At 37.8% G+C, this 72,089-nt stretch overlaps 1 protein-coding gene and 1 long non-coding RNA gene across 3 annotated transcripts; both read right to left on the bottom strand.

Annotated features, from left to right (window-relative positions):
• Window positions 1–7,137: 7,137 nt before the first annotated feature.
• On the bottom strand, window positions 7,138–7,859 carry LOC147374440 (histone H2B type 1-L-like). The gene has a single exon (XM_086397160.1). It carries the CDS (start codon window positions 7,836–7,838, stop codon window positions 7,461–7,463), a length of 378 nt encoding a protein of 125 aa, XP_086253286.1. The 5' UTR covers window positions 7,839–7,859; the 3' UTR covers window positions 7,138–7,460.
• A 28,952-nt stretch (window positions 7,860–36,811) lies between these two features.
• On the bottom strand, window positions 36,812–42,490 carry LOC147374441 (uncharacterized). 2 transcript variants are annotated; one of them, XR_015162770.1, is made up of 3 exons: window positions 42,452–42,490; window positions 42,219–42,248; window positions 36,812–37,012 (listed from the first exon to the last, which is right to left on the bottom strand). It is a non-coding gene; the product is annotated as an uncharacterized LOC147374441 (long non-coding RNA). The 2 variants fall into 2 exon arrangements; XR_015162769.1 differs by having other exon boundaries at window positions 42,219–42,484.
• Between the last annotated feature and the right edge of the window lie 29,599 nt (window positions 42,491–72,089).

Below are 72,089 nucleotides of genomic sequence, written 5' to 3' on the forward strand. Positions count from 1 at the left end.
TTCTTTCAGCCCCATGAAATGCCGCATGCCAGGCTTCCATGTCCATCACCAACTCCAGGAGCTTGTTCAGACTCATGTCCATCGAGTCGGTGATGCTTTTCAACCATCTCATCCTATGTCGTCCTGTTCGCCTTCTCCATTCAATCTTTCCCAGCATCAGAGTCTTTTCCAATGCATCTGCTCTTCACATCAGGTGGTCAAAATATTGGAGTTTCAGCATCAGCACCAGTCCTTCAAATGAATATTCAGGATTGATTTCCTTTAGTATTGATGAGTTTGATCTCCTTGCAGTCCAAGGGACTCTCAAGAGTCTTCTTCAACACCACAGTTCAAGAGCGTCAATTCTTCGGCACTCAGCTTTCTTTATGGTCCAGCTCTCACAACCATACATGACTACTGGAAAAACCATAGCTTTGAGTAGAGAGACCTTTGTCACCAAAGTAAGGTCTCTGCTTTTTAATAAGCTGTCTAGGTTTGTCATAGCTTTTTTCCCAAGAAGAAAGAGTCTTTTAATTTCATGGCTGAAGTCACCATCTGCAGTGGTTTTGCATCCCAAGAAAATAAACTCTGTCAGTTTCCATTGTTTCTCCATCTATTTGCCATGAAGTGATGGGTCCAGATGCCATGATCTTAGTTTTCTGAATGTTGAGTTTTAAGCCGGCTTTTTCACTCTCCTCTTTCTCTTTCATCATGAGCTCTTTAGTTCCTTTTTGCTTTCTGCCATAAGGCTGGTGTCATCTGCATATCTGAGGTGATTGATATTTCTCCCAGCAATCTTGATTCCAACTTGTACTTCATTCTGCCCAGCATTTTGCATGTTTTACTCTACATACAAGTTAAGTTAGCAGGGTGACAATATACAGCCTTGAATACTCCTTTCCAATTTGGAACCAGTCCATTGGTCCATGTTTGGTTCTACTGTTGCTTCTTGAGCTTCATACAGATTTCTCTGGATGCAGGTAAGGTGGTCTGGTATTCCCATCTCTTTAAGAATTATCCATAGTTTGTTGTGATTCACAAAATCAAAGGCTTTAGCATAGTCAATGAAGCAGAAGTAAATGTTTTTCTGGAATTTTCTTGCTTTTTCTATGATCCAGTAGATGTTGGCAATTTGATCTCTGTTTCCTGTGCATTTTCTAAATCCAGCTAGAACATCTGGAAGTTCTCTGTTCACATATCATTGAAGCCTAGCTTCAAGAATTTTAAACATTACTTCTCTAGTGTGTGAGATAAGTGCAGTTGTGAGGTAGTTTGAACATTCTTTGGCATTGCGTTTCCTTGGAATTGGGGCTTCCCTGCTGCCTCAGCTGGTAAAGAATCTGTCTGCAATGTAGGAGGCCTGGATTCAATCCTCTTGGTTGGGAAGATCCTTTGGAGTAGGGAATGGCTACCCACTCCAGTTTTCTGGCCTGGAGAATCCTTGGACTGTATAGTCCATGGGGTTACAAAGAATCGGACACAACTGAGTGACTTTCACTTCACTTCACTTCTTTGGGATTGGAATGAAAACTGATTTTTTCCAATCCTGGGGCCACTGCTGAGTTTTCCAAATTTGTTGGCATATTGCGTGCAGCACTTTCACAGCATCATCTTTTAGGATTTGAAATAGCTCAACTGGAATTCCATAACCTCTACTAGCTTCGTTCATAGTAATGCTTCCTAAGGCCCTCTTGACTTCATACCCCATGATGTCTAGCTCTAGGTGAGTGATCACATCATGTTTATATGGTTTATTAAGATCTTTTTTTGTGTAGTCCTGTGTATTCTTGCCACCTCTTCTTAATATCTTTGGCTTCAGTTAGGTCTATACCATTTCTATCCTTTATTGTGCCCATCTTTGCATGAAGTGTTCCCTTGGTATTTCTAACTGTTTTGAAGAGATCTCTAGTCTTTCCCATTCTCTTGTTTTCCTGTATTTCTTGCACTGATTGCTGAGGAAGGCTTTCTTATCTCTCCTTGATATTCTTTGGAACTCTGCATTCAAATGGACATATCTTTTCTTTTCTCCTTTGCCTTTAGTTTCTCTTCTTTTCTCCGCTATTTGTAAGGCCTCCTCAGACAACCATGTTGCCTTTTTGCATTTTTTTTCTGAGGGATGGTTTTGATCACCACCTCCTGTACAATGTCACGAACCTCCATCCATAGTTCTTCAGGCACTCTGTGTGTCAGATCTAATCCCTTGAATCTATTTGATACTTCAACTGTATAATTGCAAGGGATTTGATTTATGTCATACCTGAATGGTCTACTGGTTTTCCTACTTTCTTCAGTTTGTCTGAATTTGTCAATAAGGAGTTCATGATCTGAGCCACAGTCAGCTCTCGGTCTTGTTTTTGCTGACTATATAAGCCCTTCGTTAAAGACTCCCAAAGTGAAATTTCCAATGCTTCTTTCTACTTCTTCTTTAGAGAACAGTTTGAAGTCTTTTCATCTCTCTCTTTAGCCAGTGGTAGATCTCCTCAATCTTCTCTGGGTTGCTGAAATTACTGTAAGAGACTTCATATTTATTAGAAAACCTCAAATCAATGTGTATGCAAATATTCACACTCATTGTTTCTGTTTCCCTGAATGCAGGGTAGAATTAATCTTAAATATTTCTTCTAAATGTGTGTCTCTTTGTATGTGTGTGTATGTGTGCATGGGGGCAGATGTGTATGTGTGTTTGTGTGTGTTTACATTGTTCTAATGAAGAGAATAAAGGAAAAATAAAATAGTTGAATTATATTGAAAAATCCTATTGTCTGTAATTTGTTACCTAGAACATGACCAATTAAATGTTCTAGGTAACATTTTATTTAAGAATTAAATTAAAAGAGTATTTGTATTGGATCTTACAAGAGTATTTTTATTGGATCAAGTTGGGTGGGGAAAATTTACCAAGCTATTATGATGATATAAATATATGAAACTATGGAAGCATGTAAACATGATAGGAATAATTTAATAGGAGCACATGGTCACTAGTTTTTAACCAGTTAAAATTAAGAGACAAATGTGATTATTCACCTTGGACAGAGTCTATGTATTTTGCATCTGTGAAGATTTAGTCATTCATTTAACAAATATTTGTTGAATATCCCTAGCACTGAGAATAAATAGACAAAACACTAGTGGTCTTTATGCATAAAAAAGCTCAGAGTTTAGGAGGACCTTAAAGCTACTGGAGGGCTAGTTAATAATATCATTTTGAGCAAGTATCTGCTTACATTTAGGTGATTCATTTCCAAGGCCCTGTGGTAACCTCTGCTCATTAGTAAAGGGACATCTCTTAGAGGGGGGCAGGGGGGAATCTTACTTTTAAAATAGGAGAAGCTGTGGTAAAATCCTGAGTGGAAGTCTTGTTTCACCTTCCCTTGGGTTCACATACAAGGCAGAACTCTGATATTGTCAAAAGGGCAGGAAACCTGACTTTCTGAGCACCTTTCATAAGACACTTTCTTCAGTTATAAATGTAAAGAAGTAGAAGGAATCTGAGACACTGGAGAGTCTCTCACTCTGTAATTCACTAGTAATATGGTGGCCCATTTTTATTTAAATTAATTTAAATTATCCTATCAAATAAGTTACGGTGGAACTTTTTTTGTATTTTTTGTTCCAAATTATATTAAATTTCTATTCAAAAATTCACTCCCAAGTCACTGTCTGGTGAGTCAGCGTTTGCTCCAAATTACTGGCTGGGTGGAGGTGATTCTAGAAATGAGCAACTTGTCACCGATTTCCTGGAAATGTCTCTCATTCTTTCTTTTTTTTTTTTCAAAGCAAATGTTTTGTATTTCCTTTGCAACCATTTTGTCCCACACGGTTTTTTTCATATTTATCTATGTCTACTTGTACATTTTCTTCATTTTATTTTTTTGATTGTTGAAATTCATTTTTTTTTTAATCTGTCATTGGGGATATGCTGATTTTTTGTTTGTTTGTTTGTTTAATTTATTTTATTTTATTTTTTAACTTTACAATATTGTATTGGTTTTGCCATATATCAACATGAATCTGCCACAGGTATACACATGTTCCCCATCCTGAACCCTCCTCCCTCCTCCCTCCCCATACCATCATTCTATTATTTCATGATTTTCTTTTCGAATTGCCAGTGAGCTGAAATTCAGGACCAATGAATGGTCTCCCATCTAGCTTTCCATAAGTCTCTCCTGATTTGAGTGTTTTACTTTTCACTCACAATCTTTTCCGTAGACTGTATCTTTATAATATCAACTAAATAAGATTGGAAACAAGTAATAAAATTCAACAAGAACTCTAAATTGAATAGATAAGAGTCTACTTTCTCTTACCAATGATGTTTGCCCAAGTCTTAGTTGAAATAGATAAGCAGAGTAGATGTCCAGCAGCTTACTTTTCAATAGCTATTTGCATTTTAGACCTTTAATCTGATCCTTTTATAAGCAGCTTTCACATTAACATAGCTGACATTCTTATCTAAAATCCAGAAAGCCCCTTCACTGGGAGAGTGAAGGGTAAGGAAAATCATTTTGAGGATACCACTTCTTTCTCTTGAAAGTAATCAAACCTCTAAAAGATTTTATGCAAGTAACTTAGTGAAAAGCTCACTTATTTGAGGATTGTGTTTGTTTGTTTGTTTTAATCCAAAACCCAAAGGTAAGAGTAATTTATTTCGCTTTATTTGTTTTTATTTACTAGTTGATCTTTAGTATCCTAAGTGCCCCCAGGACATTCAGCTTTCAAGGCTTTCTGCTTTCTGGCCATATGGATGTACAGAAAAATAGAATATTAAATATATTTGTACCTAAAATTAATTGGTTCTTGATTAGAACTTTCCAATATATATATTTGGCAGCCCCCTTAAAGGGCTTCCCATATGGCACTAGTGGTAAAAAAAAAACCCTTCCTGCCAGTGCAGAAGGTGCTGGAGATGTGGGTTCAGTTCCTGGGTTGGGAAAATCCTCTGGAGGAGGGCACGGCAACCCACTCCAGTATTCTTGCCTGGAGAATCCCACAGACAGAGGAGTCTCGTGGGCTATATCCATAAGGTCACAGAGTCAGGCATGACTGAAGTGACTTAGCATGCACACATGTATGCAGCCCCCTCAAAAGGGTGAGGTACATGTAAACTGTGGCATTCTCTATATTTCAGTGTCTTCTAATTATATGTAATTAGTCAAAAGGCAAAAAAAAAAAAAAAATATTTCAGACATGTGTCTTAACTGAATTAATTTTTATTACATTTATTAATGAATGCATTGCAAGGAGATCCAACCAGTCCATCCTAACGGAGATCAATCCTGGGTGTTCACTGGAAGGACTGATGCTAAAGCTGAAACTCCAATACTTTGGCCACCTCATGCAAAGAGTTGACTCTTTGGAAAAGACCCTGATGCTGGGAGGGATTGGGGGCAGGAGGAAAGGGGGATGACAGAGGATGAGATGGCTGGATGGCATCACCGACTCGATGGACATGAGTTTGGGTAAACTCTGGGAGTTGGTGATGGACAGGGAGGCCTGGCATGCTGTGATTCATGGAGTCACAAAGAGTCAGACACGACTGAGCGACTGAACTAACTGAACTGAACTGAAAGTGAGCTTCCAAATGATAATATAGTCATTATCCAAATATTACTGAGTAGATTCTTTGACTCTTTGAGTTTTTAACAAAGATTATAGACAATAAGCTGCTGCTAAGTCGCTTCAATCCTGTCCGACTCTGTGCGACCCCAGAGACGGCAGCCCACCAGGCTCCCCCATCCCTGGGATTCTCCAGGCAAGAACACTGGAGTGGGTTGCCATTGCCTTCTCCAATGCATGAAAGTGAAAAGTGAAAGTGAAGTCGCTCAGTCGTGTCTGACCCTCAGCGACCCCATGGACTGCAGCCTTCCAGGCTCCTCTGTCCATGGGATTTTCCAGGCAAAAGTACTGGAGTGGGGTGCCATTGCCTTCTCCGATAGACAATATAAGCCAAAGGAAATAGGATGAAAGATTCTACATATTTACACTAAATAAGATACTTGTCCCAGAGAAAGAAGACAAGATCTGCTTGAAACTGTTTAAGCAGATGAGCAGGTCCCATATTTGAGGAAGGTTGTGTTTAGAGACAAAGGAGATCAAACCAGTCAATCTCAAGGGAAATCAACCCTGAATACTCATTGGAAGGACTGATGCTGAAACTGAAGCTCCAGTATTTTTTTTCACCTGATGCAAACAACCGACACATTGGAAAAGACCCTGATGATGGGAAAGATTGAGGGCAGAAGGAAAAGAGGGTGTCAGAGGAGGAGAAGGCTGGATGGCATCATCGATGCAATGGACATGAACTTGGGCAAACTTTGGGAGATGGTGGAGGAAAGGGAGGCCTGTCGTACTGCAGTCTGTGGGGTCAAAAAGAGTCAGACATGACTGGGTGACTGAACAACAACAGCAATGTTTATACTTGCCGTTCTTTACCTTTGTTGAGATACAGAGCTTCCTGTGATTTACAAGTACTATTGTTTCCCTTCCTTAAGAAAATAGGACATAGATATACACACATAAAATGCTCACCAATCTCATTTTATCTCAGATTATCTCATTTTGAAAAAAAAATGAAATCAAATCAGATACACAAAATGTTTTCTGATGCATGTGTATAAGTTTTGCATCTAAAGAGGATATGAATTCCAACGGCCCTCAAAACCATGTTATTTTCTCAATGGGTTATTTACAGTTTTAGTATTGATAAAGAAACCTAACACTTAAAAGTAACTTTAAAGATTATAAGTTGGACTATTTTGGAAAGCAATTTGGAAGTAAGGGTCACTGACTTTTGAATGAGCAAATGAATGAGTATTCATATACAAAAGTCATAGCAGTGCATATGTGCTAACTCACTTCAGTCATGTCTCACTCTGCGAGTCTATGGGCCATAGTCTGCCAGTCTCCTTTGTCCATGGGATTCTCCAGGAAAAAATCCTAGAATGGGTTGCCATGCTCTCCTCCAGGGGTCTTCCTGACCCAGGGGTCGAAACCAGGTCTCTTATGTCTCCTGCATTGACAGGGAATTCTTTACCTCTAGTGCCACCTGGGATTAAATTCTAATATAAGCTAGCATGTCTTTAATACTTTCTATATACTGAGCTCATGCTTTTCTATGGGTTTTAAGTCACTTAGTCCTAAAAGCAATTGCCATTAGATACTATTTATTATCCATCATTTTAAGAATGAAAAAGAAAAAATACCCTGAAGGTTAGAAGTATTAATGACTAACCCCACAGCTCAAGTAGTAAATGGCATAGTTGAGACATGATCCAGGTCTGCCTACACTTATGCTTTTACTAGTGCACTTTTCAGGGTATGTGAAAGTGAAAGTGAAGTCTCTCAGTCGTGTCCGACTCTTAGCAACCCCATGGACTACAGCCCACCAGGCCCTCCGTCCATGGGATTTTCCAGGCAAGTGTACTGGAGTGGGGTGCCATTGCCTTCTCCATTAACAGCGGCTAGGCATATTATATTTACTTAGAGCTGGTATACTTGGTGACAGCCTTAGTGCCCTCGGACACGGTGTGCTTGGCCAGCTCCCCAGGTAGCAGCAAGCGCATGGCAGTCTGGATCTCCCTGGATGTGATAGTCGAGCACTTGTAATGCGCCAGGCGTGATGCCTCGCCAGCGATGTACTTGAAAATGTCGTTGACGAAGGAGTTCATGATTCCCATGGCCTTGGACGAGATGCCGGTGTCCGGATGGACTTGCTTCAGCACCTTGTACACGTACACGGAGTAGCTCTCCTTGTGGCTGTGCTTGTGCTTCTTGCCGTCCTTCTTCTGGGCCTTGGTCACAGCTTTTTTAGAGCCCTTTTTAGGGGCAGGAGCAGACTTAGCCAGTTCAGGCATGTCTATAATGACAACACCCAACAACACAGAAAGGGTATGGATTATGTTAATGGAAAATCTGAGACGGCCTAAATATTCAATAATAAAGGAAAGTTTAAGCACTCCATAATTATAAATATAAGATGGAATATAAGAAAGACAAAAATTAAATTTAACCAAATATAGTAATGTGGTGGAAATGCTTATAATAGGAAATTAAGTGTATGAAAGTAGTGTAAAAAAATACTCATGTTGGAAATATATATGTGCAATATTAAAATAATTTTGTATGCCACTTGACAGAATTAACAGGAATTCCTTAAATTTATACTACTAAACAATTTATAATTGTTTATAGAAAACATGTATTCCTCTTATAATGATAAAAATAAATTTTGAGCTATTTTTGTAAATGTTACTAATTTCAAAGTTTGTCACCTGTTACTAGGACTGCTTAAAACTATAAAAACAGAATTTAGTGCGATCTCTCTGATAAGAAAATACAATATGCCCCCTAGTGGTCACCATGTTTTGTAAATTCTTTGTTGCCTTTTTCCTGTGAGGAATTCTGGTTTAACAAGGCAATGGCACCCCAACTCCAGTACACTTGCTTGGAAAATCCCATGGACGGAGGATCCTGGTGGGCTGCGGTCCATGGGGTCTTGAAGAGTCGGACACAACTGAGCAACTTCACTTTCACTTTTCACTTTCATGCACTGGAGAAGGACATGGCAACCCACTCCAGTGTTCTTGCCTGGAGAATCCCAGGGATGGGGGAGCCTGGTGGGCTGCCGTCTCTGGGGTCGCACAGAGTCGGACACGACTAAAGCGACTTAGCAGCAGCAGCAGCAGCAGCTATTTAATGATGGTGGGAAGGGAATTGGCATCAAAATACCAGGAGGAATGTCAGTGGTTTCTAATTAGGATCTGAGTTGTTTGGAACATGTTTACTTGTACCCCACTTTGGAGAAATATTTAAATTAAATCAATCAACTTGAATATTTTGCAATATTTTAAAAATGTGTTTATTTCTCTGTTTATTTTGCCTGCTAACATTTTGAACCTGTATTTATTTTTTAGGATTTTCCATTTTTTTTATTTAAATTTATTTATTTTAATTAGAGGCTAATTACTTTAAAATATTGTGTTGGTTTTGCCATATATCAACATGAATCTGCCACGGGTATATACGTGTTCCCAATCCTGAGCCGCCCTTCCACCTCCCTCCCCATATCATCCCTCTGGGTCATCCCAGTGCACCAGCCCCAAGCATCCTGTATCCTGCCTCGAACCTGGACTGGCGATTCATTTCTTATATGATATTATACATGTTTCAGTGCCATTCTCCCAAATCATCCCCCCCTCCCTCTCCCACAGAGTCCAAAAGACTGTTCTATACATCTGTGTCTCTTTTGCTGTCTCGCATACAGGGTTATCATTACCATCTTTCTAAATTTGATATATATGCGTTAGTATACTGTATTGGTGTTTTTCTTTCTGCCTTACTTCACTCTGTATAATCAGCTCCAGTTTCATCCACCTCATTAGAACTGATTCAAATGTATTCTTTTTAATGGCTGAGTAATACTCCATTGTGTATATGTACCACAGCTTTCTTATCCATTCGTCTGCTGATGGACATCTAGGTTGCTTCCATGTCCTGGCTGTTATAAACAGGGCTGCGATGAACATTGGGATACACGCGTCTCTTTCAATTCTGGTTTCCTCGGTGTGTATGCCCAGCAGTGGGATTGCTGTGTCGTGTGGCAGTTCTATTTCCAGTTTTCTAAGGAATCTCCAGAGTGAAACATAGCTTTACATTTACATAGGCTAACTTCCCTGCCATTTAATAAAGTACTTTATTTCTGAAACCAATTTATTCACTGTTTTAGATATGTTTTTACATGTCAATACACACACACACAATGGAATATTGTTAAGCCATGAAAAAGAATGAAATCTTGCTGTTTGCAACAACATGGAGGTACCTAAATGGTGTTATGCTAAATGAAATAAACCAAACAGAGAAAGGCAAATATTGTATGATTTCATTTGTATGTGAAATCCAAAAAAAAAAAACAAAACAAATAAGCAAGCTTAAAAAAACAGAAACAGAGTCATAGATACAGAGGTCAAACAGGTGGTTGCCAGAGAGAGGAGGGGATCAGGGAGAGAAAAGAAATGGGTGAAGCAGATTAAGAGCTATAAACTCCCAGTTTCAGCATAAATGAGTCTGGGATATGAAATGTAGTGTGGAGAATACAGTCAATAACTATGTAATATCTTTGTATGGTTACTATATCATAACTAGACTTAATTTGAAATGTTTAGAAATATTGAATCACTTGTTATATAATAGGAGCTAGCATAGTCAGATCAGATCATATCAAATCAGTCGCTCAGTCCTGTCCGACTCTTTGCGACCCATTGAATCACAGCACGCCAGGCCTCCCTGTCCATCACCAACTCCCAGAGTTCACTCAGACTCAAGTCCATCGAGTCAGTGATGCCATCCAGCCATCTCATCCTCTGTCGTCCCCTTCTCCTCTTGCCCCCAATCCCTCCCAGCATCAGGGTCTTTTCCAATGAGTCAACTCTTCACATGAGATGGCCAAAGTACTGGAGTTTCAGCTTTAGCATCATTCCTTCCAAAGAAATCCCAGGGCTGATCTCCTTCAGAATGGACTGGTTGGATCTCCTTGCAGTCCAAGGGACTCTCAAGAGTCTTCTCCAACACCACAGTTCAAAAGCATCAATTCTTCAGCGCTCAGCCTTCTTCACCGTCCAACTCTCACATCCATACATGACCACAGGAAAAACCATAGCCTTGACTAGACGAACCTTTGTTGGCACAGTAATGTCTCTGCTTTTGAGTATGCTATCTAGGTTGGTCATAACTTTCCTTCCAAGGAGTAAGCGTCTTTTAATTTCATGGCTGCAGTCACCATCTGCAGTGATTGTGGAGCCCAGAAAAATAAAGTCTGACACTGTTTCCACTGTTTCCCCATCTATTTCCCATGAAGTGATGGGACCGGATGCCATGATCTTTGTTTTCTGAATGTTGAGCTTTAAGCCAACTTTTTCACTCTCCACTTTCACTTTCATCAAGAGGCTTTTGAGTTCCTCTTCACTTTCTGCCATAAGGGTGGTGTCATCTGCATATCTGAGGTGATTGATATTTCTCCCGGCAATCTTGATTCCAGCTTGTGTTTATTCCAGTCCAGCGTTTCTCATGATGTACTCTGCATATAAGTTAAATAAGCAAGGTGACAATATACAGCCTTGACGAACTCCTTTTCCTATTTGGAACCAGTCTGTTGTTCCATGTCCAGTTCTAACTGTTGCTTCCTGACCTGCATACACATTTCTCAAGAGGCAGATCAGGTGGTCTGGTATTCCCATCTCTTTCAGAATGTTCCACAGTTTATTGTGATCCACACAGTCAAAGGCATTGGCATAGTCAATAAAGCAGAAATAGATGTTTTTCTGGAACTGTCTTGCTTTTTCCATGATCCAGCAGATGTTGGCAATTTGATCTCTGGTTCCTCTGCCTTTTCTAAAACCAGCTTGAACATCAGGCATTTCACGGTTCATATATTGCTGAAGCCTGGCTTGGAGAATTTTGAGCATTACTTTACTAGCGTGTGAGATGAGTGCAGTTGTGCAGTAGTTTGAGCATTCCTTGGCATTGCCTTTCTTTGGGATTGGAATGCAAACTGACCTTTTCCAGTCCTGTGGCCACTGCTGAGTTTTCCAAATTTGCTGGCATATTGAGTGCAGCACTTTCACAGCATCATCTTTCAGGATTTGCAAGAGCTCAACTGGAATTCTATCACCTCCGCTAGCTTTGTTCATAGTGATGCTTTCTAAGGCCCACTTGACTTCACATTCCAGGATGTCTGGCTCTAGGTCAGTGATCACACCATCGTGATTATTTGGGTCTTGAAGATCTTTTTTGTACAGTTCTTCTGTGTATTCTTGCCATCTCTTCTTAATATCTTCTGCTTCTGTTAGGTCCATACCATTTCTGTCCTTTATCGAGCCCATCTTTGCATGAAATGTTCCTTTGGTATCTCTGATTTTCTTGAAGAGATCCCTAGTCTTTCCCATTCTGTTGTTTTCCTCTATTTCTTTGCATTGATTGCTGAAGAAGGCTTTCTTATCTCTTCTTGCTATTCTTTGGAACTCTGCATTCAGATGTTTATATCTTTCCATTTCTCCTTTGCTTTTTGCTTCTCCTTTTCACAGCTATTTGTAAGGCCTCCCTAGACAGCCATTTTGCTTTTTTGCATTTCTTTTCCATGGGGATGGTCTTGATCCCTGTCTCCTATACAATGTCACGAACCTCATTCCATAGTTCATCAGGCACTCTATCTATCAGATCTAGGCCCTTAAATCTATTTCTCACTTCCACTGTATAATCATAAGGGATTTGATTCAGGTCATACCTGAATGGCCTAGTGATTTTCCCTACTTTCTTCAATTTCAGTCTGAATTTGGCAATAAGGAGTTCATGGTCTGAGCCACAGTCAGCTCCTGGTCTTGTTTTTGCTGACTATATAGACCTTCTCCATCTTTGGCTGCAAAGAATATAATCAGTCTGATTTCAGTGTTGACCATCTGGTGATGTCCATGTGTAGAGTCTTCTCTTGTGTTGTTGAAAGAGGGTGTTTGTTATGACCAGTGCATTTTCTTGGCAAAATTCTATTAGTCTTTGCCCTGCTTCATTCCGTATTCCAAGGCCAAATTTGCCTGTTACTTCAGGTGTTTCTTGACTTCCTACTTATGCATTCCAGTCCCCTATAATGAAAAGGACATCTTTTGGGGGTGTTAGTTCTAAAAGGTCTTGTAGGTCTTCATAGAACCATTCAACTTTAGCTTCTTCAGCATTACTGGTTGGGGCATGGACTTGGATTACTGTGATATTGAATGGTTTGCCTTGGAAACGAACAGAGATCATTCTGTCGTTTTGAGATTGCATCCAAGTACTGCATTTCAGACTCTTTTGTTGACCATGATGGCTACTCCATTTCTTCTGAGGGATTCCTGCCCGCAGTAGAAGATATAATGGTCATCTGAGTTAAATTCACCCATTCCAGTCCATTTCAGTTCGCTGATTCCTAGAATGTCGACATTCACTCTTGCCATCTCTTGTTTGACCACTTCCAATTTGCCTTGATTCATAGACCTGGCATTCCAGGTTCCTATGCAATATTGCTCTTTACAGCATCAGACCTTGCTTCTATCACCAGTCACATCCACAGCTGGGTATTCTTTTTGCTTTGGCTCCATCCCTTCATTCTTTCTGGAGTTATTTCTCCACTGATCTCCAGTAGCATGTTGGGCACCTACTGACCTGGGGAATTTCTCTTTCAGTATCCTATCATTTTGCCTTTTCATACTGTTCATGGGGTTCTCAAGGCAAGAATACTTAAGTGGTTTGCCATTCCCTTCTCCAGCGGACCACATTCTGTCAGATCTCTCCACCATGACCCGCCCATCTTGGGTTGCCCCATGGGCATGGCTTAGTTTCGTTGAGTTAGACAAGGCTGTGGTCCTAGTGTGATTAGATTGATTAGTTTTCTGTGAGTATGGTTTCAGTGTGTCTGCCCTCTGATGCCCTCTTGCAACACCTACCGTCTTACTTGGGTTTCTCTTACCTTGGGCATGGGGTATCTCTTCACGGCTGCTCCAGCAAAGCACAGCCAATGCTCCTTACCTTGGACGAGGGGTATCTCCTCACCACCGCCCTTCCTGACCTTCAACGTGGGATAGCTCCTCTAGGCCCTCCTGTGCCCGCGCAGCCACGGTGTGGGGTTGGTCCTCCCCGCCACCGCCCCTGGCCTCGGGTGTGGGGTTGCTCCTCCCACCCGCCGGCCCTGGCCTCGGGCTTAAGAGTGTGGGGTATCTCCTCCCGGCTGCCGCCCCTGACCTCGGACGCTGGGTACCTCCTCTCGGCTGCCCCACCTGACCTCGGACGTGGGATAGCTCCTCTCTGCCGTTCCTGCGCTGTCGCAGTCTGGCACTTTTGGCTGCTGCCCCTGGCCTCAGACGTGGGGTAACTCCTCTCAGCTGCGCTTTAGTGCGCCCGTCGCAGCCGCCTGCGCTTTAGCGCGCCCCTCGCAGCCGCCAGCATAGTATTGTATATCAATTATGTCTCAAAACTAGAAGAAAAAAAATTAAATGAAAAAAAGGATTAAGTGATCCATAAGTATAATATATAATTATATATTTAAGGAGTTATACATTTACAGAAGAGAATTTGAACAAATATAAATCAGGTTGTTAATTGTGTTTGTTTCTGTGGGATATAATCAGGTAGGAAAAGGGATTTTCTTATATATCTTTAGATGGTCAAGGAATGTGTTAATTTTATTATGAACTAGCATATGCATGAGAAATAAGTGGAATGAAGAAAGGAACTGACAATTTCAAAAAAAACTTGGCATTATTTTTTAACATATGACTTGAAACAATTTAGGAATTATGTAAATATGGAATAAGAAGATAGGAAAAATTGCCATGACTCAGGCAAACAATTGCATTGTTTTTATACATGTATAAAATATTTTACTATTTTTTGTTTTATTTTTAGTTTATTATTGTTTTTATATTTTATTGTTTATTTTTGCTTCTATAAATAGATATTTCTGTGTATGTGTATTATAGTTATTAATTCCTATCCAATCTGCTTCCTTGTTGTTCCTGGAATCCGCCGCTACCTTTCAGTCATCACTAATTGCCCTAGCCGAGTCAAGGAAAGACAAAATTGTCTTTGGGACAGATCATGTGCACAGGCAAAATTTGTTCAAACCAGATACTGTAGTTAAAATGATAAATTAGTTAATAAATCATAAAATTACAGACTTTTTTTTGCCTTTATCTATAGAAGGCACCCGGAGAAGGCAATGGCACCCCACTCCAGTACTCATGCCTGGAAAATCCCATGGAGGCAGGAGCCTGGTGGGCTGCAGTCCATGGGGTCAAGACGAGTCGGACACGACTGAGCGACTTCACTTTCACTCTTCACTTTCATGCATTAGAGAAGGAAATGGCAACCCACTCTAGTATTCTTGCCTGGAGAATCCCAAGGACGGGGGAGCCTGGTGGGCTGCTGTCTATGGGGTCGCATAGAGTCGGACACGACTGAAGCGACTTAGCAGCAGCATAGAAGGCACCAGCTTTGCTTCCTCCCTCCAAGGTGAGGACTTGGTAAATCAGGAGTATCAGGGAGCTCCCTGAGTACTGAGCTATAACTGCTCCAGACTTCCCTGTGGCATCAGCAAGCATTTATCTCCAGAGGAAGACAAGGTTGTTGACTCAGTTCATATCCTATATGTACATCTTCAACCCCAGTTGCCTGAGGAAGTGTCTCTGTCTGATGTACTTTCACTTCATTTAGGGCCAGATAGCATAGTGTCTAGGACTTGGACAGACCAAGCCTTCAATAAATGCTGACTGTGAGTACCTACTCACCCTTGTGGAAAGAATATCTCACAACGTCATCTCTACCTGTCTGTAACCCACAGCTGCAATTTGCTATTTTCAGAATATTCTACATCTGCTATTCAGGGCTTGGTATTCCTTGATAGTAAGAAATGAGAGAGCTGTCTTCACTGCATGTAGAATTCTATTCACCTACACAGTATTACATTTTCCACAGACCTCATTGGGAGATCAGGCATGAAAAAAAGTCTTGAAACTATTATATCATAATGTTTTGACTGTGGATGATTAATAATCTGAAAAGAAATGAGTTGTTTACAGGTTTGAAATTAGTGAACAGTGTAATGAAATGGCTAAAAGAGCTCATGAATATTAAGCTGACTTAATTGGAAGAACTGATGCTGAGACTGAAACTCCAGTACTTTGGCCACCTCATGCGAAGAGTTGACTCACTGGAAAAGACCCTGATGCTGGGAGGGATTGGGGGCAGGAGGAGAAGGGGATGGCAGAGGATGAGATGGCTGGATGGCATCACCGACTTGATGGACATGAGTTTGGGTAAACTCCGGGAGTTGATGATGGACAGGGAGGCCTGGTGTGCTGCGATTCATGGGGTCGCAAAGAGTCGGACACGACTGAGCAACTGAACTGAACTGAACCGATAGAAGGCAATGGCACCTTACTCCAGTACTCTTGCCTGGAAAATCCCATGGGCGGAGGAGACTGGTGGGCTGCAGTCCATGGGTTCGAAGAGTTGGACACAACTGAGTGACTTCGCTTTCACTTTTCACTTTCATGCATTGGAGAAGGAAATGGCAACCCACTCCAGTGTTTTTGCCTGGAGAATCCCAGGGACGGGGGAGCCTGGTGGGCTGCCGTCTATGGGGTCGCACGGAGTCGGACACGACTGAAGCAACTTAGCAGCAGCAGCAGCGGCAGTTGTTTCTGGAACTGAGTAGATATTTTCCTTAGATATAGTGTGTGGTCTCAGTTTTCCATAGTTCTAACCAGCCCTGTTTCACTCATTTAAGTTACTTACTTGAACTTTGATACTGACCGTCATTCTTGTGTCTCTTCAAAGTATTATTACAGCCTCAAAAACTGGTCTGGAGTTACTCCAAGCTGCCAATCCTGTTCTGTTTGCCAAAGATAATCATGTCACTCTTGACTTTAGATGAGACATTTGCAAATCTGCCACCATTTCTTCTCCATCACTAGTTTTCCTTGTATGTCCCTTGCTGTGTCTGGAGTTCCTGTTTTTGTTTTTAATCCCATTTCCTCTATGCTACAAATGCACACCTCCTATCCTAGACTTCCACCTGCTGCTTCATCTTATTATTGCATATCACTTTTTATAAATCATATAAATTTATTAAGAATTCAGTCTTTGAAGGATAAAAGTAGCTTATTAAATGCACCATTGTAAGTTTAATATCATTGTAGTATCATATGATTAATATTCTCAATAACATATGTAATCTTAAATTTAGATATTTTTAAAAGATTTTCTAATCTGAAAAATTAAGGGTAAATCAAGAAACTTAGCACTCTATTTATCAGAGCATCCTCAAGTATAAAATGCAGTTTTATAAATATATCACAATTATACATTTATTATATAATTTTATATAGATACGTGCACATTTTTCTTTCCTAAGTCAATATATGTGCATGTACTCAGTCAATGTATATTTTGCATGTTTTTCATTGCATTTTAAGTCATGCTTTCCAAGTAAGAGAACAACTCAAAGATAGAATGGAGAAGGATTCTAGCATTAAATGATCTAAACATTTTTAGAGGACCAATAAGAGCTTCAAGGCAAAAATAGAAGAAAATATGCCATGGGGAAAAAAAAAGGGATTGTTTAAGCAAGAAACGGACAGGTGTTTGTATGTAATATAATATCTGTAAGAAAATCAGAGAAGCTGAAGCATGGTGTTGGTGTCAGAAAGTAGGGAGAAAAAAAGTGATGATGTATATCTGAAGACTCTTAAGTATCTAAGCAAGGAGTTAGTTTAGTTTTATATGGAGAAAGTACTCATTTTCAAGTGTAAAAGTGGATTATGTGTATGTGTAATATTATTGGTAGTAGTATTTTTGGAGGCAGAAGGCTTAATAGACTTTGACTTTCAGTGTGCTTATGGAGAAAATGAAATAATGCATCTTATACACAGTTTATTACACATATGTGAAGTATTGCATTATCCATGATGGCAGGTTGACATGCTGTGGCTGAAAGAACAAGTTTATTGTAGCTAAGCAGACCTGAATGTGAATCCTAGATATAAGTTGAGTATGTTCTCTGACCTTTCCAAGTTTTTATATTTTTCCCTTGTGCATGAGTATTTGTTTTACAAATTTCATCACATGCCTAAATTCCCCATGAATCTTGTCCACAGACGATTTAACTTTCCACCATCTCCCTATGTCTCCTCTTCTAATTTAGGGTTTCTAGACCTCCTTGTTGTCACCAACTCCCATGTCAGGATGGGCTCTGCATTTCCAGTTGAAGGTTAACTTATTCCTCAGAAATGCCCTGCTATACATTCTCTACCTTCACCTGTGCCAGTCATTCCTTCTCTCTTCTGTACTCCCCTTTCTTATGCTCATATGTATTTTGTTGTTACCTAAATATTCCTAAGCACACCATGTTTCCCAAAACATGAATATCTTATTTTTATCTTAGCTGACCCAATCATTCATTTTTTTAAAAAATGATCTCATTACTAATGCTTTGTAAGAGAAATCTACGCAGCTCACTTCTATCAGAATCTTTCCATTGGCGTCCTTTCTTGTGTCAAAATGAGTATGTCCAAGTGTGTACTCTAGTGAAGTTGTAGTCATTTTTTGTTAGCTTCATAGGTTTGAACAAACTTCCTTACATGATCTAACCTTAAACTGTCATCTGCTCTAGAACAACAGCCTGTTAACACAGATGCTATGACTTTTTGACACGTTGCTGCCACATCTGGCCATCATGTGCGCTTTTCTCTTTCTACCCTTAGCTGTCAGGACCACATGGTTGTCTTGTTTCTATCTTTTTTATTCTCCTGGAAGAGATAATCTCTTTCTATGACTGCGGCTGTCCTATTAGAGCCATTCAGTAAAGCATTACATAAAGAAAAGGAAGAAAATTAAATTTTAAATCTGATAAAAATGCTCTGGCATTTTCAAGCTATCATTATATTACATTCTAATAAAATTATGCAGTAGTTTAATGAGCTTGAAGGACTCTTTGACTGAATATATTATTCTGTATTGAATTAATCTCAGAAAGGGTTGTACAGCTAGGCGTTTTCCTTGTTGTCCTCTCCTTTCTGATTCTCTTTCCTGTGAATTTTTACCAAGTTGAGCTTCCTGAATTTCAGCTCTGTCTCATCCATTTAACTCCAATCACCAGGCTTTGTTTAAGTTCTACTTCTTAGTGCTGTGAACTGAAATTGGAGACAATGAGCTGGCAATCTATTAAAGGGCTGATTTCTTGTTTCCCTTCCCCCAGGCATCACTGTTCTGAACTGCCTGTTCTCCAGTGTGTCAGAAAACAATTGCATCATATATTTTGTCTTGTTTCTTTTTTTTTTTTTTTTTAATTCAGGTGTGTAAAACCAGTCCTGGCTACTACATTTTGAACAGAAGTGAGTTGAGAATTTATGTATTTTAACTATAGTAATTAGCCTAACATAATTGAGGTTTCCAAAACAGAACAAACTGAAAATATTATAAGCCCTGATTATGTAGAAATGACATAAATAAGAAAAGAAGGAAGGGAAAGTGAAAGTGTTATATGGAAGTTGTTTCTCATGTTTTATTGTAAGGAGTAAATACCAATTATATATACATACATATGTATATATGTATATATATTTATCAAATAATAGAGATTATCTAGGTAACCAAAAAAAAAAAAGTCAACACAATTAACTAAAATGGGAAGGTACAGATGAGGAAAAAGAGAGGGGAAAGTAGAATGTATTAGTTTCATCATTGCTAATAGTATGGAGTCAATCACTAATGTATAAATAAATAGAAATTTAAGTGTATTATACTTTATAGTTATAATGTAACTACTAAAATGAACATACAAACCACTCAGTTATCAAAATTTACACACAAGGATAATGCAAAAAAAAGGGGGCAGAAGGAGGGCTACAGTCCATGGGATTGCAAATATCCAGACACAACTGAGTGACTGAGCATGCACACAAATATTGATTGGCTAAAATTATAAATTGAAAGAAAAAATACTCTCTCACTGTTATAAATTATAAAATAACATGCTATGCAGTTGAAGGAAAGTTCAACAAAATCTTGAAGTAGCCATGGGCCAAGTTTCTGGCCCAGTTCAGTTCAATTCAGTCACTCAGTCATGTCCGACTCTTTGCAACCCCATGGACTGCAGCACACCAGGCTTCCCTGGCCATCACCAACTCCTAGAGTTTGCTGAAATTCATGTCCATTGAGTTGGTGATGCCACCTAACAATCTCATCTTCTGTTGTCCCCTTCTCCTCCTGCCCTCAATCTTTCCCAGCACCAGGGTATTTTCCAGTGAGTCAGTTCTTCGCTGGTCCAGTGAGTCCCTTTTCTACCAGGAGTGAGGAGAAGTCCCTGGTCTCTCAGGGCCCCTGCTGCTTTCACTCTTGGCTGGGAGCAGTTCCTGGGAAGTGTGCCCTGAGCACACATACTCACTGACAGATTCCAGAGTACAGACACTGAGCCCTAGGTCAATTAAGCTCCCACAGTTGGAGGTTTGTGAGGCCATTCTCATGTACAGATGGCTGTAAAGAAGCATTGTTTTAGAGACTGAATACAAACAAGATACTGTTTAACCTCCTGAAACCATAGATCGTTTCGTGTGATGGTTCCTCCTCAAAATCTCCTAATACTTTGTTATTCCCCTGTGGCATGTTTCACACTTAATGTTTATGATGTATGTAAATTAATAAATTTTATATTTGTCCTTGGCTTATTCAATTATCACATAAATAGCCAAAGCAGTTGACATACAAAAACACAGGCTTTCATTTTATTGGGGGACAGTGGGAGGGATCAAAATTAATGTTTATTACAGCTTTTTTACTATATTCCTTGATTCTTTACCAGTGTTACATGAAAAAAAAATGAAAGTTAAAAAAATTGGAAAAGAAAATCATTAGAAATTATTAGAAATTAAATGCAGCAAAAATAATGCTATAAATATTTTTAGAAAATTATATGCATTGTCTTTCTAACCAGCAAAATATACTACCACATACAATGGAACACTCAGCCATTCTTTTTCCTTTAAGAGAGAGAAATGCAAATTTATATTCCAAATATTGTGGGTATATAAATGTTTCTGTAAAAATAATTCTTCTAAGATATTACAGAATGTGCTACCAATACACTTCAGATTCTGAGGATGAAATGCATTGTGATGTTTTTAATTTCTATTATAGGTGCTATAGCCACAATTACTTTTTAAAAATTCACAGAAATTCAAAACAAAGAACAAAGTCAAATGAGACTTTCATATATCATAGCAATGTTTGATATAAATCAAATTTCAATACCATCCACATGGCTTCTAAGCTTAACTTCCAAACTCTTCATTGTTTGACATGAATGAATAGAGTTCTTCATGGGGATGGTAAATCATCATTGTCTTTGAAAGAAGTAAATCTTTTCTTATAAATGCTCCCTGTATGTGTAATGGCATCTCTGTCTTCACATTCCGTCTTTCATAGCATTTGCTACTTTATCCCATGTAGTACTAACATTACCAATTTCCATAATCTTGAACTCTGTAGTGATGAAACGATGCTTCAAAGGATGGTTAGAGTATTTAGTCTAAGAAGATCAGATCACTTCTGTCTCTGCTATAAATTAAATGTTAGTTATCCTTTTCATTTTTTTCTTCTTTTCATACTGGCCAATATCATCCTTAAATAATCAATGTTTATTAATTAATTCATATTAATTAAGTCATCCATAAATAAATGGATATGTTTGTTCAAAGCCTTTAATTCTTCTGCATTACCAAATTTAGAGATCAGGTGCAGGATTGCTTGCCAAGTTTTGCTTTTAGTATTTTTAAAACATTACTGTTGCAACTGGATTTGCAATCTCCTGATTAATTTCTATTTCCTCATCTTACAGTTTAGTAGTAGGAGTGATTTATGGTGCCATATCTGCACCTTAGATGAACTTGATCACACCTAGGCTTTGATTTTTAATCAAACTGCTTGTCACTCTTCCTAATGCTCTTGGGTCTCTTGGGTGGGTACTAGGTTCTGCAAAAGTAATCATGGTTTTTGTATTGTTGAACTTTGCCATGTGATATTGGAATACATTCTTAAATAAATACACATTTCTTGCTTTTTTCTGCTATTTAGTTATTACTTGCAGTTTATTTTATATGTATTTTAAACTATGGAAATGATGTTAGACAAAAAGCTACATTTAGCAATTTGCTTGTTGGAGTTCAAAATGGGTTTTGAATAAAGCAGCAGAGACAACTTGCAACATCAACAACGCCTTTGGCCCAGGAACTGCTAAAGAACATACAGTGCAGAGGTGGTTCAAGAAGTTTTGCAAAGGAGATGGAAGCCTTGAAGATGAGGAGCATAGTTGCTGACCATCTGAAGTTGACAGCTACCAACCGAGAGCATCATCAATGCTGATACTCTTACAGCTACATGAGAAGTTGCCCAAGAACTCAACATCGACCATTCTACAGTTGTTTGGTATTTGAAGCAAACTAGAAAGTGAAAAAGCTCAGTAAGTGGATGCTTCATGAGCTGACTGCAAATCAAAAAAAAAAAAAAATCATTGTTTTGAAGTTTCGTCTTTTCTTAATCTTTCCGGCAACAATGAAACATTTCTCGATTGAATTGTGGTGTGCAACAAAAAGGGGAATTTATATGACAAAGAGCAGTGACCACCTATGTCACTGGACTGAGAAGAAACTCCAAAGCACTTCCCAAAACCAAACTTGCAACAAAAAGTAGGTCATGGTCACTGTTTGCTGGTCTGATCCACTACAGCTTTCTGAATCCTGGTGAAACCATTACTTCAGAGATGTATTCTCAGCAAATCAATGAGATGCACCAAAAACTCAATGCCTGCAGCCAGCACTGACCAACAGAATGGGCCTGATTCTTCTCTGCAACAACAGCCAACCACATAGCGCACAACCAATGTTCCAAAAGTTGAATGAATTGGGCTACGAAGTTTTGCCTCATCTACCATATTCACCTGACCTCTTGCCAACTGACTACCACTTCTTTAAGCATCCTGACTTTTTTGGCAGGGAAAATTCTTCCACAAACAGCAGGATGGATAAAATGCTTTTTAAGAGTTCACTGAATCCTGAAGTACAGAATTTTTTTCCTACAGGAATAAAACTTTCCAGTTGGCAAAAATGTGTTGATTGTAATGGTTCCTATTTTGATTAATAAAGATGTGTTTGAGCCTAGTTATAATTATTTAAACTTCAGGGTCCATATGGCTGATTCATGTTGATGTTTGATAGAAAACAACAACATTCTATAAAATGATTATCCTTCAATTAAAAAGTAAATTAATTAAAAAAAGACTTCCAGTAAAAAAATAAAATTCAGGATCCAAAATCACTATTACTTTTGCACCAACTTATACAGACAATGATTTATGTACACCTTTTTGGAAATGGTTAATGATTCTCCAGAAGCTTTTTGTAAGTCAGTGAGGTATACATAAATCAATAGAAAATTGGTCTTGCATTTACATAGGTGACAGAGTAATTTGTAAATAATATCATCTCATTTATAATATTGTAATTATATACCACATGCATACATCATTTTTTACAAAATTAATTAATCCTTTTCAAAATTTTATAAATGCAGAAACATACCTCAGAAACATTTTTTAAAAGAACTTTTATTTTATATGGTTTTATATTTACAAAGTTATAAAGATAGATCAGGAGTTCCAAATACCCTCAACTCAAGTTTTCTCTGTTTTTGACATCTTATATTGTATATTTGTCATAACTAATAAGCTGATATTGATATATTATTATTAATTAAAGGCCATATTTCATTCAAATTCTCTTTGTTTCTACTGAATGCTTCCAAGGACTAGAGTGAATTCTTCCTTTCAGCCACTGCCTGATATGGAGAAGCAACCCCTATCTCCTCTTGTGTATGATCTAGCAAAACAATATAGAATCAGGAGGAAATGGGAAATCATAGCTTTAATGATGACTCAGAGGGCAGTGATTGTACCAGAAGAAGTAAATTCCTAGCACAAGGGTACCACCTGCCTGCAGCAAATAAATTCCTTCTAAAACGGATTGGAGGACATGGGGTAAGGGAGTTTTCTCTAGCTCAAGCTGAGCACCTGAAACTTGCCAGTTTTTAGTCTCCCAGATTAACTGGTATCCCCCATTTTAGGGTATTTAATATCAAACTCCATGACTAATAAAAATAGGTCCTAGCAAGCCTTGCTTATCAAATGGAAATGGGATAACCAGCCTGACCCCAGTGGCATCTTGGTTTTATAAGAGAGGGTAGCTACTCTTTTAGACTGAAATGGTCTTGGATAAATCATATATGGCAATTAACACTGGTACTCAGTGATTCTTCCCCTGTGAGTTAATTTAATGAATTTAACTGATCCAAGTTAAGTTTAACAACAAATCCTGAGCCTCTGCAGATAGAATTTGTATGTAGGGAAGATTAGCAATGGAATGTTATTCCTTTTTGGCCCATGCATTACTGGTGCAATCATTGTCAATAATAGTAAACAATAATAAAACCCCTATGGTGAGTCTTTATATGGTGAGACTTCCCTTATACTATATTCTGTATCTCTTTTAAGACTTTACAGTATGAACTTAACTGTTTCTAGGCTTAACTCTTGACATATAAACCCAAGTCTTAACAGGTAAAACACTTTTATCTTTTAAAAAAATCATTTTATCTTATGTTTTCAGAAATCAGATTAAAAAATCATAGTTGAATAAGTACTTCTTTGTTCTACCATGGTATTCACCCTTCTGGGAAATTAAGCATACCTTTTGGGCAGTAAACTAAATCACACTGATGGAAAACTACAAAGTAATGTGATTCATGGGGACTTTTTTTTTTTTTTTAAGTCATTGGTTTCCTCTCTTGAGGGACAGTGGCTCAAAGAGCATGTCCTGTGAAGAATATATTTTCTGTGAAAGAGAGGGTTCCCTCAGAGTTTTTAAATCAACCATATGTTGATAAAGGGAGAAAAGAGTAGGGAGCTGGGGCCAACAGGAACAGCATGACACTAAAAGCTGAAGTCCCCGGGACTCTTAGGCGCTGAACTTTGAGCCAGCAGTGAAAATGTGAGTTTAGTATACAATCTGTGCAACATCAGCATAAGAAAGTTAAATTCAGTACAAAAAGTGACTTTGAGAAAACTAGTTTGCAATATGGTGAGAAATAAAATTGTTTCCTCTTACTTGTGAAAAGTAATTCCTAGATTGTTTAAAAACTAAGCAAGAAAATTACATATAAGGTAAAATGAATAAATAAGAAGTATTTCTTAGACATATCAGAAACTACAAACCATAAAATGAAAAAATTTAGTAGATTTGACTACATAAAAACAACAACAACAACAACAACACTTTCTTTTAAAGATAAATTTTACAAATGTTCAAAGGGCTGTCAAAAGATGTGTATACCTCACTGAAGAAGAAAGAAGACTTGTCAATAGGTATGGTCATCTTTAGAGATGTCCAACTTCTTTAGTAATAAAAGAAAATTCAAAAATGAGGTATTACTTAATATCCATTTTAGAGGCAATGGATACAGTTCTGGATAAGCCAATATTTATGATGGTGTGAAATGGAAGCAAAAACTTGGAAAGCTAGAGTGCAATCTTGAACTATGAAGTGAAATTAAAGTTGTTTACACCTCAAACTCCTTTAATATCTCTTCTGACATACATCTTACCTAGACACACTCTTGCACAGATGCATTAAGGGATATATATAAAGACATATTTTACCATAGTTTATGTAGTAATTCTAGGCAACATAGCTATCACTAAACAAATATGTAATTGCATTTGCTGACTGCATGAGAAAGAATATTATTTAGATAAAATATTAAAAACATCAATGTGGAGATATATATATATATATATATATATATATATATATATATGAAGCAGTATTCATGGTTCTTAGCAATAAGGAGTTCATGGTCTGAGCCACAGTCAGCTCCTGGTCTAGTTTTTGCTGACTGTATAGAGCTTCTCCATCTTTGGCTGCAAAGAATATAATCAATCTGATTTCAGTGTTGACCATCAGGTGATGTCCATGTATAGAGTCTTCTCTTGTGTTGTTGGAAGAGGGTGTTTGTTATGACCAGTGCATTTTCTTGGCAAAACTGTATTAGTCTTTGCCCTGCTTCATTCCATATTCCAAGGCCAAATTTGCCTGTTACTTCAGGTGTTTCTTGACTTCCTACTTTTGCATTCCAGTCCCCTATAATGAAAAGGACATCTTTTTTGGGTGTTAGTTCTAAAAGGTCTTGTAGGTCTTCATAGAACCGTTCCACTTCAGCTTCCTCAGAGTTACTGGTTGGGGCATAGACTTGGATTACTGTGATATTGAATGGTTTGCCTTGGAAACGAACAGAGATCATTCTGTCGTTTTGAGATTGCATCCAAGTACTGCATTTCAGACTCTTTTGTTGACCATGATTGCTACTCCATTTCTTCTGAGCGATTCCTGCCCGCAGTAGTAGATATAATGGTCATCTGAGTTAAATTCACCCATTCCAGTCCATTTCAGTTCGCTGATTCCTAGAATGTCGACATTCACTCTTGCCATCTCTTGTTTGACCACTTCCAATTTGCCTTGATTCATGGACCTGACATTCCAGGTTCCTATGCAATATTGCTATTTACAGTATCGGACCTTGCTTCTATCACCAGTCACATCCACAGCTGGGTATTCTTTTTGCTTTGGCTCCATCCCTTCATTCTTTCTGGAGTTATTTCTCCACTGATCTCCAGTAGCATGTTGGGCACCTACTGACCTGGGGAATTTCTCTTTCAGTATCCTATCATTTTGCCTTTTCATACTGTTCATGGGGTTCTCAAGGCAAGAATACTTAAGTGGTTCGCCATTCCCTTCTCAAGTGGATCACATTCTGTCAGATCTCTCCACCATGACCAAAAACTAGACCAGCAAAAACTACATCAGCAAAAACTAGACCAGGAGCTGACTGTGGGTCAGACCATGAACTCCTTATTGCCAAATTCAGACTTAAATTGAAGAAAGTAGGGAAAATCACTAGGCCATTCAGGTATGACCTAAATCAAATCCCTTATGATTATACAGTGGAAGTGAGAAATAGATTTAAGGGCCTAGATCTGATACATAGAGTGCCTGATGAACTATGGAATGAGGTTCGTGACATTGTACAGGAGACAGGGATCAAGACCATCCCCATGGAAAAGAAATGCAAAAAAGCAAAATGGCTGTCTGGGGAGGCCTTACAAATAGCTGTGAAAAGAAGAGAAGCAAAAAGCAAAGGAGAAAAGGAAAGATATAAACATCTGAATGCAGAGTTCCAAAGAATAGCGAGAAGAGATAAGAAAGCCTTCTTCAGCAATCAATGCAAAGAAATAGAGGAAAACAACCGAATGGGAAAGACTAGAGATCTCTTCAAGAAAATCAGAGATACCAAAGGAACATTTCATGCAAAGATGGGCTCGATAAAGGACAGAAATGGTATGGACCTAACAGAAGCAGAAGATATTAAGAAGAGATGGCAAGAATACACAGAAGAACTGTACAAAAAAAATCTTCACGACCCAGATAATCATGATGGTGTGATCACTGACCTAGAGCCAGACATCCTGGAATGTGAAGTCAAGTGGGCCTTAGAAAGCATCACTACGAACAAAGCTAGTGGAGGTGATGGAATTCCAGTTGAGCTATTCCAAATCCTGAAAGATGATGCTGTGAAAGTGTTGCACTCAATATGCCAGCAAATTTGGAAAACTCAGCAGTGGCCACAGGACTGGAAAAGGTCAGTTTTCATTCCAATCCCAAAGAAAGGCAATGCCAAAGAATGCTCAAACTACCGTACAGTTGCACTCATCTCACACGCTAGTAATGTAATGCTTAAAATTCTCCAAGCCAGGCTTCAGCAATATGTGAACCATGAACTTCCTGATGTTCAAGCTGGTTTTAGAAAAGGCAGAGGAACCAGAGATCAAATTGCCAACATCCGCTAGATCATGGAAAAAGCAAGAGAGTTCCAGAAAAACATCTATTTCTGCTTTATTGACTATGCCAAAGCCTTTGACTGTGTGGATCACAATAAACTGTGGAACATTCTGAAAGAGATGGGAATACCAGACCACCTGATCTGCCTCTTGAGAACTTTGTATGCAGGTCAGGAAGCAACAGTTAGAACTGGACATGGAACAACAGGCTGGTTCCAAATAGGAAAAGGAGTATGTCAAGGCTGTATATTGTCACCCTGTTTATTTAACTGATATGCAGAGTACATCATGAGAAACGCTGGGCTGGAAGAAGCACAAGCTGGAATCAAGATTGCCGGGAGAAATATCAATCACCTCAGATATGCAGATGACACCACCCTTATGGCAGAAAGTAAAGAGGAACTCAAAAGCCTCTTGATGAAGGTGAAAGTGGAGAGTGAAAAAGTTGGCTTAAAGCTCAACATTCAGAAAACGAAGATCATGGCATCTGGTCCCATCACTTCATGGGAAATACATGGGGAAACAGTGGAAACAGTGTCAGACTTTGTTTTTCTGGGCTCCAAAATCACTACAGATGGTGACTGCAGCCATGAAATTAAAAGATGCTTACTCCTTGGAAGGAAAGTTATGACCAACCTAGATAGCATATTGAAAAGCAGAGATATTACTTTGCCAACAAAGGTCCGTCTAGTCAAGGCTATGGTTTTTCCTGTGGTCATGTGTGGATGTGAGAGTTGGACTGTGAAGAAGGCTGAGCACCGAAGAATTGATGCTTTTGAACTGTAGTGTTGGAGAAGACTCTTGAGAGTCCCTTGGACTGCAAGGAGATCCAACCGTTCCATTCTGAAGGAGATCAGCCCTGGGATTTCTTTGGAAGGAATGATGCTAAAGCTGAAACTCCAGTCCTTTGGCCACCTCATGCGAAGAGTTGACTCATTGGAAAAGATTCTGATGCTGGGAGGGTTTGGGGGCAAGAGGAGAAGGGGACGACAGAGGATGAGATGGCTGGATGGCATCACTGACTTGATGGACGTGAGTCTGAGTGAACTCCGGGAGTTGGTGATGGACAGGGAGGCCTGGCGTGCTGTGATTCATGGGGTTGCAAAGAGTTGGACACGACTGAGCGACTGATCTGATCTGATTCATGGTTCTTAAGAAAATAATTGTAAGTTTAAAACAGCAACAGAATGAGATTTATAGTATAATTTCATTTATGGAAATTAAAATATACATATAAAATATCATTGTGTATTTTTCAATTTGAATACTTATATTAAACACATTACAGTTGCCCACTCTTTTAGGAAGAAGAATGAGAGAAGGCATGGGTAATATGGAGAAATTAAATGATATAAAGTAAGGAAAAGGCCTAATGCAGACCTTTAAATTATATGATTATTGTTTTCATGAAGCAAAATGTTTGGTAAACTCAGTTTTTCACTGTAGTGAGATTCAAATATGGATTGGGGTATTGCCAACCACAACCTCCCCCCAAACCCCTAAATTTCCAAGGAGCAAGATAATAGAGGCTTTCAATGTTTTAAATCAAATATTGATTAATTTGTAGAATTCAAAATAATAAAATATTTTTATTATTTTGAAGAGGGAAGTTTTAAATGTTTCCAAGTATATACCTCTCTTAAAGTTGACAAAACAGTTTTAAAAAGACAGTTCCTAATATATTTATCTTAATATTTATTCTGACGCAAGAATTCATCATAAAAAAATCGTACCAATTTTATATTATTTCATTTAAAACAACCTTGTAACACTTAAGTATAACATTCCTCCTTTGAATTATGTAAAAGTAGTTTTGTATATAAAAGCACCTTTATTAAACCTTCATAATTTATTTTGTCAGAAAAAATAGTATATATAAGCAGTTATTTTTTGAGTTGTGGTGAAATTGGGGTACAATTTAGTATAGCCCCCTCATATATTTTCAGTAGCTTTATTCATGATTGCAAAAATCTGGAAGCAACCCATATGTCAATTTTTAATAAAGATAAACTTAAAAAAATAATCTTGCATTTACTGAAATGTTAGGACATTTATGTTTTTAGCTATGATTTTTTTAAATATCTGAATCATAAAATAAAATATTCTCTTCCATTCTTATGTTCTATATTTTCAAATTAATATAATACTAATTCATATTCAAATCAAGATGTGTTTCTTTTGTTGTTGTTTTGTTTCTGTTATTGTTAACTCTTTTTGTACAAGCTCATTTGAGTTTAGGGTAAAAGTATGTTCTAGTTTCCCCTAAATGCTGTGCTCTCTGATACTGTCATTTACATATGATCATAGTTAGCAATCACTGAAAGTCTGTTACTTCCTAATCATTTCTGATTGTATAGTTCTGCGTGACATATGCAGGATAGGAAGAACAGAATTCCAATTCCAATTCCAATGTAAAGTAACTATTACAAAATAAGCATACCTCCCCTTTACCCATTAAAATGTAATTCAGTTTCTTCAGTACCAGTCTGTAGAAATGTCTGTGGGATTCTTAAAATTTATTTATAAATAACTTTCCCTCCAGCTTTATTTTGGAGGTATAACATCATCTTTGATCTTTATTATTTCTCTGCAGAGGTGATTTTCTTCTTATAGAGCTAGTCATTTTCTTAGTTCGCCTGGCCACAAGGCAAAAAGTAGAATCATCATGTGTTAGGTCCTTGTTTCAGAGCACAGGTCCAAGTTTGTCACAAAAATTTTCCATCTCAAATGTGAGGCATGAGGAGTGGGAATGATCAATGCTTTAATTCAAAGATGTGATATATGTTAGACAAGACAGCTGTGCACGTTGTAAAGAAAGATATGGCAAGAAATTCCATGAAGATGAAACTCAAAAGCTTTTTAATTTTGTATATTTTTAAGAAAAACTATAGTGTGAAAACTGAACTAGTTTCTAGATATTTTTCTAAAATTTTCACAGTTTATCTACTATATCACCTTAAAAGCATATTTGTATTAGTATGCCATAGGAGGAAAAGGTTTCTGGTTTGATAATCATGAAGTTGTGTTTCTTGAGTGAGAATTCAGGCTTCAGTAATTTACATTATGATTTAATGACATGATAATCGTAACTTTCTTATAACATTTCACCCATAGGACAGTGCTTTTTAAGAGCTTTAGGAGAAATTTTTTGTTTTGCTCTCCCCACAGAATGACATATAAGCAAAAACAACTGAATCCTGTTAAATACTGAGAAATGAAGACTGTAATCAAGAATTTATGTGCAATTTATTTTATTGCCACTAGATGGCGGATGTTAGCTGTGGATCTCACCAACTACACGAAGTTCAGATTTAACATGACTTGTTTCCCCGGAGTATCTACTACACTTTCCCAACTATCTTCTCTTTCATCCTGGATCATTTTGAGATGTTGTTTTAGATTAACAAACTTTTACATATTTTTAAAATACTAAAATCTGGTGCAATTATTTAATAATTAATATCACATGATTATTTCTATATCAAGTTAAAATAGAGGTTTTTATATAGATATTGTTTAATGTATGAATTATGCAGGGAAAAAACGGTGCTCCCTCTTGATACTTCCTTGGGGGGAAACCCTCAAACATTTTCAATATGAAGAGACTAATTTGGGTGAAGTCTTGAAAAATAAATCACATGTCTGATCAGATACTACAGGAGATAAAGGGAAGCTTTACTTTTTTTGAAATAATCACATTAAAAGATTATCATCTGGGTAATAATTACCAGGAAATCTTTTGATGATTATTTACTTTGAATGAAGTGACTGTCTCTATTTAGGAAATAGCCATGTGTGTGCCTCCGTGCTAAGTTGCTTCAGTCGTGTCTGACTCTTTGTGGCCCTGTGGACTGTAGCCCCCTTTGTCCATGGAATTCTCCAGGCAAGAATACTTGAGTGGGTTGCCATGTCCATAAAACCCAAAATCTGAGAGGAACTTCCCTTAATAATAAGTATTAGCATATACAAGAATCAAATAAGATAATTCTCACCCATCTTGAGAGAATAAAAAAGAAGAAATATTGTACCTGAGCTTGGTACTTTGTTGAAGTATAGATGGGACACCATTTGAAACTTCCCACCTGTCATATTTAGCAACCAGAAGTCGATAAAACCAGGCTCAGGCCCAGAGTATATTTATCAAGGTAGTGGAGCTCCAGTGAAATTTTAATTCTCAATCCATGCAGGTCTGATCCACCAAGGTCAGCACCTTGACTGGGAAAAAAAGTAAAACTTGAAATCAAGACATCTGGGATGATAACCTTGATGAACTTGAAACAAGGTCTCCTCCAGGCCTGTAGAAGTGGCCCATTCCTCCCTGTAAAAAATGAGCACTCCACATTGGCTTGAAGACAACATCTTGCGATTTAACTTGCAGGTCATTTAGCATCAGTCCCCACTGCCTCAGCTAACTACCAGACCAATAAATACTGTCAAATCAAATCATAACTGAACAAGTGCTAATTCTGCCAGGGAAGGAAAACCATTGTGTCCCAGAGAAGCTGCAGAACTTAGTATCTTAGTCCACTCTTAATGAGATAACAAAATACTATGTTAATTTTGAGAAGACACAAATAATCAGACTGAAGGAAACGGCAACCCACTCCAGTGTTCTTGCCTGGAGAATCCCAGGGATGGGGGAGCCTGGTGGGCTCCCTTCTATGGGGTTGCACAGAGTCGGACACGACTGAAGTGACTTAGCAGCAGCAGCAGCAGCACCTAGCTAGTACGTGCCATCAGAAGCTGCAAAGTGTATAGGACACTACATCCTGAGGGTGCTGATATTGATGAATCTAGAGCCCTGGAACATAAAATTATTAAGGGATAATTCACTGATATGACAGTGGTGATTAATAGCCTGGCAAGGACCACAGGAAATAGGGTTAGTATGTTGTTGGAAGCTTAGAAAAATAAAGAGCCATACTAAATGAAGTAAAAATTGTATAACTTTCTTGGTTCAGGAAGGGACCAAGTGGCATTCTAGAGGAGATATATTATACAAGGGCAGAAAACTCCCAGATATTATCCACAGGAGATCCCAGAGAGCACTGTATTTATCAATCAATAATGTATCTGTTGGTGAGATGACATCCCTTTAAGAACCTCAGTGGTGCCTGTTTTTTATAGGCTGATCTGACAGTAAGAGTTTTGTTACAGAATTAAGCACTTTTACTGTGATGCAGGGATTTCCCAGGTGGCACTAGTGGTAAAGAAGCCGACTGACAATGCAGGAGACATAAGAGATGCGAATTCGATCCCTGGTCCAGGAAGATCCACTGGAGGAGGAAATGGCAACCCGCTCCAGTATTCTTGCCTGGAGAATCCCGTGGACAGAGGAGCTTGGTGGGCTACAGTCCATGGGGTCTCAAAGAGTCAGACAGGACTTCGCACGCACACATTGTAATGGAGGTACTAGGATATCAATGTGAGGAAACGTGTGCACCTAAGAGCCAGAAACAAGAAACACTGTAATGAGCAACATGGTCAGAGCACCAGCTGCTAACGCCTGCTTTACAGAGAGTTATAGAGGTGGTTATTAGGACACATTATTCCATGTATAAGATATATGGACAGCTAATTTGGGTATTTCACAATTTGTACAATTGGAAGGATTAAAACATTCATGATCTGGAAATTTTGGGCCAAAATTTCAATAAGTTATGAGCCCATGCCCAGTACTCAGAGTGAGGTATTCTGAAGATCCAGAGCCCATTATCTGAAGGAGTGGCTGCATCCTCATGGGGAAGCGGAAAAAAATAATACTACAGAATGTATACATGGCAATAATTCCCCAATAGGTCTTTCTCCAAAGAAAACTTAGATCATTTTCTTTTGCAGGTTATCAGTGTAAAAAAGGGAAATCAGGTATTTTGATAACAGCCAAATACAGAGTTCAAGTTAAAATTAATTACTAGGGTCTGAAACTTCACCACGTCTCAGCTTTAGGGCTTACAGAGGCCAGGTGAAATAAATGAAGTCCTAGCTCAGGTCAGATAGTGACTGCAGCCATGAAATTAAAAGACGCTTACTCCTTGGAAGGAAAGTTATGACCAACCTAGATAGCATGTTCACAAGCAGAGACATTACTTTGCCAACAAAGGTCCGTCTAGTCAAGGCTATGGTTTTTCCTGTGGTCATGTATGGATGTGAGAGTTGGACTGTGAAGAAGGCTGAGCACCGAAGAATTGATGCTTTTGAACTGTGGTGTTGGAGAAGACTCTTGAGAGTCCCTTGGACTGCAAAGAGATCCAACCAGTCCATTCCGAAGGAGATCAGCCCTGGGATTTCTTTGGAAGGAATGATGCTAAAGCTGAAACTCCAGTACTTTGGCCACCTCATGCGAAGAGTTGACTCATTGGATAAGACTCTGATGCTGGGAGGGATTGGGGGCAGGAGGAGAAGGGGACGACAGAGGATGAGATGGCTGGATGGCATCACTGACTCGACGGACGTGAGTCTGAGTGAACTCCGGGAGTTGGTGATGGACAGGGAGGCCTGGCGTGCTGCGATTCATGGGGTCGCAAAGAGTCGGACATGACTGAGCAACTGAACTGAACTGAACTGAACTAGCTCAAGTCTCCCTCACTTTTGGTCTAGTCAGTTCACTCCCACTTTGTAAGAATTTCCATGATGATCTGTTTCCACACTGGATATATTTGGTTGTTGGAAAAACTACTTTAGTTCCTTGGACTATTGCAGAGGCCAAATGTTAGTCTCTGAAATTGCCCTTTCCCTGGCAAAGATGGTAACTAAAAAACAATATCATAATCTAGGAGTAGGTAGAACATAACAGGGGTTAGTGCTACCCTTAAATCTATGAATGATGGTGGTGGTTCCCATACAAGCCTCATTTAGTTCATAAGTCCTTCCTTAATAAAAATTATATGGCTTCTTGTAGATTAGAGGATGCTCTCAAACTCAATCGAGAAGTATCTTCAGTTTTAGCTGTTGATTTGAATGTAGTAACTACTACAGCATATCAGCATAGTCTCAGTTAAATTATGTAAGGACATTTATTTAGTGAATAAATTTTTATCCATATGAGAAATGAGTTTACCTTCATGGAATAGACAATAATACACATTAATATTTATTGTCTTGTTTGGGCTTCCTTGATGGTTCAGTGGTAAAGAACCCACCTGCAATACAGGAGATCCCTGGGTTGGGAAGACCCCGTGGAGGAAGAGAATGGCAACCCACTCCAGTATTCTTGCCTGAAAAATCTCATGGGCAGAGAAGCCTGGCAGGATGCATGGGGTGGCAAAGACGTGGACAAGACTGAAGCGACTGACCACACATTGTCTTGTTCAGGTTAGGGTTATTCTCTCACTTTCTGTCGTAATATTCTCCAAAGGGTCCAAGATTGTCTGGACATAAGATCACAGTGTTCTATTATGTCTGTGTCATCATATCAATTACAGAGATGAAAACAAAATGTAAGAAAGTTGGAGGCCTTGGTAAGACACATGAACATCAGAGGATGGGGAATGCATCTTACAGACTCATGGGCAGGCTACCTTAGTAATTTTTGTTTCTAGACTTCTCATATTTTGGTGTAACTGAGACATTCCCCCTAAAGTACAGGAAAATTGTTTCACTTTGTACTTCTCACACTGATCTATCTGCTATGTAACAGTAAAAGCTAACAAATACGAGTGAGACTAAGAGTAAGAAAGGGCTCTGCAGCAGATATTGGCTGTAGGGTAAGCAGCCCTGCCTCTGCTCTAGGTGACCTAGCTTGACTCTATAATACAAAAAGAATCGGTGGTGAGAAAAGCAGCATGTAGAATTTGTGCAAAGCCTCAATAAAAGAATGAGAATGTAAACCCATAGTGTTTAATGGCAAAGCCATTTCATCTGTGGGAGAAAGCCCCCAGCCCCATTCAGAAAAACAGTTCTTGGTGAACTAGAGATAATTTCACCTGTCTGATCATGGAATACTAAGTGACTATGGGGCTACATGGAGAAGGCAATGGCAACCCACTCCAGTACTCTTGCCTGGAAAATCCCATGGACAGAGGGGCCTGGTGGGCTGAAGTCCATGGGGTCACTAGGAGTCAGACACGACTGAGCGACTTCACTTTCACTTTTCACTTTCATGCATTGGAGAAGGAAATGGCAACCCACTCCAGTGTTCTTGCCTGGAGAATCCCAGGGACGGAGGAGCCTGGTGGGCTGCCATCTCTGGGGTCGCACAGAGTCGGACAAGACTGAAGTGACTTAACAGCAGCAGCAGCATAGGGCTACAGCTGGCCATCATGAGCTAAGTTCTGTCAGACCAATCAAGTCAAAAGCTGAGTGGAACCAACAATTCAGGGTAAAACTTAAGAACATCTATGATCAGGCATGCACAGAGCCAGAGGACAAACGTTAGCTGCTTGATCTGGTGGCCCAGACCTTCTCGTCTTTTACTATTGTTGCACAGACACTGCTCCCTCAGCTCACATCTAAGGCAGGATGTGTTGGAGGAGCAGAAAGACTGAGTTTACTTCACTGATGAGCTAGCTGAGTATACGGATGCAATCAGGATAGGGATTTCTGTTGCAAGAGTTGATCTGAAAGTCACAACTGTTATTTCATCACCCACTTCCTTACTACCTATTCTAGATTCCTCTCTAGGCTGGAGCCTCTGAGGAGTCCTCTGTTGAAGCGTATCATAATTCTACTTCTTTCCTCATTGCTTTAGGTGTTATTCCCCAAAGCACTCCTGCAGTGTACCTCTTGCAAACAAATTTCTACTTGAGAATTGTTTTTCAGGGAACTGAAAAACAAGAACTCTCTGACATAGGAAAAACCTATCCAAGTGCAAACTTGCTTTTTTTTTTTTTCCTTTCAGTATTGCTACTCTCATAAAATACCACTAATTTTGTGGTAGAGCTCTAAAGCTTTTGAAGTATATTAGAATACTTAGCATATGTTTTGTCTCAAAATTTATCAGACAAGTTCATCATCTTTTAAAAAAGGATGAAATTGTTTACCATTTAGATTTTTGATCCTGTCCCTTGAAAAAGAACATCAAATCCAGTTTCTGAGTAGGCTAATAAAGAGTTCAGTCTGATTTCATGATATATTATTTACTTAATAAATAATTTCATGTGAATGCGTTCTATTTTTAAATGTCTTCATTTAATGTTCATTTTTGAAATACAATCACAATCTGAGTACAAGTGGAATCCTCAATTTATTTTCTCTTCCTTATTAGTCTATTATAAATTTTTTAGCTAAAAAATTAACATATCTATAGCACATAAACTTTAGCATAATTTCAACATTAAAAATCAGATCTATAAAAATATGACAGTTATGTTGATAAAAAATAAACATTGTTTTATTGTTAAAGCTGCATTTTTAGAAGACCTTTTCAAATATAGCAAATGACATGATGATATGATGACCTTTATGCTGGTGAAAGTCAAATGTTTTCCACTGGAATCACTTTCTTTTTTTAATTGTTCAGCATCTTGACATCTTCTGTCTGACTGTTGAATAGATACTGCATTTCTGTCACTGAAAAGAAGGGAAAAATACTTTGTTAAATATTTATAAAAGCTTTAGTGACTGTTAAAAGATAGAAATGTAGATTTGGCCAATAAAAGTAATAGATATGTAAATACTTTATAAAGCTAATGTTTTGGAGGAGATAACTTATGTAATTAACCATTGATCCAGGATCTGTATATGTGTGACACCTGGTACATCAATAATTAACAAGATCTCAGGTTCTTTACAACTTATGAACAAAGAGAGGAGGTAGGGGTTTGGATTAGTATATATATAATGCTTATCTCTCCACTACACTAATGAATTTCCCTGACTCTCTTCTAATAAACCTGACATAGCCACTCCATATTCTTTAATGCTTTCTTATCTTTTTGAGAAATTATGTTTTCAACTGCCACTAACATCCGTTGACTCCATCTCCCAAGACTCTGAAGAGATTTCTCATTGAAAGAAGTGAAATCTTTAAAGTGGTGCAAAGTAAACACATGGTCCAGCTGTCCATGGCTGTGCTCCGTCACGTCCAACTCTTTGCAGTCCTGTACATAGAAGCCCGCCAGGCTCCTCTGTTGATGGGATTTTCCAGGCAAGAATATTGGAGTGGGTTGCCATTTCCTCCTCCAGGGGATCTTCCCAACCCAGGGATCAAACCCATGTCTCCTGTGTCTCCTGAATTGCTGGCAGATTTCTTACCTGCTGAGCCATCTGGAAAGCCCTAAACAATAGTAGCTGTACTCATATGCACACCCAAACACTACCGTGAATCATTTAAATAGTCTAATTTCCATTCGCTCATTCACTGAATATCATCTTGGAGAGACTGGGATTGTAGGCTCTGGAACTGATCACTGGGATTTTAATCCTATCTCTGTCATTTACCATTCATATAACATTATGCAAGTTATTTGACCTTCTACTGCTTCATTTCTTTATATGAAGAATGGGACTAGAAAATAAAACACCTATCTCCCTGGCTAGAAGTGAACATTAAATGAGTTTAGGCATATTCTGGTACATAAAGACTAATCAATAATCTAGAATTTTTGTTCAGTTGCTAGGAGAAGTTTTCTTCTCTTGTGTACATATTGTCCTGTGCAGCTACTTACCTTCGAGACTTGAAAGGTTTAACTCTATATACCTTTAATGAAGAAATTAATTAAGCAACAGAATGGCAGAGAGTGAAATCGAGAAATAATAAGACGAAGATTGAGAAAGCAGTGAATTTACACTTAATATGGCAGATGCTATCCTAGAATCGGTGGCATTCACTGAATGAACACTTTATGGAGTTGGAGTGGCTCAATTTCTTTGTAGAATGTACCCTGGCATTTAGTATTGGGAATCATTCTTTTTCCTTCCTCTTGAAATGGTCATAAAATGATACATTTTAATAGCAAATATGGTATACTTAACACACCCCTTCACTTTCGTTAATTTTTTCCCACGTAAAGGTCACAGCTGTTCACAAAGGTATGGATTTATGTAAGAGAGGCCATGGTGAACAAATTCAAAGATGAATGATTTGTTGTCTAACTAAAGTAAGGATTGTATGGGTGAGTTGGCCCCCACTGGGTGAGGGCAATCACTTCACCAGTTATGAAAAATCAATTCAGAAGCTGCTTTGCTCAATACAAAAATGTGCACACACATGCACAATTATAAAGATAAATGAAATAACCATTGGTCTTTAATAAGACAGCATAATTCCAGTTCTAATTACAGTGAAGGAAAATATCATGATGGAAACAAGATTATTGTAATAATTGTTCCAGTTTACACAAGGAGATAGATGGATAATTCTGGAAAGGAAATCTTTGGGGGGAAAAAAGTTGTTTTGGGATTGGATTCTATATAACAGGCACAACTAGAAATAAAATTAATGTGGGAAATTAAAACATTATTTTTTGGTCAGTAAGGAAATAAAAGTTAATTAGAAACCCTGGCAAAAGCAAAAGCTTTTACTTTAAGTCATGGTTCAAATATAAAACACACTAAAACATGCCTTTATTATAGAAATGGATAGAAAGTAGGAAAAATAGTGATTTGACTTTGATGATATATAATGGCCTCCTATACAGCACAGGATCTGTAGAGTAATGGCTCCAAGGCTCGGGAAACCCATGACAGGGGATATGCAAGACAATCCAGTGTCTGCAGAAAGTTTGTTAGAAGATTTTTTTCTTATTTTAAAATATTTTCTTTTCTATATTTTTGATGCACATATAGTACAGTACCACACAGAAATCCATATAAAATATGTAAAAAACATTTATTGGAGTTGTTGCTCTACATTTATTTCCTTATAGGATCACATAATGAAAAGGTTTGGAGAATAATAATGCAACAAAATGACATCATTGTATATTATTTGGCTTTTCAGTAAAGGTATTGATATAATCACAATATAACATGGCTTATAGTTTATTAAGTTTTAGAATTGAGTTATTAGAATGAAATTATGGTTACCACTAGAGACTGGGACTGAGATGAGTGGTGGGTGCCACGGGACCAGGTAAAAGACTGCTTTTTTTCATTATAAGCTCTTACATACTAAATTAGTTCCATCATGGTTGTATATTATGTAGAAATTTCAAAGAAAACTGTTGTTTACTTCCTTAATTGAGTTTAAAGTTGGCTTTTGTGCTGTAATGGTGACTCATGTGGTATATTAGCTATATATAATTAATGTGATATGTGCATCAAGAAATTAGGCAATTATTCTGATTTAGTGACTGAGTAACAAATTTCCCAACTATTCCATTCATTACAATGATTCAAAATATTTGTTAGAAATATACAATTCCAAGTCCCCTCTTGTAAAGATATTTATTTAGGCAATGCGGGGCCTAAATAAGTTTAGGTAGATAATCTTCTGATTAGAAAAACTTTGGAAACATTTCTCCTGAATACACAATGAATTCTTAATGGAAACCTGAAATTGTTATTTTGACAAATTTTCTGTGGGACACATGATGCCTAATCTAGATTTGTCAGTTAAATTTAAAATTAACATGATACTTTTAATTATACATGTCATATTCAAAGTATGTAATGAATAAGATAAGTAGTAGATATGCTTTATTGTTTCATTTTTGGTTTTATTTACATTTTATTCCAAACTCAGCCAATGTAATGCTTCTCTCCACCTACATACCAATTTTTTGATGCTTCTCTTCAAATATAGTTAGCATCCAAGGAAAAAACAACTTATTCTTACTTTTGCTTCTCTCATTATTAGATCCTGTTTCACTTCTTTCACCTTCACCCTTCAGAGTTCTGCTCACTTGTACCTTCTGATGGGATACACTGACTATTCATAAGCTAGTAATCAGTACTTGAACAAGAAAGATATTAAGTCTCGATCCCTTTTAATAGGGCAATGCTTCTTAACCCTGGTTGCAAATTATAATCATCTAAGGGATATATAGGGTTTTAACACACTTCAGTCCTGGTGAAGGAGATCTTCTTTGAGTAGGATATGGACATCAGCATGTTTAACATAAGACTGATAACTCTTATTTACAGATGAAGAAACTCAGGTTCAGATGGACCGAATGCTTTCCCCAAGATTATATTGAAATTAAATGATGCTATGACTAATTTACCTCTTTAGCTCAGATGGTAAAGTGTCTGCCTACAATGCGGGAGACCCGCATTCAATCCCTGGGTCAGGAAGATCTCCTGGAGAAGGAAATGGCAACCCACTCCAGTATTCTTGCCTGGAAAATCCCATGGATGGAGGAACCTTGTAGGCTACAGTCCATGGGGTTGCAAAGAGTCGGACACGACTGAGCAACTACACTACTATCACTACCCTAACCTATATTCTTCCATGTCTTTAATACCTGAAAAAATATCATCTATTATTTATTCCATCTATGATTCTGGTAAAATTTTCCCTCTAACTCATCATTACACACACACACAACACACACATGTGAAAGAGATACCAATGTGCACAAGTCTCCTCTATTCTAGAATAAAAATATTTTGTAACTGTCACTTGAATATCTTTATGTTGTTCTACTATCCCATCTCTTTTTTTCACATATTTAGAAAAATCTCTGGAAGGAATATTTTATGCCTGATTACTCATTTCCCTTGTCATTGTATGGCATGGTATTTACCTTCTGAAAGGTTACCAGCACTAAACCTTCTGTTAAGCAAAGATAATTTGAGTGCCTGGTATTTTATTGGCACTGGAGATAAACACTGAATTAATATTTCTAGCTCCTCCAAGAAGTTTATCGTAAGAAAAAGAGAGAGAGATCAATGATATTATATATGATAATAGATGTTTTAGGAGTAAATGAAACTTCCATTCAAGGAAGTTTATTCAAGAAATGTGATGCCTGAGTTATCTTGCTTTGCAACTAGGAGTTCTTGAAGAAGGGTGAAGAGGATCAAAAAGGGCATAAAGCAGAGAGGTGTATGAACTGAATATATTCAGTCAAGTCCCATGCAAAAGAATAAGGGCATGACAGACTTAGTGAGCTACAAGTGTTGCTATAATCCCAGGATTAGTGATATATAGCTGAGATTCTACATCTTTAGGGATAGTGAAGATCATGATCACTTTTATTAGCTAAGAATTTGAAATTTTGGCAATGTGAAATTGGCCCCAGGTCTTTATCTCTTTATAGATTAAATGTACAGGTTTCTTTGTAGGTTACTATTATGCACCAGGCCTGGCACTTAGTACATGCTTGCACAGTGTTGTTCATAAATAGTTTACGTCATTGTATAGTAGCAAGGGAAGCAGCATGTGAAGATTTGAAAGAAATGTAGGAAAGAAACAGTGAGGCCAGTTAGTAGTCTATTGCCTTGGTAAACAAAAAGTGGTTAAAATTTTTCAAGTAATAATGGAGATTAATGGAGGTTAAAGAAGGCATTTGAACCTACTTTGGATGAGGTTATATAGTTAAGAAAAGTTAAATAATTTTTATCAATTCTTTATTATAATTATAATTAACAAAAATTAAAGTAATGAATATTTGAATAGTAGACCACTTATTATAATGTACTTGGATCTTTAAACAAAAACAAGCATTTATAATTCCCTTAATTTAATCATAGTTTGCATAATTAAAACTTGACAGTGTAATAATTAATCATTCCATAATGCTTCTCCTCAATATTGTGAAACCTTTTATACTTTTAGAACACTTTTGTGCTTTTAGACATAGGAACATTAATATCGTATTCTGCTTCTTACCTGGATCAATTGCATGTCCATCATGAAGTCCTGATGCATGGAAGAAAGTAAATTTACAATTATTATTCAATGCTAAATTTATATTCATATAAATATATATATATATATATATATATATACTACTTTGTCATTCACAAAATCACTATACTAGGGCCATTTATTCAACAAGAAACCTAACAACTGATTAAAATAATTGTCTTATTTACTCCTAATATTATGTATTAAGCAAATACTTATGCTGAACATTTCCTCATAGTGTCATAGCATTTTGCTTGTTGATATTAAAGTTTACTCAGGCGTATCCAAGACACTGGTCACTAGTACACTGTGTCCAGGACAGCTAGAAAGAATGAGTACTGTTGCCTTTCTACTGACTCCTTAACAAAAGCAATAGACTTAGAAAAATCACAATTAGGCCACATCTCCTCTAAACTGTAGGTCATTGAAGACATTGATAGGTGTTGTTTCGATGGAATGTTAGAGAAGAAACCTTTGGAATGAAGAAATAGATATTTGGCAGCAAGAAATTGTACATAGCCAAAATAAATAACTCTTTCAATGGTCTTATTATCAATAACAGAAATGAAGTGGTTACTCAAGGGAAAATGGAGTCGAGGGAAACATTTTGAAAGTAGAATATTATAAGTCATGTCAGGCAATGTGAATGATCTAAGAAGAAGAAATGGAGGGAGGTTTAAAGTAAGAAAGTAAAAGAGGGAGAATTTTTTCTCATGAGAATATTGGAGTCATAGGTACTGAAAACATAAGTGGAAGGATTGGCCTTAGAGAGGAGCAGGGAGATTTGTGGACTGGAAAGAAGTCAGGTCGCGTAGTACCGATGCAGGCAGGTTTGTGGGGTTGGTTCTGGAAGTCTGAGAGAGTTTGCAAATATAATAGTGTCTTTTTTGTTTATGAAATGTGATGAGATTTCACAGTTCATTGCGAAAAGAGATACAGGTATTAGAGATTTGAGAAAGCAGGAAAGCCTTGAAACTGTCATCACTGAAAATGGTAAAGTGAATTTATTAGGGATACATAGACAGTTATGACTGTATTGAACTACCATTTGAAATCATGATCATAAATCTGGAGTCCAGAATGCATAGTTTTATTGTTTTCAATAGGAGCATAGTGCTGTTTAGGTAGTTATAGAGCAGACAATAGTTGGTTTAATCAGAAGTGAAGTTTGTTTTTTTCTTCCCCCTAAGTGAGTTTGAAGGAGGCCAGCAAATGTTAAGTGTTTACAAAAAGAGCAATAATTCTGGACAATGAAGGATTGTCCAGACATGGAGGATTTTAGATAAATAGGGAAATACCTAAATATTTTTGATTAAGCTGTGTAAAGACCAGAGCGGGATAGTTGTCATCTAGATTTCCTAATGTGTTACAACTATTAACGATGACAAAGTCCTGAAGGTAACCATGAGAGTGGTTATCTGGAATAAGAAGGACGAAGAGTAGGGGTAGAGGAGTTAAAAGAACTGATCAGGCATGACACTGGTGGATCATTTTTGTGGAAGTTCAATATGCCATAAAATATACTTGGAACAGTGATGGAAATAAACCCAATAAAGTCACTGATGAATTTGAGGATAACAGTAACAACAATTAATTCCTGTTAAAATATGGTGAGAGTGAAGTCGCTTAATCGTGTCCAACTCTTTGTAACCCCATGGACTGCAGCCTACCAGGTTCCTCCATCCGTGGGATTTTCCAGGCAAGAATACTGGAGTGGGTTGCCATTTCCTTCTCCAGGAGATCTCCCCAACCCAGGGATTGAACCCAGGTCTCCTGCATTGCAGATAGATGCTTTACCATCTGAGCCACCAGGGAAGCCCTTAAAATATGGTGATATACACCTAAAAGGGCAGCAATTTGGGAAAGAAAAGAGACATAGGCCAAAAAAGAAAGAAATGGGGGTAAGCCATTTACTCCATTTCTAGGCTCTGAAATATTATTACAATGTGTTTGCCAAAATAATATCCACAATAGTGTTCTTAAAGGTAAATATACATATATATATATATATATATATATATATATATTCAATTCATTCAAGAAGGTGAAAGGAGTACCATGGTGAAAGAGACTGACACATGCATTTTAATACAGTGTCAAAAATGCTATGATGATGATGTATGTATACATAGGTTTCTATGTAGTTATTCAGTTGCTGTCATGTCTGATTCTTAAGTTTCTATAGATGCATCTAACTTATACTATGTAATGTGATGAAGAGGGTTGCAGTGAGGGTATCTGAGTATAGTTCCAAAGTATCAGAAAGGCAAAAAAGGGAAAGCTGGTTCAGTTGGAGAGAAAGCTTGCGAAAAGACTTTTAGTTTGTAACATCATACTTAATGTCAAGTGCAACCTCCTCTCCACTGTTCTTCATCTATAAAATGATGCATATTCTTCATGTGAATCCCAGTGGTAATTCTTCTACAGCTTTTCCTCTGACTGGTCTAGCTCACAAAGACCTCACTATTCTCTGAATAACTATGAAGCTTATTATTGCGTGTTGTACGTGTGCTCAGTAGCTCAGTCGTGTCTGACTCTTTGCATACCCATGGAGCCCACCAGGGTTCTCTGTCCATGAAATTTTCCAGATGAGAATACTGGATGGGTTGCCATTTCCCACTCTAGAGGACCTTCCCAACCCAATGATTGAACCTGAGTCTCTTGTTTCTCCTGCACTGGCAGGCTGATTCTTTACCACTGCATCAATTGTATGCATGTTGGCAGCAATTAATAAACTGCCATACATTATCCCCTAAAATATTTTACTCATATTTTTTTCCCATATGAAACAGGTTCTTGGTGAATGAAGACCATGTTTTATACTTCTTTAAATTCTTCCAAGTAATCTGCAGTTAAGCCTTCCATAAATGACCGTTGAATAAATCTCATTTATTACACTAATTTAAGTGGAAATTGCTTTGGTATTAACTGGAAAGTATCTTAATTTATCCAAGTCATTGAGCCAAATATAATTTTACATAAAAATTAGTTCTGCAATTCAGTAAAACCTTATTCTTTAGTTTTAATGTTTTACCTCCAATTTGAAGTAAATATATGCTAAATGAATATTGCAATGGAAGAACCACTATAAAACAGTTTGTCCTGTGGCATATATTTGTTTGAATATCTGAGTAGTATAAGATATCATTAGCTATACCTGCCCAAATTATCTGTGTAACCTAACTTTTTTTGAAGGGAAGAAACAAAGAAAGAGAAATAGAAATTTGAAAGCCACCTCACCAATATACACAGTCAATTTATTCTACCATAGATATATCAGCATTAGAATATTATTTTCCTTATCACTATATCAAGAATGTCAGTAACTTGAAATTGAGTGTTAGCTTGTTTCTCCTTCAATGTCTATTTCCATAAACTCTTTCATTACTCTTTATGAGTTACCATTCACTGTAATTTATTTTCAAGTACTTTTTATTTTCTGGATGGTATTAAAAATGAAAATGTAGCTATTATAATATCTATGATATGGTGTTTCTCTTTGCCCTTACCTGATGATTTCCAAGCACCAGATCTGCCTTTGTGTTTGGTTTGGGATCATTGTTCAATAACTTTCCATGCCTATAAAAGACATTGACGAAATAATGGGAATATTTGTTTTCATCTTTAATACAAATATATATAATTTTTAGTGCTTATATGCATAAGTAATAAATAATTCATCAATTCAGTTCAGTCTCTCAGTTTGATTCTTTCAACCACGTGGTGCAGCACACCAGGCTTCCCTGTCCATCACCAACTCCCGGAGCTTACTCAAACTCATGTTCATGGAGTCGGTGATTCTATCTGACCATCTCATGCTCTGTTGTCCCCTTCCGCTCCAACCTTCAAACTTTCCCAGCATCAGGGTCTTTTCCACTGAGTCAGTTCTTCACATCAGGTGGCCAAAATATTAGAACTTCAGCTTCAGTCCTTCCAATGAATGTTCAGGATTGATCTTCTTTAGGATGGACTGATTGGATCTCCTTGCAGTCCAAGGGACTCTCAAGAGTCTTCTCCAACACCACAGTTCAAAAGCATCTTTTTTTCAGTGCTCAGATTTCCTTATAGTCCAACTCTCACGTCCATACCTAACCACTGGAAAAACCATAGCTTTGATTATACAGACCTTTGTTGACAAAGTAATGTCTCTACTTTTTAGTATATTGTCTAGGTTTGTCATTGCTTTTCTTCCAAGGAACAAGTATCTTTTAATTCCATAGCTGCAGTCACCATCTGCAATGATTTTGGAGCCCACGAAAATAAAATCTCTCACTGTTACCATTGTTTCCCCATTTGTTTGCCACGAAGTGATGGGACCAAATGCCATGATCTTCGTTTTGTTTTGTTTTTTTAAATGTTGGATTTTAAGCTGGCTCTTTCACACTCCTCTTTCACTTTCATCAAGAGGCTCTTTAGTTCCTCTTCTCTTTCTGCCATAAGGGTGATGTCATCTGTGTATCTGAGGTTACTGATATTTCTTGATTCCAGTTTGTACTTCATCCAGTCCAGCATTTTGCATGATTTACTCTGCATATAAGTTAAATAAGCAAGCTGACAATATACAACCCTGACAATATACAACCAATATATTCCTTTCCCAATTTGGAACCAGTCCACTGTTCCATGTCCAGTTCTAACTGTTGCTTCTTGACGTGCATACAGGTTTTTCAGGAGGCAGGTAAGGTGGTCTGGTATTCTCATCTCTTTCAGAATTTTTCAGTTTGTTGTGATACACACAGTCAAAGGCTTTAGGGTAGTCAATGAAGCCGAAGTAGATGTTTTTCTGGAGTTCTCTTGGTTTTTCTATGATCCAAAAGATGTTGGCAGTTTAATCTCTGGTTCCTCTGCCTTTTTTAAATCCAACTTTAACATCTGGAAGTTCTCGGTTCACGTACTGCTGAAGTCTTCAGCAGTGAGACTGCTGTATGTTTTGTATGTTATTTTGCCAGTGTGTGAGATGAGTGCAATTGTGTGGTAGTTTGAACATTCTCTGGCATTACCTTTATTTGGGATTGGAATGAAAACTGATCTTTTCCAGTCCTGTGGCCACTGCTGTTTTCCAAATTTGCCGGTATATTGAGTGCAGCACTTTAGCAACATCATTAGTTTACATTTATAAATTAGTAGTCAAGAACTATGGAGAAGGCAATGGCACCCCATTCCAGTACTCTTGCCTGGATAATCCCATGGATGGAGGAGCATGGTAGGCTGCAGTCCATGGGGTAGCTAAGAGTCGGACACGACTGAGCAACTTCACTTTCACTTTTCATTTTCATGCATTGGAGAAGGAAATGGCAACCCACTCCAGTGTTCTTGCCTGGAGAATCCCAGGGATGGGGGAGTTGGTGGGCTGCCATCTATGGGGTCCCACAGAGTCGGACACGACTGAAGTGACTTATCAACAGTTAGCAGTAGCAGTCAAGCACTATATAATGTTATATTTAAATAAGACTTTAATTGGCCCTTGATAACATCCCATGTGTAATAAATAATAATCATTTATTTTTATATTTATAATCATTTGTAAATATTATAAACACATTTATATTCATTTATGTAAAGATTAATGGAAATTTAATTATTAATAATAGTTTCAGATCTCTTATTCCAGAGAGAGATGGACGGATCTTGATACTTTTCTAAGACAAAAATTTATATATAACATTTTACATTCTTGAAAAAAGTATATGTATTTTTATTCCTGTGGCATTTATGGCTCCTCAGCATTAAACAAACAAGTTCAATAGAAAATAGTTATAATATTATGCAACTGGCAATTTAGAATGCCTGTAGTACAGCTTAGTGCTCATCTGTAAATCTGATTTTTTTTCCTGCTTGTCCTTATGCCCACAATATTTTTAGGTAGTCAGTAAATACCATTAACTGAATATAGAGCTACTTTAAAAATATTTTGATAAAATATTTATAGTTGAAATTAAACCATTAAAATGCAAATCACCATTTTATGCTGTAGACCTGAAATTTAATGAAGCATAAAGAATGCATATTTTAAGGCCTAAAATTTCTTTTTTAAGGCATCAAGTTGACTTTTACCTTGGTACTTGCCCATATTCCTTGGTAGTGAAATCTGGTTGGGTCTGTTGATGTTTGTGACAGAGGGGAAAGAGTTTTAAACAGGCAGAAATACTATAGATAAGGGAACAAGAAAAAAGAAAAATTAAAAAAAAAAACTGAGTGCCTATTTTGTAATCAAAGTTGTCAGATTATCAAAATCAATTATCTGCTTTGATATTAATCAAACAGCATTGAGCTTCTCAATTAACACTGTGCATGCATGCATGCCCATGCTGACACACACACAGTGTAATGTAAACACAATGACAATAAGTATTCCTTTCGTATATGAAAGTGCAAATAATATCCTTAAACCATTCTAATAAAATTTCCATTAGAAAGTATAAGTTCCTTACATGCTGAAGATATTTCAGATTGCTTTGCCATTTCTGCAAATGAGGGGGAAAAAAAAAACTGTGAATATGGTAGATGGTATTGTAATACTTGGAGAGATGTTTCTAGTTTAAAAGATGCTATGTTGTAGCAATATACTTGGTCATTCTCCTCTTGTTGATAGCACATCTTCACTTCCTTTCATATGATGGAGGATTTCAGATCAGAAATCTATTATATGGAGGGAAATGGATGGAGAACACTTTTAAGTCCACTTATTACACTTTCTTAGTTTACGTTTTTTCAGACAAATGGCTTTTAGTTTGAATAGTTTGATTGATGCCTTAAGGAAAAGAGTATTATTTTTGGAACCAGAAGATCTTTGTTAGCATCTTATCAGTCCAGTTCAGTCGCTCAGTCGTGTCTGACTCTGCAGCCCCATGAACTGCAGCACACCAGGCCTCTCTGTCCATCACCAACTCCTGGAGCCTACCCAAACTCATGTCCATTGAGTCGGTGATGCCATCCAACCATCTCATCCTCTGTCGTCCCCTTCTCCTCTCACCTTCAATCTTTCCCAGCATCAGGATCTTTTCAAATGAGTCAGCTCTTCTCATCAGGTGGCCAAAGTAATAGAGTTTCAGCTTCAACATCAGTCCTTCCAGTGAAGACCCAGGACTGGTCTCCTTTAGGATGAATTGGTTGGATCTCCTTGCAGTCCAAGGGACTCTCAAGAGTCTTCTCCAACACCACAATTCAAAAGCATCAATTCTTCAGTGCTCAGCTTTCTTTATAGTCCAACTCTCACATCCATACATAACCACTGGAAAGACCATAGCTTTAACTAGATGGACCTTTGCTGACAAAGTAATGTCTCTGCTTTTTAATATGCTGTCTAGGTTGGTCATAATTTTCCTTCCGAGGAGTAAGCATCTTTTAATTTCATTGCGGCAATCACCATCTGCAGTGATTTTGGAACCCCCAAAAGTAAAGTCAGCCACTGTTTCCACTGTTTCCCCATCTATTTGCCATGAAGTGATGGGGCTGGATGCCATGATCTTAAGTTTTCTGAATGTTGAGCTTTAAGCCAATTTTTTCATTCTCCTCTTTCACTTTCATCAAGAGGCTCTTTAGTTCTTCTTCACTTTCTGCATAAGGCTGGTGTCATTTGCATATCTGAGGTTATTGTTATTTCTCCTTGCAATCTTGATTTCAGCTCGTGCTTCCTCCAGCCCAGCGTTTCTCATGATGTACTCTGCATATAGGTTGAATAAGCAGTGTGACAATATACAGCCTTGACGTACTCCTTTTCCTGTTTGGAACCAGTCTGTTGTTCCATGTCCAGTTCTAAATGTTGTTTCCTGACCTGTTTCTCAAGAGGCAGGTCAGATGGTCTGGTATTCCCATCTTCTTCAGAATTTTCCACAGTTTATTGTGATCCACACAGTCAAAGGCTTTGGCATAGTCAATAAAGCAGAAATAGATATTTTTCTGGAACTTTCTTGCTTTTTCAATGGTCCAGCGGATTTGGCAATTTGATCTCTGGTTCCTCTGCCTTTTCTAAAACCAGCTTGAACATCTGGAAGTTCACAGTTCACATATTGCTGAAGCCTGGCTTGGAGAATATTGAGCATTACTTTACTAGTGTGTGAGATGAGTGCAGTTGTGTTTGAGCATTCCTTGGCATTCTAAATCTAAAACAGTGATGCTGTTGTATATCTCTCACCTTTTGTGTGATTATCAGCAGGGATAATGTATGAAATGCATAAAAGTAATAGATGCTCACTACATTTCCCCCCCACTCTTCCCTCCACTTCCACCATGACCTTTTTAAGACATCCTTGATAGTCTTTTTGAGCAATGAGCAAATTTAAATAGAAGGAGCAATCCACATCTTACTCTTTGATGACGCACCATGCTATAGCATAGAGACACAAAAAGAAATCCTTTTAGTTAACACTGCAGGATTGCAGTTATCTGGGCTCCAATAACATAAATCTTTATTAAGACAGAAGTAGTAATCTGAGAAATATAATAAATATTAATAGCAGTGTTGTACACAAAAATGAAGAACAATATACACTGAGTAATGTCCTTTGCACATTTCAGTTTCTTTTTATAATATGAAAATAATATGCTGATACTTGAAAATGAAAAACACAAACACAGCAAGGCATAATAAATGAACACCCCTTTCCACCAACCAGTAAACAAATGTCTTTCTTTAAAACAGGTATCTTTGTTTACAGTAGTACCACTGACTGAAATCCTCTTCCTTGTCATGGTACGCTCCTGGTGAATCCCTGTTCATTTAATGGGGTTATCCTCCATTACTGCCTTTGCAAGCCTGATTTCTGGGTAAACATTTCCACACCTCTTTGTTCAAATATCCACTGTAATAAATAGAATAAATTACTACATTTATATCCTTTAATCATGACTCTTCTAGTGGGAAATAAATTCCCATTACATAAGGACTATTACTTGCTATATATTGATATGGATTGTACAGAATTCCTGGCCCAGAAAAGATATTGATTAATTTTAGCTAAATGACTCAGTGGATCAGCAAGTTATTTACAGAGTAAAGTGTTTTTACTTTACTTAAAAATATATTGTTGCCTTTTCTTGTTCCCTATCATAAAAGCACAAAAAGATTTTTTTATCAGATAAACTCTCATCAAATATTGCCATTAAAGAAGCGAGTAATAAAAAGTTTGATGTCAAACAAAGCTCATAATATTCCCAGCAGATGGCAGCATAGGATAGGATTAGTTTTGTGATCATAGGCAGTAAGTGTGTCATTTCTTAGGCGACAAAGTCAGGGGACTGATTTAACAGAAATGAAAAACAAACAGAACTTTGAAAACAAGTATCCATCAACAGAGATCGTAACAGAGATAGCACTACTTATGTAAGTCAGGAAGAGTAATCTTGTTTACTTTGTTGAATTTTGGTAATTGTTGAGATTACGTATTACATGATTAAACCTTCTATTTTATACTACAACAATCTGGGCATGTCTGGACAAAGAAAGTTCAAGCAATTACTCGGTTTTAGTAGTGGCCTAGTTTTCTTACACAACTGAAGCTACTTAGCATGCATGTATGCATTGTAGAAGGAAATGGCAATCCACTCCAGTATTCTTGCCTGGAGAATCCCAGAGCCTGGTGGGCTGCCGTCTATGGGGTCGCACAGAGTCCGACATGACTTAACAGCAGCAGCAGCAGCAGCAGTTTTCTTAAATAAGCAATATACCATATTTCCAAGGAGTAAACAGACCAAAAATATGCTGTTGGTTATGTCTTTAATTATCTAGCTCTACTTTTAGCTCATTAAGATATATATTCCTACCAACCACATTGAGTTTGAGGAAGCTCCAGGAGTTGGTGATGGACAGGGAAGCCTGGCGTGCTACCGTCCACAGGGTCACAAAGAATCGGACATGACTGAGCGACTGAACGGAACTGAACAAAACACGTTTGGAAAGAATGTTCCAAGCCTAAATCTGTTAAGTTAGCTAGCTTGCTTTCTTTTTCTTTTTTCATCCAACCCTCCCAGCTCTCTCTCTCTCTCAAATATTTATTGACTGCTAATTATATTGCACGTACCGTGCATCAGAACTGCCACACAAAGGAAATAGAAAACATTAAACCTGAAAAGGATAGAACTATCATTTATTTAGCATCCAATCCATTGTGTCCAATCCACTGTGTGACATGACTTTAGCTACATTATTTCAATTTCTTCTAAAGCCAGTACCAAAAGAAAAGTGTCTGCTGCTTCCAGCTTACACGAAGAAAAATTGAGTTCCACATAAGTAAGTGGCAGATAGTTCTGTCACTCAGTTGTGTCCGATACCCCATGGACTGCAGCACACCAGGCTTCCTGGTCCATCACCAACTCCCAGGGCATACTCAAACTCATGTCCATTGAGTCAGTGATGCCATCCAACCAGCTCATCCTCTGTCGTCCCCTTCTCTCACCTTCAATCTTTCTCATAATCAGGGTCTTTTCCAATGAGTCAGCTCTTCTCATCAGGAGGCCAAAGTATTGGTGTTTCAACTTCAGCATCAGTCCTTCCAGTGAATATTCAGGAATAATTTCTTTTAGGATGGACTGGTTGAATCTTCTTGCTGTCCAAGGGACTCTCAAGAGTCTTCTCCAACACCACGGTTCAAAAGCATCAATTCTTCGGTGCTCAGCTTTCTTTATAGTCCAACTCTCACATCCATACTTGATTACTGGAAAAAACATAGCCTTGACTAGATGGACCTTTATTGGCAAAGTAATGCTTCTGCTTTTTAATATGCTGTCTAGGTTGGTCATAACTTTTCTTCTAAGGTGCAAGCGTCTTTATTTCATGGCTGCAATCACCATCTGCAGTGATTTTGGAGCCCCTCTCCTGAAAAAAGTCTGTCACTGTTTCCATTCTTTCCCCAGCTATTTGCCATGAAGTGATGGGACAAGATGCCACAATCTTAGTTTTCTGAATGTTGAGTTTTAAGCCAACTTTTTCACTTTCCTCTTTCACTTGCATCAAGAGGCTCTTTAGTTCTTCTTCCCTTTCTGCCATAAGTGTGGTGTCATCTGCATATCTGAGGTTCTTGATATTTCTCCTAGCAATCTTGATTCCAGCTTGTGCTTCATCCAAGCCAGCATTTTTCATGTACTCTGCATATAAATTCTTTGTACTCTGCATATAAGTTAAATAGTAGGGTGACAATATACAATCGGTGTCCCTGGTGGCTCAGATGGTAAAGAATCTGCCTGCAGTGCAGGACTCCTGGGTTCAATCCCTGGATTGGGAAGAACCCCTAGAGAAGGGAATGGCTATCCAATCCAGTATTCTGGCCTGGAAAATTCCATGGACTATACAGTCCATTGGGTCGCAAAGAGTCGGACACGACTGAGTGACTTTCACTTTCACTTCTCGATTTGGAACCAGTCTGTTGTACCATGTCCAGTTCTAACTGTTGCTTCCTGACCTGCATACAGATTTCTCAGGAAGCTGTTCAGGTGTTCTGGTATTCCCATCTCTTGAAGAATTTTCCAGTTTGTTGTGATCCACAGAGTCAAAGGCTTTGTCGTAGTCAATAAAGCAGAAGTAGATGTTTTTCTGGAACTTTCTCGCTTTTTCGATGATCTAGCAGATGCTGACAGTTTGATCTCTGGTTCCTCTGTCTTTTCTAAATCCAGCTTGAACATTTGGAAATTCACAGTTCATGTACTGTTGAAGCCTGGCTTGGAGAATTTTGAGCATTACTTTGCTAGCATTTGAGATGAGTGTAATTGTGCAGTAGTCTGAACATTCTTTGGCATTACCTTTCTTTGGGATTTGATTGAAAACTGCCCTTTTTCAGTCCTGTGGCCACTGCTGAGTTTTCCCAATTAGCTGGCATATTGAGTGCAGCACTTTCACAGCATCATCTTTTAGAATTTGAAATAGCTCAACTGGAATTCCATTACCTCCACTAGCTTTGTTCATAGTGATGCTTCTTCCTAAGGCACACTTGACTTCACATTCCAGGATGCCTGGCTCTAGGTGAGTGATCACACCATCGTGACTATCTGGGTCATGAAGATCTTTTTTGTATAGTTCTTCTGTGTATTCTTGCCACCTCTTCATAATCTGCTGCTTCAGAAGGTCCATACCATTTCTGTCCTTTATCGAGCCCATCTTTGCATGAAATGTTCCCTTGGTATCTCTAATTTTCTTGAAGACATCTGTAGTCTTTCCTATTCTATTGTTTTCCTCTATTTCTTTGCCTTGATCTCTGAGGAAAGCTTTCTCATCTCTCCTTGCTATTCTTTGGAACTCTGCATTCAAATGGGTATATCTTTCCTTTTCTGCTTTGCCTTTCACTTCTCTTCTTTTCACAGTCATTTTTAAAGCCTCCTCAGACAACTATTATTCCTTTTTGCATTTGTTTTTCTTGGGGGTGGTCTTGATCACTGCCTCCTGTATAATGTCACAAACCTCTGTCCATAGTTCTCCAGGCACTCTATCAGATCTAATCCATTGAATCTATTTGTCACTTCCACTGTATAATTGTAAGGGATTTGATTTAGGTCATACCTGAATGGTCTAATGGTTTTCCCTAGTTTCTTTAAGTCTGAATTTTGCATTAAGGAGTTCATGATCTGAGCCACAGTCAGCTCCTGGTCTTGCTTTTTTTCTGGCTGTCTAGAGCTTAACTGCAAAGAGTATAATCAATCTGATTTCAATGTTCACCATCTGGTGATGTCCATGTGTAGAGTCTTCTGTTGTGTTGTTGAAAGAGGATGTTTGCTATGACCAATGTGTTCTCTCGGCAGAATTCTGTTAGCCTGTGCCCTGCTTCATTCTGTATTCCAAGGCCAAGTTTGCCTGCTGTGTCAGGTATTTCTTGACTTCCTACTTTTGCATTCCAGTCTGCTGTAATGAAAAGGATATCTTTTTTGGGTGTTAGTTCTAGAAGGTCTTTTAGGTCTTCATAGAACCATTCAACTTCAGCTTCTTCAGCATTATTTGTCAGGGCATAGACTTGGAGTATTGTGATATTGAATGGTTTGCCTTGAAAACAAACAGATCATTTTGTTACTTTTAAGACTGCATCCAAGTGCTGCATGTTGAACTCTTTTGTTGACTATGAGGGCTACTCCATTTCTTCTAAGGGATTCTTGCCCATAGTAGTAGATATAATGGTCATCTGAGTTAAATTCACCCATTCCAATCCATTTTAGTTTGCTGATTCCTAAAATGTCGACGTTTACTCTTGCCATCTCCTGGACCTGACATTCCAGGTTCCTATGCAATACTGCTCTTTACAGCATCCGACTTTACTTCCATCACCAGTGATATCTGCAACTGGGCTTTGTTTTGCTTTGACCCCAACTCTTCATTCTTTCTCTAGTTATTTCTCCACTGATCTCCAGTAGCATATTGGGCACCTACTGACCTGGGGAAGTCATCTTTCAGTGTCCTATCTTTTTGCCTTTTCATACTGTTCATGGGATCTTCAAGGCAAGAATACTGAAGTGGAAAAAAAAAAAAGAATACTGAAGTGGTTTGCCATTCCCCTCTCCAGTGGACCACGTTTTGTCAGAATTCTCCACCATGACCCATGCGTCTTGGGTGGCCCTACACAGAACAGATCATAGTTTCATTGAGTTAGACAAGGCTGTTGTCCTTGTGATTAGATTGGTTAGTTTTCTGTGATTGTGATTTTCATTCTGTCTGCCCTCTGAGGAGAAGGATAAGAAGCTTATGGAAGCTTTCTGATGGAAGAGATTGACAGAGGGGGAAACTGGGTCTTGTTCTGATGGGCAAGGCCACGCTCAGTAAATCTATGTTTAGGCTGCTAACCAGAAAAAAAAAAAAATCAAGAGCATGTACTTTTGTCCATAGTTTCTTAAGGTTCAAGTATAAGAATTGCCTAAACTTGGTATATAAGGCACCCTATTCCACTTTTTTCTTAAGAGAACTCTTTCCTTTGGTTTCTTGCAGTTTTTCAGTGAGTCTGTCCTTTGTCTCCTCCATCTTCTCTGTGAGGAGCTCCTTTGTCTCCTCCATCTTGAACTGGTGTTCTTATCTAGATTTGTATATCTCTAAAGGCCATTTTCTTTCTAGTAGGCAATACTACTTTCTAAGAAAATGAGAACATTGTGGGAGATTTGGAAAAAATTCAATTCCTACATCACATAAAAGTAATTACAATTTTTTTTCCTGGAAAAGGCATTAGTATAAATCCAATTAAAGGTATTTGAAAATTGCTTAGGGGTTAGAAGAAAGGATCATCTTTATTTCTTGTATTTGATTTGTCTGACTAACAAGTGTAGATTTTCAAGTTTCTTTATCCTGTCTTTTTTCCTTCCTTCTCTCATGCATACAGATCAAATATGAAGTTTTTATTAAAAAATAAAGTGGCAATTTAAAAATATTTTGAAGTAAGATAGGCTACGTTATTACTTTTAAAGGACTATGTAAAATGACAAAATCTTTCTATAAGGGTTGAATATAATATCAATGGGTTGTATTTATAGAATATGTTTATTATAATATCTTTCATATCTCCTGTATCTTTTGATCCTTTTCCTTTGTACAATACGAAAAGCTTTTCTAATTCCTTTAGTAATACTTACACACACAGTACATAGTTAAATGTTTGTTATTTGAAGACTTACCTCTCTCAATTATATACTGTTTTAGTTGGTGATTCAAAACAATAAATAAATTTAAAAAGTCTGAGGCTTAGAGTTTGATACTTCCAGGCTCCCATAGTTTACTACATTATTGCCTTCTGTTTTCTTTCTTTCTTTCTTTTTTAACTTTTTGGAGTGCCCAGCACTAATAATCATGCAGACTAGGACATTCACTCTTCCTTCTTGCATTAGCAACTTAACTGGTCTTGCTGTCCCCATCTTTTCCTCTTCCCCATTCTTTCATCCTGAAGTTATTCATTTGCACTTCTCAGAAATATGAATTGGCTTTGTGTTGTCTATAAAACAAAGCCCCAAATCCATTGCATTGACTCCAGACATTATCTGTCTACTTAATATCTACTTTCCTGGGCTTACCTCTGGCCAACCTTCCCCACATATTCTAGACACACTTGGCTTTTCTTCTTTTAGAAGCAGGCCATATACTCTCACAACCTATATTCCTCTATTTCTACCAATTCTAAATATCTTTGCTTCTCATTCTGTCTGTAAAGTCCCATATACAATTCAGATATTTCTTCTTGGAACTTTGCATATTCTCCAAGTCAGAATCAATGGCATTGTCTACTACCATACATTTGTTTACTCTTCCTTCTCAACACTTGTCATAATGACATGTCATTTGATTAATTGGAAATAAATCTAAATGTTTTTGTGGCTTATAAGTTTTTACATGATATGACTCCTGTCAATCTCTTAATTTCGAGTTTTTCTCTAACTCATCATACTAGTCAGAAGGTTGCTCAGATCATAGCCATTTTTCTTTTTCCAGTTTTATTGGTTCTATCACTTAAGATCTTGGATTTGGGAAAGTTTATTTAAATACCTGGAATGTCAGTTTTCTCCAAGTAATATGGATAAAAGTAATTGAACTTTGATTAAATCATGTTAATGTTTTTTTTAAACCATGTGAAAATTTTATGTGTAGATAGACATACATTTATATAAATTTATAAAAATAAATTTAGAGTAGGTAGGAAGTTTTCTTAATATATTAATGATACTATTTTCTCATAAGAAAGAATTGTTAAAATTTTATTAATTTGTGGTATCCTAAAATTTCTGGAAATCACTTTAGATCATATATATATATATTATTGTGCAAAATATCCCCTTTTTATATTTACATTTTAAATATGGATTGAAACTTCTTTATTGTTTATGGGCTTCCTTAAGCAGAAACCATGAAGATAGTCTTATAGTTGAACAATTGAGCCATTACCCTTCTCTGTCACAGACATGAGGAGTGAAGAAAAACATAGTTAAGGGTTGACAAGATACTGGACTATGTATGTCATCAGACATTTATCTCACCATTAGGTAAATCACCAGTGAAAACAAAAGAATTTCCCATCTGTTATTTGGTCACGTACTAAGCTTCTTACAGCTGTGTGCAGTTAATTTGGTTTGATTCATAACCTTAATTACTTAATTTGTTATATATTACAGAAAAGACAATAATAATAATCTTCCCCATCATGAACTCTTTTGTCAGTGGGTATTAGAGGCAAAGCAGATGTGCAAGGCTATAACCTATTAAAGTACAATTTGCATATTTCTGCTGACTTTAAAATTATTAAGTTAAGTTAATAACTTTCATCAAGAAGAGGTTTTAAAATTATGCCAGTATGAACTTCTGATTCACATGTATACGATAGTTGCTTCTTATGATGTGCCTAAATACTTTAAGCTGCATATAGACCAGACTTCAAAAGAAAATAAGTAATTTTCAGTGGCAAGACATTAGTAATTTAAAGAGATATGGTGTTTTTACCCATTTGCCAAAAAGTACTACAAAAGTTAGTACATACTATCATTTTTTTAAAAAATCAGTATTATAAAGAAAACATGGATATTTTTCTTTTTCCTTTGTGTAAACTGCAAGAAAACTAATTTTCCCTTTACCCTTCTAGGTTTTTATCTGAGACACCCCTATAATAATAAAAGACAAGTTAACAGAAAAACAAACAGAAGTTTAATAACATGTATCCCTCCTGTATACCTGGGAGATACCCAGGAAAACTGAATTACTCTCTGAAATGGGCCAAGCCACCATCTTAAGTACTGCTGCTGCTCCTGCTAAGTCGCTTCAGTCGCGTCTGACTCTGTGCGACCCCATAGACGGCAGCCCACCAGGCTCCTCTGTCTCTGGGATTCTCCAGGCAAGAATACTGGAGTGGGTTGCCATTTCCTTCTCCAATGCATGCATGCATGCTAAGTCGCTTCAGTCGTGTCCGACTCTGTGCGACCGCATGGACAGCAGCCCACTAGGCTCCTGTGTCCACAGGATTCTCCAGGCAAGAATACTGCAGTGGGTTGCCTTTTCCTTCTCCAATCTTAAGTACTGTCTTCAGCTAAAGACAAAAGAAGATGTTGGGATGTGGAAGCCAGTTGCGGGAGGCTAACCAAAAAGGCACAGTAAACAAGGGTGAGGTTGCTATGCAGATTTAGGTCCTTGCCTTCTCCACTGACAAGTTTCTAGATATTAGGTCATCCTCCTCTACTTGGTACAGAGAGGGAGACACCTTTAGAGATGGAAATTTGTCTTATAGATGTAAATATCTCTTACTAAAAAATGGCATTCTGTTTTCAGAGCTTTTCCTGTCTCTGCTGTTTCTCAAAAATAATCAGGCAAAAATGCTTCTTACACTAAAGAAGCACATTTTGGAGTGACATATTCTAGTCCCCTTTAACAGGTTTGATAACCATATCTCCCATCACTTAAGACTAATGTTTTCAAACAAATATTTTCTGTGTTTTCAGCCAATTAATAAATATTTATAAAATAATTAATGTAATTCTGCTACTTATTTATCAATTAGTGACAATCATTAACCACTACTACTGTGTCATTACTGAAACGATACTCACAGAAAACTAGTCAATCTAATCACACTAGGACCACAGCCTTGTCTAACTCAATGAAACTAAGCCACAGGAGACAGGGATCAAGACCATCCCCATGGAAAAGAAATGCACAAAAGCAAAATGGCTGTCTGGGGAGGCCTTACAAATAGCTGTGAAAAGAAGAGAAGTGAAAAGTAAAGGAGAAAAGGAAAGATATAAACATCTGAATGCAGAGTTCCAAAGAATAGCAAAAAGAGATAAGAAAGCCTTCTTCAGCAATCAATGCAAAGAAATAGAGGAAAACAACAGAATGCGAAAGACTAGAGATCTCTTCAAGAAAATTAGAGATACCAAGGGAACATTTCATGCAAAGATGGGCTCGATAAAGGACAGAAATGGTATGGACCTAACAGAAGCAGAAGATATTAAGAAGAGATGGCAAGAATACACAGAAGAACTGTACAAAAAAGATCTTCACGACCCAGATAATCACGATGGTGTGATCACTCACCTAGAGCCAGACACCCTGGAATGTGAGTCAAGTGGGCCTTAGAAAGCATCACTACGAACAAAGCTAGTGGAGGTGATAGAATTCCAGTTGAGCTCTTGCAAATCCTGAAAGATGATGCTGTGAAAGTGCTGCACTCAATATGCCAGCAAATTTGGAAAACTCAGCAGTGGCCACAGGACTGGAAAAGGTCAGTTTTCATTCCAATCCCAAAGAAAGGCAATGCCAAAGAATGCTCAAACTACCGCACAATTGCACTCATCTCACACACTAGTACAGTAATGCTCAAAATTCTCCAAGCCAGGCTTCAGCAGTACGTGAACTGTGAACTTCCTGATGTTCAAGCTGGTTTTAGAAAAGGCAGAGGAACCAGAGATCAAATTGCCAACATCTGCTGGATCATGGAAAAAGCAAGGGAGTTCCAGAAAAACATCTATCTCTGCTTTATTGACTATGCCAAAGCCTTTGACTGTGTGGATCACAATCAACTGTGGAAAATTCTGAAAGAGATGGGAATACCAGACCACCTGATCTTCCTCTTGAGAAATTTGTATGCAGGTCAGGAAGCAACAGTTAGAACTGGACATGGAACAACAGACTGGTTCCAAATAGGAAAAGGAGTACGTCAAGGCCATATATCGTCATCCTGTTTATTTAACTTCTATGCAGAGTACATCATGAGAAACGCTGGGCTGGAAGAAACACAAGGTGGAATCAAGATTGCCGGGAGAAATATCAGTAACCTCAGATATGCAGATAACACCACCCTTATGGCAGAAAGTGAAGAGGAACTCAAAAGCCTCTTGATGAAAGTGAAAGTGGAGAGTGAAAAAGTTGGCTTAAAGCTCAACATTCAGAAAACGAAGATCATGGCATCTGGTCCCATCACTTCATGGCAAATAGATGGGGAAACAGTGGAAACAGTGTCAGACTTTATTTTTCTGGGCTCCAAAATCACTGCAGATGGTGACCACAGCCGTGAAATTAAAAGACGCTTACTCCTTGGAAGGAAATTTATGACCAACCTAGATGGCATATTCAAAAGCAGAGACATTACTTTGCCAACAAAGGTTCATCTAGTCAGGGCTATGGTTTTTCCAGTGGTCATGTATGGATGTGAGAGTTGGACTGTGAGGAAGGCTGAGCACCAAAGAATTGATGCTTTTGAACTGTGGTGTTGGAGAAGACTCTTGAGAGTCCCTTGGACTGCAAGGAGATCCAACCAGTCCATTCTGAAGGAGATCAGCCCTGGGATTTCTTTGGAAGGAATGATGCGAAAGCTGAAACTCTAGTACTTTGGCCACCTCATGTGAAGAGTTGACTCATTGGAAGACTCTGATGCTGGGAGGGACTCTGGGCAGGAGGAGAAGGGGACGACAGAGGATGAGATGGCTGGATGGCATCACTGATTCAATGGATGTGAGTCTCAGTGAACTCCGAGAGTTGGTGATGGACAGGGAGGCCTGGCATGCTGCGATTCATGGAGTCGCAAAGAGTTGAACACAACTGAGCGACTGATCTGATCTGATCTGATCTGACTGTGTCATTATTCCTTCATATTAGAAAGAGACAAAGAATAACAATGAGATTTAGTTCATTTAGTTTAGAGAGATGAGAGATGTTGAGTGATTATAAAAATACCACAGTGAATCCCACTTCCTAGGCATATAAGGCAGAAAGGCTGTTAAAACATAGCTCACAACAAGTGATATATTTCCCTAATTTTTTTCTGTAATTTTGATGGATATAAAAAGTAAAGACTAGACTCAAGTCAGCAGAAAGTACTAGTGGCTTTCATGGATAATCTGACCTAATAAAAAATATGGCTTTAATCCATATTGTGCCTTGAAATGAGAAGTCAGAAAATAAAGCAAATTAGCTATTTGCTATTGTTAAAAAAGCAATTTTGCCATTTTATGATGGCTGAATTTTTGCTTATCATACATATGTATTTGCTAATTCCTCTGAAATCTTCTTCCTGCCTTCTTTAAATTTCTTCTTCCTTCCTAAATCTGCTGAGGTATAAGATGGACAGATCCAGTATTATACTGGTCAACAAACTCTTAAAAAATAAAATGTAAAGGAAGGAAGGAAGAGAAGAAGGAAGAAATGAAGAAAAGCTAGATCCTACTATATCACATTTACCAATTTCGCAGTGTTAGTATTCCCACTATGACTGATTTCAAGCTGGCTTAACAACTGGCCTACAGAATTTATGAATATTTAACAAGAAGTTGTCATTAACTTAAATAAGGCAACTCCAGCATGCCACTGTTTCACATTATCACTGAAAACAAAATTTCAGACATATTTGGTTGTAAATTATTTTATGAGGTATGTGCTAGTAAAGGATTGGTCTTTGATAAGTCAAAATCAGCCTTGGGAAAGTAATATGCCTCTGTGGTGAGCACAATTGTGTAGAAATATGTGAGGTTATAAAGACATAAGAATTCATCTCTAACCATATGACTCTAAGCAGCCATAATATCCTTAAATTGAGTCTTTAAAATTCAGATTAAGTGAAAGAAACTGAATAGTTCTAATTTTCTCACTCCATGTATCTAATGCCTTTTTTTCAACTCCTCATTAATGGGTTCAACATTTCATTATGCTGATACATATCATGAAACATGGATGAGCTACTAGAATGAGTTGATTGATGGAAAGACTGGACAGTTACTTATAAAGATGCCCTTCTTTCTATTCTTTAACCATGCACTGTTTATGTAAATCAGAGTTTAAAAACATAGTTATAAATTAGTATGATTTAAAGTTTTACTATCTTCTATATTTTGAAAATTGATTCTGGGCTTTTTATTATGAACTCAATTTGCTGCATGCAGATAGTTTCAGGAATTTTGATTCATAATTCTTTGGGGATATATTTGCAGGAAATGGTGTCTAGCCAGTTACCTCATTGTCTCTTTAGCCAATCTAGACTTGAATTGGACAAGTTTAATTCTATTCCTGAAATGTGACTTAGTTTCTCCCTTCCTGCCCTGAGAGGGACCTCTGAATAAACAGGTATGGGTTCAAAGACAAAGGTTGATCAAGGGACAGTTTGCAACAGTTCTCTTTATTTTTCTTCATTTAAAGTTAAGCTTATTTATTACTAGCTTCTTTGATTACATTCTACATTAGAGATAAATGGGTTTTTTATATTTTTCTAAGCTTTAAGATATTATTTTACTTATTGTAATGTCTAAAGGAGCATGCCAAGTATTAACATACTTAAGGAATATCTTGTGTAAAATTTTCTCTATAGTTATTTTAGTGACTTACATTGCTTTGTTTATAACAATGGAAATATATTTTGCTCATGGAAGCATTTTTCTCTTTTCACACAAATTGAGAAGAAGTAACAAGCCCTTGTTTTCCATATAAGTTCCTTAATCTGGATTGTATGAATGAGTTTTACAAGCCTCTAAAATCAAATATAAAAGTGTATGTACATCAACATGTGTACATGTGTACATTTTTCTAGAGAGAGAGACCATAACTTTCACCAGATTTGCAGCAGGTCATGAGTTCCCATCTCTCAATTAAGAACGTTCACATACCTTTTGTATAACATATGCCCTTGTCCCTAACCCTTTACGTATCAAGTACCATACTCTGCATCATAAAAGATGCAAAGGCCTTATTGAATGCCTAAACTAGATTGCAATTTGTGAGATGCCCTATATATATTTTTTCAAGAGCATAGAAGAGTTTTTATTGCTATTGTTAAAAATAATCTGCCTTTATAGGTTATTTCATGCTGAAGATATTTCCTATAGTGTTTATTATATGGTTGAATTAATTTTTAATTACTTTGAGTTTTTTCATCTTAGGCCTTAATTTTTTTATAACTCATACACACACATTGTTAACAATTTGGCTTGAAGAATGTTTTATTTTTGTAATGAAACTTTATAGTTTTATCTTCAGTTCAGTTCAGATCAGTCGATCAGTCGTGTCCGACTCTTTGCAACCCCATGAATCGCAGCACACCAGGCCTCCCTGTGCATCACCAACTCCCGGAGTTCACTCAGACTCATGTTCATCAAGTCAGTGATGCCATCCAGCCATCTCATCCTCTGTCTTCCCCTTCTCCTCCTGCCCCCAATCCTTCCCAGCATCAGAGTCTTTTCCAATGAGTCAACTCTTCGCATGAGGTGGCCAGTACTGGAGTTTCAGCCTTAGCATCATTCCTTCGAAAGAAATCCCAGGACTGATCTCCTTCAGAAGGGACTGGTTGGATCTCCTTGCAGTCCAAGAGATTCTCAAGAGTCTTCTCCAACACCACAGTTCAAAAGCATCAATTCTTCGGTGCTCAGCTCTCTTCACAGTCCAGCTCTCACATCCATACATGACCACTGGAAAACCCATAGCCTTGACTAGATGGACCTTTGTTGGCAAAGTAATGTCTCTGCTTTTGAATATGCCATCTAGGTTGGTCATAACTTTTCTTCCAAGGAGTAAGCGTCTTTTAATTTCATGGCTGCAGTCACCATCTGCAGTGATTTTGGAGCCCAAAAAATCTGGCAGCATAACCATTTAGAAATGTTTTTAAGTTTTCATCTCATTCAACATTCTAAATGGAAAGATCTCTCTTATTATTAAAAAAAAAAAAACTACAGTCTAGTAATAGTGTCTAAATCTTATGAGAAATGCTATTTCCCATGGCATATTGTAACACAAAAATTTCAAATACAGCAAATGGTGAATTTGACTATTTGTGTGTATTTCATATCAGCACTGTATCTCCACATATTGTACCACTGCCTGATTTTAGGGTCTAACTCTCTTATCTAGAAGAAAGTAAAATCCAAATTGGTTTCACGGGCACTTCATTCACCAGTCTTTGTGTTTTCACCAATACCTTTGTTTTCTCTACACACTTATTCTAAAATAACTCATACTTATCAGATATATCTGATCCTATCATCCTTCTCCTGCATTTTCTCTTTAGATCCTCCCTGATTGGAGGATAAAATTCATATTCCTTAGGAAGGTACACAGAGATCTTCACACTTTTGCCTTAATAGTCCACTGATTTTCTGAATCTGAGTCTATCTTCTTTAAGCCATTTCAAGTTGGATATTCTATTATTTATAACTAGAAAGTTTTTCTCTGACTTGCTCAGCTTTGTACTCTAACACCTAACATGAGGCTTGGCCATGCAATTGATAAATGGATATCTGGAGACACAGGTAATATTTACTGGGTAATTTTGTATCAGTTAAGTTCAGTTGCTCAGTCATGTCCGACTCTGCAGTCCCATGGACTACAGCACGCCAGGCTTCCTTGTCCATCACCAATTCCCAGAGTTTACCCAAACTCATGTCCATTGGGTCAGTGATGCCATCCAACCATCTCATCCTCTATCATCCCCTTCTCCTCCTGCCTTCAAGCTTTCCCAGCATCAGGGTATTTTCCAATGAGTCAGCTCTTCACATCAGTTGGCCAAAGTATTGGAGCATAATTAAATATGAATAACAGCTAGTCATTAATACATTAAACTTTCAGAAATATATTTTAAGACCCACCTTAAAGCAGGAAGGTATTTTGTGTGTCTGTTTGCTCACTCTCAAGAAAATGGATAAATGGATGTTACAATCTGTGTGGGTATCACTGCTGCGCAATGAATGAATTAAGCTATAGAATTCCTGAGGTTACTTCTGGTTTGGTAATACTTTTTGCAAAGAGAGGGACATATATCTCCCTGTAGAGATATGTGTATTATATAAATGCTTGTGTAAACATAAAAGCTGATATGGCTTATGGATCATAGCAAAGACCATTTGCCACAGTCTTGGGGAGTAAATTCATAAGGCACAGATTGTGAACCATTTCCAGGCAGAATTACTTGATTTGCTTCTTTTAGCAGCCCAATATAGTTTGCCAAAGGATTTATGAGGATTATGATACTACTCAACTACAAATCTAAAAAATCTTTTACATCTTGCTGGATAATTTGTTTATTCTGTCTATTATGTTTTATTATAAGCCTTCTCCTTTGGAGGATTTTGCTTTTTTTTTCTTTCAGATTTATTGATATGTAATTGATATCACAACATTGGATAAGTACATGACATAATGATTTGACTTATATACATCATAAGATGATTATTACAATAAATTTGGTGAATATCCATTATCTTACATAGATACAAAGTTAAATAGAAAAGAATTTTCTTGTTAAGAAAACTCAGGATTTTCTCTCTTAACTTTCATATATAACATACAGCAATGTAAAGTGTATTTATCATGTTGTACATTACATTCTTCCTACTTATTCTTCTTATAAATGAAAGTTTGTACCTTTTGCCTACATTCAGCCAACTACCTCTGGTAACCACAAAATCTGATCTTTTTCTGAGTCTGTTTCTTTGTTTTTAGGGTATAATTGACTTATAACACTGTGTTAGAATGTTACACAGTGCAGTGATTCAATACTTCTGTACATTTCAAAATGATCACCATGATAAGTCTAGTTATGATTTGCCACTGTACAAAGATATTACATAATTATTGACTATATTGAGCTATTCCAAATCCTGAAAGATGATGCTGTGAAAGTGCTGCACTCAATATGCCAGCAAATTTGGAAAACTCAGCAGTGGCCACAGGACTGGAAAAGGTCAGTTTTCATTCCAATCCCAAAGAAAGGCAATGCCAAGAAATGCTCTAACTACCACACAATTGCACTCATCTCACACGCTAGTAAAATAATGCTTAAAATTCTCCAAGCCAGGCTTCAGCAATATGTGAACCATGAACTTCCTGATGTTCAAGCTGGTTTTAGAAAAGGCAGAGGAACCAGAGATCAAATTGCCAACTCCACTGGATTATGGAAAAAGCAAGAGAGTTCCAGAAAAACATCTATCTCTGCTTTATTGACTATGCCAAAGCCTTTGACTGTGTGGATCACAATCAACTGTGGAAAATTCTGAAAGAGATGGGAATACCAGACCACCTGATCTGCCTCTTGAGAAATTTGTATGCAGGTCAGGAAGCAACAGTTAGAACTGGACATGGAACAACAGACTGGTTCCAAATAGGAAAAGGAGTACGTCAAGGCTGTATATTGTCACCCTGTTTATTTAACTTATATGCAGAATACATCATGAGAAACGCTGGGCTGGAAGAAACACAAGCTGGAATCAAGATTGCCAGGAGAAATATCAATAACCTCAGATATGCAGATGACACCACCCTTATGGCAGAAAGTGAAGAGGAACTCAAAAGCCTCTTGATGAAAGTGAAAGTGGAGAGTGAAAAAGTTGGCTTAAAGCTCAACATTCAGAAAACGAAGATCATGGCATCTGGTCCCATCACTTCATGGGAAATAGATGGGGAAACAGTGGAAACAGTGCCAGATTTTATTTTTCTGGGCTCCAAAATCACTGCAGATGGTGACTGCAGCCATGAAATTAAAAGATGCTTACTCCTTGGAAGGAAAGTTATGACCAACCTAGATAGCATATTCAAAAGCAGAGACATTACTTTGCCAACAAAGGTCCGTCTAGTCAAGGCTCTGGTTTTTCCTGTGGTCATGTATGGATGTGAGAGTTGGACTGTGAAGAAGGCTGAGCACCAAAGAATTGATGCTTTTGAACTGTGATGTTGCAGAAGACTCTTGAGAGTCCCTTGGACTGCAAGGAGATCCAACCAGTCCATTCTAAAGGAGATCAGCCCTGGGATTTCTTTGGAAGGAATGATGCTAAAGCTGAAACTCCAGTACTTTGGCCACCTCATGCGAAGAGTTGACTCATTGGAAAAGACTCTGATGCTGCGCGGGATTGGGGACAAGAGAGAAGGGGACGACAGAGGATGAGCTGGCTGGATGGCATCACTGACTTGATGGACGTGAGTCTGAGTGAACTCGAGAGTTGGTGATGGACAGGGAGGCCTGGCGTGCTGTGATTCATGGGGTCGCAAAGAGTCGGACACGACTGAGCAACTGATCTGATCTGATCTGACCACACTGTAAATTTCATACTTGTGACTTATTTATTTGCAACTGGAAATTTGTACCACTTAATCTACCTCTGCTGGATCATTGAAAAAGCAAGAGAGTTCCAGAAAAACATCTATTTCTGCTTTATTGACTATGCCAAAGCCTTTGACTGTGTGGATCACAATCAACTGTGAAAAATTCTGAAAGAGATGGGAATACCAGACCACTCATCTGCCTCTTGAGAAATCTGTATGCAGGTCAGGAAGCAACAGTTAGAACTGGACACGGAACAACAGACTGGTTCCAAATAGGAAAAGGAGTATGTCAAGGCTGTATATTGTCTCCCTGCTTTTTTAATTTATATGCCGAGTACATATTGAAAAATGCTGGGCTGGAAGAAGCACAAGCTGGAATCAATATTGCCGGGAGAAATATCAATCACCTCAGATATGCAGATGACACCACCCTTATGGCAGAAAGTGAAGAGGAACTCAAAAGCCTCTTGATGAAAGTGAAAGTGGAGAGTGAAAAAGTTGGCTTAAAGCTCAACATTCAGAAAACAAAGATCATGGCATCCGGTCCCATCACTTCATGGGAAATAGATGGGAAAACAGTGGAAACAGTGTCAGACTTTATTTTTCTGGGCTCCACAATCACTACAGATGGTGACTGCAGCCATGAAATTAAAAGACACTTACTCCTTGGAAGGAAAGTTATGACCAACCTAGATAGCATATTCAAAAGCAGAGACATTACTTTGCCAACAAAGGTCCGTCTAGTCAAGGCTCTGGTTTTTCCTCGGGTCATGTATGGATGTGAGAGTTGGACTGTGAAAAAGGCTGAGTGCCGAAGAATTGATGCTTTTGAACTGTGGTGTTGGAGAAGACTCTTGAGAGTCCCTTGGACTGCAAGGAGATCCAACCAGTCCATTCTGAAGAAGATCAGCCCTGGGGTTTCTTTGGAAGGAATGATGCTAAAGCTGAAACTCCAGTTCTTTGGCCACCTCATGCGAAGAGTTGACTCATTGGAAAAGACTCTGATGCTGGGAGGGATTGGGGGCAGGAGGAGAAGGGGACGACAGAGGATGAGACGGCTGGATGGCATCACTGACTCGATGGACTTGAGTCTGAGGGAACTCCGGGAGTTGGTGATGGACAGGGAGGCCTGGCGTGCTGTGATTCATTGGGTTGCAAAGATTCGGACACGACTGAGTGGCTGAACTGAACTGACCTAATCTACCTCATATATTTCTTTCTTTACCGTATCTCACTCCCTTCATAGCTATGACTTGTTTATTCTACATATCTAAAAGTCTGTTTCTGTTTTTTTGTTCACTTTGTTTTTTACATTTCACATGTAAGTGAAATCATACAGTATTTATCTTTTTTTGTCTGACTTATTTCACTTATTTGCTCTCTGCTGCTAAGTCGCTTCAGTCGTGTCTGACTCTGTGCGACCCCATAGACGGCAGCCCACCAGGCTCCCCCATCCCTGGGATTCTCCAGGCAAGAATACTGGAGTTGGCTGCCATTTCCTTCTCCTATTTGCTCTCTAGGCCACCCATATAGTTGCAAATAGTAAGATTTCATCATTTTTTAAATGACTAAATAATATTCTAGTATGTTGTTGTTTTTTAGTTGCTGTCATATCTGACTCTTTTTGCGACCCCATGGATTGTAACTCATAGGCTCCTAGGTTCATGAGATTTCCCAGGAAAGAATACAGGAATATGTTGCCATTTCCTTCTCCAGGGGATTCCTGACTCAAGGATCAAAGCCCGGTCTTCTGCATTGCAGGCAGTCTTTACCACTGAGCTACCTGGGAAGCCAGTATTCCATATATACCACATAGTCTTTATCCATTCATCTACTGATGGTCACTTAGGCTGCTTTCATATCTCGGCCATCGTGAATATGCTGCAGTGAACATAAGGGTGCATATACCTTTTTCAATTAGTGTTTTCATTTTCTTTATATTAGTAATTTTCTTTATTAATCATGAATTTGGATGGTAGAAGTCCATGTGTTAATGTAGGTTAGACTTTTTTTTCCACCATGGTACAAGCTAAAACTAATCTCTCTCAAAGGAGCAAGATTTGTCAAGAGACTGACTCAGAATAGGTAGGTGAGATTCATGCTGAGCCAAAAATGAAAAGCAATACACTTTACTTGTTTCAAATGTTGGTATACTAGCTTAAAATTACTGATGTTATAGCTTAGTCTTAGACAATATTTACCTGATTTATAAAATGATTTGAATATATATTTGTGGAATGTGAAAGAAAGTTCTATGGCCATATATCCTGGGGTGGAGAAGGGGCTAAGAACTAGTTCACTGAGTTTACTAAATTTACCAGGAGCAGATTCATGCCCCAAATAATAAATGATAGCATTTGACTATGAAACACATGTTTAAAGCTACAAAGCAGTTTTAATGAAGCTCCAGGCTGAGGGTATTTAATATGTGAGGTTATTTGGGGAAAAATTTACAGTATTAAATGCTTATCACTTGACAAAATAACAGGCTTCTCAGATTATTTCCCTTTTTGTTATTTTACAACTAATTTTTGTGATACCTACATATATGCAAATGTATAAAATAATAGTCCAATAACTCTCCAGATACCTGTAACACAATCTTAATAATTATCAACTTGTGCCCAGTTTTGTTTAAACTTACTTATACTCAGTCTTCTCCATTGAATTATTCTGAAACAAAAAAATCACATAGTCAAATATCCTATCATTTCCTCCATAATACAAAGTTCTTAGATAATATATTCAGTTTTCCAAAATTTTTCCTTATGGTTATTTTTTGTGTTATTTGAGAAATATTTCCCTACCCCCAAATTATAAAGATCATCTCATTTTTTATAAAATTTATTTATTTTGATGTTTAATTGGCATACTAGTTGCCCAATATTATTTGTTGAAACTGTCATCTTTTTACCATGGCAGTATATTGCCACTTTTGACATAAGTCATAGATCCGTATGTTGTGGATATTAGCTGGACTCTTTATTCTGTTCTCTTGTCTCTCTGTCTTTCATGTACCCATGCTACACTGTTTTAATTATTGTATTTTATATTAAGTCTTATTTTGGGGCACAGAAAATCCTCACACCTTGATTTTCCTACATTGAATATATCGACAAGGTTGTTCATAATACTCTCTTGCATCCAAACTAAGTCACTTCAGTTGTGTCCAATTCTTTGCAACGCTATGGACTGTAGCCCGCCAGGCTCCTCTGTCCATGGAATCTCCCAGGCAAGAATACTGGAGTGGGCTGCCATGTCCTTCTCCAAGGGATTTTCCTGACCAAGGGATGGAACCTATGTCTCTTTGTCTTCCGCATCAGTAGATGGGTTCGTTAATACTAGCAACCACCTGGGGAGCCTGTAATATAATGCTCTCTTGGGATTCTCTGTTTTTTCATTTTTGAAGCATTGCAGGACCTAATGATGTTCCTTTTTCATTCCTCACAATGGTAAAATGTGCATTAACTCATCTTTATCAGCTTACTCAGAGTAATGTAGACTTTAGTATTATTTTCAAGTTACTGACTATGGGCTTTACTTTTGTATGTTTACTTTCTAATTCTTTTTCTGACTTCAAATGAAATGCAGTTTAAAATAACATGCAGGGGGAAACAAGAAATTTTGAGGAGTTAGGTAATAATTTTAAATGAACAATGACAAAAATACTACATATTAAAATTTGTGAGATACTGTTAAAAATGGTACTTAGGGGAGATTATATAGCTTTCAATTTCATTTTAACTGCATCTCATGGTTCCATTATTAAAAAATATTCTCTATTCCTTTAACTTCTAAAGATATAGGGAATATTCTAAATAATTATTTGTTTTGATCTCTAGCATGATTATTGATATATAAGATTACAGATAATATTCAGCATGTTTTCATCAGGATGTTTTCAACCC

Source organism: Bos grunniens, chromosome 4 (assembly GCF_055505025.1).
Source record: "Bos grunniens cultivar Pamir isolate PY7600 chromosome 4, Bosgru_T2T1.0, whole genome shotgun sequence".
Classification (NCBI taxonomy): Eukaryota; Metazoa; Chordata; class Mammalia; order Artiodactyla; family Bovidae; genus Bos; species Bos grunniens.

Excerpts from the sequence above, each read along its gene's own strand:
- LOC147374440 (XM_086397160.1), bottom strand. The coding sequence starts at position 7,838 with ATGCCTGAACTGGCTAAGTCTGCTCCTGCCCCTAAAAAGGGCTCTAAA.